This window comes from Euleptes europaea, chromosome 4 (assembly GCF_029931775.1).
Source record: "Euleptes europaea isolate rEulEur1 chromosome 4, rEulEur1.hap1, whole genome shotgun sequence".
Taxonomy (NCBI): Eukaryota; Metazoa; Chordata; class Lepidosauria; order Squamata; family Sphaerodactylidae; genus Euleptes; species Euleptes europaea.
This window is the reverse complement of record NC_079315.1, coordinates 98,627,921-98,700,009: the sequence shown is the minus strand read 5'-3', so window position 1 is coordinate 98,700,009 and position 72,089 is coordinate 98,627,921. Positions and strand designations below refer to the sequence as shown.

The following is a 72,089-nucleotide window of genomic DNA, read 5'->3' as shown; positions in this document are numbered from 1 at the left end:
TTTTGCAGGTCATTCCTTTTAAGGGGTGACTCCCCCTTTACCTCCTCCTCCTTTCAAACTCTGTAACAGAGTTTGCAGGCAGAGGGCCATTTGAGTTCTAGGTGCCATGAGCAAACCCTGCACACTCTGTTATTTAGTTCTTGAAATGGCTTGGTTGTGGCTGACTTATGGCAACCCCATAGGGTTTTCAAGGGATGAACAGAGATGGTTTGCCATTGCCTGCCACCATGATCACCAAGGATTTCCTTGGTGATCTCCCATCCAAGTACTAACCAGGGTCAACCCTGCTTCCAAGATGTGACGAGATCAGGTTTAGGCTGGGCCATCCAGATCAGGGCCAAAATGGTTTGTGCGTGTGTGTATTGAAATAATAAAGCCAATAAAGGCAAATAAAGGAACAGCCTCTTTCAAACATATTATGACTCAAAACCCCTGTGTAAATAAAATTAAGTCTTCGTTTGCCTACCAAAAATTGCAAAGTTGCAAGGCAGGAACCAGCTACCAAACACAAGCCCCACAGGGCAATAACCTTGCCCACTCTTCCAGAACGTGGGGTGGGTGCCACATTGGGGAAGAGCCACAGGTAGCATGTCAAAGAGCCACGTGAGGTTCCCAAGCCGTTAAGAGTGTCAGACTAGGATCTAGTCCGACTAGTATTTGAGAAAGGGAGCTTTGAATCTTGAAAGCTCATACCCCGAAAATCTTGCTAGTCTCTAAGGTGCTATTGGAATCTAGACTAGGATCCAGGAGACTCAGGTATGAATCCCCGCTCTGTCATGGAAGCTTAACTGGTGACCTTAGCCAGTGACACAATCTCATCCCAACCTGCCTCACAAGGTTGTTGTGAGGATAAAATGGAAAAGGGAAGACTGTTGTAAAAAGCTTTGAATCCCTATTGGAGAGAAAGATGGGGCACAAATAAAGTAAGTAAAATAGGACCCTTTTATGCCTCACTTACACAACACAAAACATGTTTCAGCAAGAATAAAAGGAAAATCAACCTATTATAATCTAGCATTTCATGTTACACTAACTCTTAGTCTTATCTCATAAAACAGGAAGATTTATTGGGGACACAAATATATTTCTGCACTCATTACCTTGATTGCTAATTTCACTTTCCAAGTTAATGTCACCAGAGTTATTGTCTACAAGAGTTTCTTTTAGCTTGGCAGCTGTATTTTCTGAAACATCTAGTGCCCCCTAGCGATAATAATCTACACTTCTGTATGTTGAAAAATAGGAATTTCTAAACTTCTAAGTGAAATCATTAGAACTATACAGAAATGTTTTACTAAAAACTCTCCACAATATACTTAAAACTTTTTTTTTCTCCTGGATGCGTAAATTATGCTTTATAAGTAGGGTTTCCATCCTCCAGGTAGTAGCAGGAGATCTGCTATTACAACTGATCTCCAGCTGATAGAGATCAGTTCACCTGGAGAAAATGGCCGCTTCAGCGATTGGACTCTATGGCATTGAAGTCCCTCCCCTCCCCAAACCCTGCCCTGCTCAGGCTCCACCCCAAAACCCTCCCGCTGGTGGCAAAGAGGGACCTGGCAACCCTATTTATAAGTAATGTTAAATAAAAAGAGAAAGATCAACAACATACTAACTATGGTGGAAACAGCTGGTTAGGGGTTTGTTTTTTGCCATCAAGTCACAGCTGACTTATGGCAATCCCTTGGGGCTTTCAAGGCAAGAGACAATTAGAGGTGGTTAACCATTACCTGCCTCTGCATCGCCACCCTGGCCTTCCTTGATGGTCTCCCATCCAAAAACTGACCAGGGCCAACCTTGCTTAGCTTCCGAGATCTGATGAGATCGGGCTAGCCTTGGCTATCTAGGTCAAAACTGGTTTGGTTTACTTACAGGTAGGTATAAGAGATTCTTAGCAAGCCATCCTGTGACATGAGAGCCACATGCAGCTCTTATGGTGGCCAAGTGTTTTTACCTATCCTGAGCAGGCACAATTAAAAAAACTCCTGCAATTCAAGGCAGAGATTTTGTGCCTCACTAGATCTGACTGTTAGACCCAGGACTAGATTTCCTGCAACATTTTTTAATTGATAAAGGTCGCTGCTAAAATCTGGATTTTATCTTTATTTGTTTCATGGAGAAATTGATAACCTACCTTTCTCCCCAATGAGAACCCAAAGTAGCTTATAGCATCATTCTCCCCTCTTCCATTTTATCCTCCCAACAATTCTGTGAGGTAGGGTAGGCTGAGAAAGAATGATAGGGTTGCCAACCTCCAGATGGTGGCTGGAGATCTCCTGCTATTACAACTAATCTTCAGCTGATAGAGATCAGTTCACCTGGAGAAAATGGCTGCTTTGGTAATTGGCATTGAAGTCCCTCCCCTCTCCAAATCCTGCCCTCCTCACTGTCTGCCCCCAAAATCTCCAGGTATTTCCCAACCCAGAGCTGGCAACCCTAGAGAATGACCAGCCCAATAAGTTTCTATTGCACAGTGTGGAATCAAGCCTGGGCCCCCCAGCTCCTAGTCCAATACTATAATTACTTGCACAACTACTTACCGTAAACCTTTCCCCAAGGTCTATCTCACACACACCCCTCCAGAACTGCTACATGCTCCACATGAGAAAACAAACAGGGTATTTGTATGTCTTCCTCTTTAGGAGTATAAGAAAAGGGATGCACCCCTACACCACAGTGGCCTTAGTGGCTCTTCCAGCACTTTAAATAAATGTGGGCGATCCAGTCACAGATAGAGTTGCCACTTCCCTGTCCTTCCCTTTAACAGAGGATTAATGGGATGTTACTTACCAGGTGCTGGCAAACCACCTCTGTTAGTCTCTTGCCTTGAAAACCCCATAAGGGGTTGCCATAAGTCGGCTGCGACTTGACGGCACTTTGCACACACACACTTACCAGGTGATGTGATTTACCTCCATGCCATGAAAAGCTTCAGCTGCCCATTCCCACACATTAAGCCTCTATTAAAACGCCAGACATTTTTTTCTCCAGGGTTGCTGGCAAACCGCAACAGATCTCCTACAATCATATCTAGTTTGGCCCATTACTTTTTATTTCTCTGAGACACATGCTAGATGTGAAGGGCTATAGACAATATGGACTGCCAAAAAAACAAATCAGTGGGTTATAGATCAAATCAAGCCTGAACTGACCCTAGAAGCGAAAATGACTAAACTGAGGCTGTCGTATTTTGGTCACGTCATGAGACGACAAGAGTCACTGGAAAAGACAGTCATGCTAGGAAAAGTTGAGGGCAGCAGGAAAAGAGGAAGACCCAACAAGAGATGGATTGACTCAATAAAGGAAGCCACGGCCTTCAATTTGCAGGATCTGAGCAGGGCTGTCAAAGATAGGACATTTTGGAGGACTTTCATTCATAGGGTCACCATGAGTCGGAAGCGACTTGACGGCACTTAACACACACACAGACACTAAAGTGAAACTGTTGCAACCCAATGAAGCAAGTGCCCGGGGGTTGAGGCTCACACTATAAGAGAGAAGGAAGGAAGAATATATGCTCTGAAACTTTAGGAATGAGAAACGGAAGCTTTTCCAGAGTTACCAATCACCCAGTTTGCATATATGTGCTATACATCCACAGATGGCAATATCTGCTATATGATCCTTACACTCCCACCCTAAGCACATTCTGAATTCGGAATGTCTGAAATGCCTTCAATGCTGAAAGGAGAAGAGCTGTTTTTTATATGCTGACTTTCTCGACCACTTAAGGCAGAATCAAACCGGCTTACAATCACCTTCCCTTCCCCTCCCCACAACAGAATCCCTGTGAGGTAGAGAGTGTGACTAGCCCATGGTCACCCAGCTGGCTTCATGCGTAGGAGCGGGGAAACAAATCCAGTTCACCAAATTAGAGTCCGCTGCTCATGTGGAGGAGTGGGGAATCAAACCCGGTTCTCCAGATCAGACACCACCGCTCTTAACCACACCACCATGCTGGCAATCTAACTGACGAAGAAGCAATTGACAAGTATAATAAATACGTCACCATAATAGGTATTAAACATATGTTTATAAACTCACTTTTGAGTCTACCCACCATCTTTATTTAATCCGTTCACAAAAACCAGGGTTTTCCATTAGTAATATGCATTTGCCAATACATGGTTTTTTGTATTAGTAATATGCATTTGCCAACACATGGTTTTTTATGCATTTGCCAATACATGCATTTGCCAATACATGGTTTATTCAGCTCAACCCAAACCCTTTCTGACTATATATTACTCTTCCTACACACTTGACACTGAGAGACACTGTCCTTCAGTGTTACTCCTCTGAAGATGCCTGCCACAGCTGCTGGCGAAACGTCAGGAAAGAAAATACCAAGACCACGGTTACACAGCCCGGATAACCCACAAGAACCAATGAACTCTGACCGTGAAAGCCTTCGACAATAACATGGTTTCTGTTTTGCAGAGAAGAAATGGACTGATTGGCCTTGCTGTTAATAATAAACCCAACTAATCTTTTACGGTGTTACTGTTACTGAGAACATCGTCATTGTTATTTTACTGACCTTTGCCATTCCCTCCCTTCCTCTTCCTACCTTTTATTGCCTGTTGTTGAATCACATTTAAATTAAATCATGACCTCTGTAGGGTATGGATGACATTCTTTTTTCTTCAGATTGCCTAGCAAATATATACAAACATAGAAAGATGCGCCTTTAGACCAAGTCAGAGCATAGTTTCATCTACTTCAGCATTACCTTTACTGACCAACAGCTCTCCAGAATCTCAAGACGTGAAAAGCCTTTCTCAGCACCTGTTAACTCAAGGTCCTTTGATAAGAAATGCTGGGGACTCGAACCCACAACTTTCTGCATTTTATGGCCCCTCCTGTAATACACTGTCACCTTAAGCAGACTCTCTTAGAAATGAGCCCCATCAAACACAGTAGGACAGTTCTGAGTAAGGAAGTTAAGACTCAGGGTGTGGGTCATTTTTCTTGATATGTTAAACAGTTGCAATCTGTTTACACTTAGATCCATATCCTGAACCCGATGTGGGTTAGGTCCATTCACTGTTGTCTTTTAATCTCATACCATTCTCCCATTCAACATGACTTTTGTCCAAGCAGGTCCCATGATCCTCAGCAACGAAGAACCCCCCCCCCCACTTTTAAAGGGGAAAAAGCTGGTTGGCTCCAACCCAGTATTTATTCAGATGCATGTCCAATTGGTTTTAATAATACTTACTTCCATGTAAGTAAACATAAGAATTGCTGCCTTGTAATTTATCTTTAACAAAAGAAATGTCTCATTTGATTTTACATTTTGAACTTTGAGCATGAAGGATGTTCCGCAGAAACACTTGGTAAATAATAAAGTTACAAAGTTTTACCCTGCTTTTCAACAGAGTTCCCAAAGTAGTGTGAGCAGCAAGAAATTTTGGAGTAGGAAGAATATTTTTAACTGTGCCTACATCTCAAAAGTAGCCTACAGGTCTTACACCAAAGAATTTAAGAAACAGAAATAACAGCAAAACTAAAGTTAGCCACGTCAACTGTGCAATTTTTTGCTACAGCCACTTAAAAATTCCTGTAAGGATGATGAGCTGGCAAAATTTCAGAATTCTTTGAGGCCAGCGTCTGCCTTAAATAAGTCAGAGTAATCTTATGAACGGATACAGTGGCAATTCCTTCCCCTGTAGAAAAGGAAGTACTTTTAGACCTTTTCCTGGAAGATAACCAGTTTTCCAGATCCACTCAATTTACCTGGAAAACTTCCTCCTCTGAGCATTGAAAAGAATTATTTCCAGCTCCCCTTTCATCTAGAGCAGAGTTTCCCAAATTTTTTGAGTCATGGAGCACTGTTCAGGAGAGAAATTCATCACGCAGAACTAATTTTCACCTAGAACCTTTATACTAAACCGAACGACAATAGTATTTTTCTTTCCAATCTCTTCATGGAGGACTAGGAGATGTTTCGCAGAGCACCAAGTACTCCTTGGAGCACAGTTTGGGAACCTCTGATCTAGAGCAATAACAGGTAATGCATCCATCAAGAGGCTGCTAAGCCTGATTTTTTAGACTGAACGCGATAAGAGCCACATCTAGAGCCAATCTCAGACAACTAACAATTCTCAGTTGGAATACAGCGGGCAAGATAAAAATCTCTCTCTAAATAAATATCTGCTCAATCCCTGACTTGACAGTGTAGTGGTTACAGTATTAGGCTAGGATTTGGAAGACCTGGGCTCAAATCCCTACTCTGCAACAGACATGTGAAGGTGATATTGGGCCAGGCATAGATTTTCAGCCTACCGTACCTTACAGGGTCGTTGAGGATAAAATAGAGAACAGAACAATTTAAGCTGCGTTGGATCCCCACCAAGGAGAAAGGTAGGGTATAAATGAAGTAAAGAAATAAACAGATTACATTTCCAATAACAGAGTCCAATAACTGATTCATGAATGACTATGCCTTCTTGGGGTATACAAATACTTGAGGATGTCTAGACACCAACAGCAACAAAATAATAAGGCACTCTTAAACAGCTGATTGACCATATTGTTGATGCTTCTGAAGTTCCTGTACGCCGAATTGCCACAACAAAGAAACTAAAAAGCAACTAATTTCTAACACATTTCAAAAGCTGATTTGTACTAAGAAGAGTGCAAACTAAAAAAAAAAAAAGATGTTGATTAGAAATTCTTCCAATCCTGCTGGAGCTTTATCCTGTAACATTTGTTCTAATGTACTTAATTACTGCTCCTACTACAAATATTTACATGGGTGCATGAAATATTTACCTAGGTGCAAGTATGTATTTACCTGCAACCTAGATAGTACAAAAACCAACCAGTATGAAACTACTGGAGCAGCTGCAGCTATAAATGAGTCAGCTGACATAAAGGTGAAAAGATCCCTTCTGTAGTGACACTGTGGAACAAGGATAATATGTTATATAAGGAACTTCCTTGAAAAAAATACTGGATTTGGGACCCCAAACATTGTGACTGATAAACTAAGAAATGTTTCTGCTCTGATTCTTCATATGCATGCGGTGAAAACAGGCCCTGTGAATGTCAAGGTTCTACTGATCTAATTACCTGTATACAATTTTCACTCACTTTAGGGTGACTAGTTAAGCAGTTATTTTCACATCTAATCTAACTGATTCAGAAATTCAACTGTTCTCTTTCATTTAATGCACTCCCTGTTGTCGCGGTTCGGGCCGTTTAAGTGCCTACACTCTTAGAATGTACCATTTACTGAGAAATGGAATTATCTATTCAGCGAGACACCACTAGACCGGAATCAACGGTTCCTAGAAACTTGTTATTGTTCCTAGGACATCTCTTGAACACGCCAATAAATTTATAATAATGGACAAGAGTAGAAGTATATATAAAAAACACATTTATTTACATTATACAATATATGCTTTTTGGTTGCAAAGCCTTAAAATATCATATAAGGATAGACATCATTAGTCTTAAACATGTTTATGTAGCAAGTAATCATTCACATTCTCTATGCCTCCATAAAGGAGTATTTTAGTCAGAATATACTCATAAAGTATCCTTAGTGCAATGCACCTTCATTCAGAATATAAGGTTACAGAAATCCTGTCAAAATATGGTTAATTCTTTGGAGAAAGATTTGGTTAGAAGTATCCTAACTTAAACCATTCAAAACATCATAACATTTCTGTACAGAAGACACACTATACCTTGCTGTGTCATCTGTGTCATCTGGAGTCCTTTAAAGACTTCTATTAATATTCTTAACTGATCATCATTAAGATCAGGCGTTGTGTATGTACATGCTATGCATGCTCTTTCTAGTTTTAGACAGCAATGCTGAATATATAAATACTATGTGTTAGCTTAAAGCTGTTTACAGTCTCTTTGACTGTGCCAATCTGTGTATGTGCATTGTGCATATCTCACAGAGTACAGAAAGTCTCCTTTCCCTTCAGGAACATTTCTGGTCTCTTGCTCTGAGGAGGTTCAGAAGTCCCTCTGTTAAGTAGAGGACGTTCTGACACAATCTCAGAGGTCTAGCTATTAGCCCTGTATTCAGGATGCTTCTTAGCATTGGTAAGCCAAATAGGCTTAGTTTGTAAGAATCCATAAATACAATGGACTCTCAGTGTTCCAATACATGGAAAGATCACTGTACTTAGATTCCTATTCAAAGAATAGGAATTCTAAGGGTCTCTATCCTCTTCTAGGAATAGACCAGTCTCACAAGAAGACTGTAAGTAAGATATGTTGAAATATCCAGATCTTGATACTTCAAGATATCTCTGAGAACTGCTGTCCACGCAAGAACAGAGTTTCAATGTTTTACATCTCAAGCCTTTTGAGATGGAGGTGCTACATCAGACAGCTGCAGTCTGCCAGTCATAGCACTCTAAAGTGCTAGCTGTACTGTGGCTGTTATTTATACTATTTCTAGACCCATTAAGAGTGTTCCTTTATCCCCTCTTCCTTATCCTTCCGAAGGGTACCTTTATTCTCTCTTATCAGATACCAGGAGCTTAGTGGCATCTGCTCCTGTCCTCTGATATCTTATTGTCCAAATATGGACATCCTTCCCTTTCATTCCTCTGTGCCTAAAGTATAAATACTAATTTCTGAGTTACATGATCATGTTACATATTTAATTTCTATACCATCCTCTTCGTTAGGACAATACGCATTAAATGAGACTACTTAGAAATCTGTAGCACAACATTTAACTATATAACTCATGAAACACAATTATAGCTGACATTGTCACTTGCAAAGTGTCATTGTTTACATTAGCTAGCAGGATTGCCTCTAGCAAGATTACAGTAGAGCAAGGAAGAATATTACTCTTATCTTGAGAGAACTATAATGCCTTTAGGCTATTTTAAGCACAATTCCAGCTATTAATGCACTCTTAGTACATTAAGATAACTTAAGACCTTGAAAAGGCCTTTGAGATTCTGACATCTGGCAGCTGAGTCAGAAAGATGACTTTACCCTGCCCCTTCAAGGACAAAGCCAGAGTAACTTTAGTAGTTAGCTTTGATAGAGCTAACCTTGAGCTAGCCTGTCAGCATGACACAGACTTTCATTATACATTACACAAACCTCTGTATGTGTATGATGTGTTTAAGCTCTATATGGAATTAATTCTGCACATGTTCACAAGATACCATGATCATGTCAGAGACTGCTACACTGTTAGCAAGTAAAGTGCTTTATTAGCCACCTAAACCTATTCATTTTATTAATCCCGTCAACCCAGCATCGCGAACAGGCTTTTCTGAGTTGCTGGGAATGCAGTTGGTATTCCCCAGATCCTTGACAGCCTATATACTGCAGTCTTTCTGTTCCAACCCACAAATCCAGGTCGTCTTAGATATCTCTGACTTGTGTATGCAACTGTATGGTAAAAGTGCGAGGTATGCTACAGGTATCAACGTAAACATGTATACTATATTATATGAGAACGCACTTGAGCGAATCATTTTCAATAATGACCCCATGTGAAAATCTCCCTCCACATGGATAGCACTCCAGGCCTTTTTACCTACCTATCCCACAACATGTAAACGTTATACTAGATATACATTTGATGTGGGCAGCTCTTATGCAGGCACTCCCTGCATACATTTGAAGTTGTACTGTCATTTGACAGGGCTGTACAACCTTTGTTCCGGGAGTTTTGAATTGGCCCTAAAGTACCATTTTACAGCACAGTCATTTGTCTATCATCCTATGTCACTGCAGCACCATCAATCAGTGTCAGAAGAAGAAGAGTTGGTTTTTATACTCTGCTTTTTCTCTACCTTTAAGGAGTCTCAAAACGGCTTATAATTGCCTTGCTTTCCCCTCCCCACAAACGACACCTCGTGAGGTAGGAGGGGCTCAGAGAGTTCTGAGAGAACTGTGACTAGCCCAAGGTCACCCAGCAGGCTTCATGTGGAGGAATGGGGAAACAAACCCGGTTCACCAGATTAGAGTCTGCCGCTCTTAACCACTTAACACCACGCTGGCATTTAGAGTGTCAGATTAGGATTGGGGAGAATCCAGGTTTAAATCCCCAGTCTTCCTGACACTCCCTCTCAGTAATACCCACTTTACGGGATTGTGGGAAGGATAAAATGGAGAAGGGGAATCATAGAATCATAGAGTTGGAAGGGACCACTAGGGTCAGCTAGTCCAACCCCCTGCCCAATGCAGGAAGTTAACAACTACCTCCCCCCACACATGCCCAGTGACCCCAACCCTCCCCCCGCCACGCAGGATCCCACAATCAAAGCACTCCCAACAGATGGCCATCCAGCCTCTGCTTAAAGACCTCCAAAGAAGGGGACTCCACCACCCTCCGAGGCAGTGCATTCCACCATCGAACACCCCTCACTGTCAGAAAGTTCTTCCTAATGTTTAGGTGGAATCGCTTTTCTATTAGTTTAAATCCATTACTCTGTGTCCTAGTCTCTGGAGCAACAGAGAACAAGCTAGTTCCCTCATCAACCTGACATCCCTTCAAATATTTAAACATGGCTATCATGTCTCCCCTCAACCTTCTCTTCTCCAAACTAAACAAACCAAGCTCCCTAAGTCTCTCCTCATAGGGCATGGATTCCAGACCTCTGACCATTCTGGTCGCCCTCCTCTGGACACGCTCCAACTTGTCAACATCCTTCTTAAATTGAGAAGCCCAAAACTGGACACAGAACAGAGAGAGAGAGAAAGTGGAGTACAAATATCTAAATAAAGGAGGAGCTGAGGAGCAGTGCAATCCTACACAGAGGTATCCCGTTTTAAATCCACTGGGCTTGGATGGGTATAAAGATTGTACTGTAAATCACTCAGAATCTTTGTATGTGTGTGAGAGAGACCAAGAGAGAAACACTGAAGAAAAGACTGGTTGTGAAAATTATCAACTTGAGTTATGCTGGGCTGGGGAACAGACAATGCTGCTGTCCTGTTGCCCAATAAAAATATATGCAAAGTTACAAATATTTGCTGAATGTTTAAACGTATTTAGATTCATCAACATAATACACATTTTCTTAGGATTCAAAAATACTTAATAAAATTACCATATCATAACCCCAACCAGATGTCAGGAATCCTCCAGCTGCCAGGCCTAAACATGAAAGAAAGACACTAATCATGGTCTTGAAGAATAAACGTTCCTTTCTAATAAGTTTTAAAACACAGAACCCAGAGGCAAATTCTAGCTTGGCCGGGGAGGGCAGGGCGGAAATTTGAAATAATAAATAAATAATAAACAAATAAATATATTTTCGCTTCCATGCATGTTGAAACTGTTATTATTGGGGGACAGGGATTGTAGCTGTTGGGACTGAAATCATCAACTCGTAAATTTTGACTGACAGCAAGATTTTACACCACAATCAAATATATAGAGAAGATATGGAGAGAGTAGCTTCCTAACATAATTATTTTAAAACCAAGCTTGGTATAGAGGCGGTAACTAATTTTTAAAAAGGACTTATAGTGCCTTCCTAAGGACAGTTAGTCCAGTCTATCTATGCCTATTGAAATGAATGGGCTTAGACTGAAGTAACTCTCCTTAGCACTGTTAGTTTCAAAAGAGTCCTACACATGCTTCCTCGGAAGTAAATCCCACCACGTTTCAGTGAGACCTACTCCCAAATTAAAGAGTATGCTGGTCTGCTGCCTTTTTGGAGTTGTGGATTTTTTGACCCTCCTTTTTGACCCAATCCTAGCATTCCTAGGGACATTTACTCCAGTCTATCTATGCCTATTGAAATGAATGGGCTGCGACTGGAGTAACTCTCCTTAGGAACGCACGGTTAGTTTCAAAACACTCCTACCTACACATGCTTCCTTGGAAGTAAATCCCACTACATCAGTGAGACAGACTCTCAGGCCATTTATGGCCGGGAGGTTTTGCCTTGGATTTGCCACTCTTTAGATGCACATTTCCCCCACCCATATTCTCAAAACTCAACAATAGTCCCCCATGCAGAGTTCTGAGAATTGAGATGGGGGAAATGTGCATCTAGAGCCGTGTTGGCGAACCTATGGCACGAGTGCCACTTCCGGCACTCGTAGCCCTCTCTGCCGGCACGCGCAGTTCCTCCAAGCCGCTGGCCTTTCCGGCTCTGCCCCGCCCCGGGTGATCTCCAACCAATAGAGATCAGTTCCCCTGGAAAAAATTGCCACTTTGGCAATTGGACTCTATGGCACTGAAGTCCTTTCCCAAACCCCGCCCTCCTCAGGCACCACCCCAAAAACCTCCCACTCATGGCGAAGAGGAACTTGGCAACCCTAGCCTTTCCCTCTGGGCCCCCTCTGGGGGTGGTATTCAGGTTAAATTGCCGCATTGGCACTCGGCGATAAATATGTGGGTTTTCGGTTGCAGTTTGGGCACTCGGTCTCTAAAAGGTTCGCCATCACTGATCTAGAGAATGGCAAACCCAAGGCAAACCCCTCCTGGGCAAAAATGGCCTCAAATCCAAGAGCGTGCTGCTCTGCTGCCTTTTTTGAGTTGTCGTGGGGTGTTTTTTTTTTTTACCCTCCTTTTTGACCCAATCCTAACCCAAAGGATCTGCCACAGGGCCAGATTTAGGTTTGATGAAGCCCTAAGCTATTGAAGGTAATGGGGCCCTTTGTATGCCGAGCTGTCCTTTGTCAACGACAAATTGCCACTGTTTTTTGTGTTGAATATATGCTATATGGTAATTTGTGGACCTAACAGGTATCTAAAGCACATAACAAAATATGTATTTTATCAAAGTAATTGTTGATTTTGGAAATGTACATCCAGTTGTTTTTTTCCTTTAAATTTTTTTTGGGGGGGGCCAAGAGAGTGGGGCCCTAAGGTATAGCTTGTTTATGTTGATAATTCACAGTGGGTAGCCGTGTTAGTCTGTCTGCAGTAGAAGAAAAGAGCAAGAGTCCAGTAGCACCTTAAAGACTAACCAAACTATTTTCTGGCAGGGTATGAGCTTTCGTGAGCCACAGCTCACTTCTTCAAATACAGCTAGAATGTGAATGACATTAACGTTCACATTCACGCTGTATCTAAAGAAGTGAGCTGTGGCTCACGAAAGCTCATACCCTGCCAGAAAATATTTTTCAGTGGGTAGCCGTGTTAGTCTGTCTGCAGTAGTAGAAAAGGGCAAGAGTCCAGTAGCACCCTAAAGACGAACAAAAATATTTTCTGGTAGGGTGTGAGCTTTTTGGTATCTGAAGAAGCGAGCTGTGGCTCACGAAAGCTCATACCCTACCAGGAAATATTTTTGTTCGTCTTTAAGGTGCTACTGGACTCCTGCCCTTTTCTATCTGAAGAAGTGAGCTGTGGCTCACGAAAGCTCATACCCTACCAGGAAATATTTTGGTTAGTCTTGAAGGTGCTACTGGACTCTTGCCCTTTTCTACTAGAAAACATTTTTGTTAGTCTTTAAGGTGCTACTGGACTCTTGCCCTTCAGATCTGAAGAAGCGAGCTGTGGCTCACGAAAGCTCATACCCTACCAGGAAATGTTTCTGTTAGTCTTTAAGGTGCTCCTGGACTCTTGCTCTGATGTTATACCTAAATCCGGCACTGATCTGCCAGCTCTAAGAACTCGTCCTCGGCCGCCTTTCCGCCTCACGGTTGAAGGCGGCGGCGGCGGCTCGTCCCGAGGCGGCCGCCAGAGGGCAGGCGGGGCCCCCCTGAGCGAAGCCGCCCCGAAGCAAAGCGGTCGGCCCGGCCTGCCCGCCCCCGGCCCCATCGATGGGGGCGGCCGCTCTGCGCTCTGCCGCTCCGAGGCCCGGCCTCTCTCTCGGCTCTGGATTAGCGAAACTGGCGACGTGGGACGTGTGTGTGTCCCCCCCTCCTCCGCCTCCGCACACGCCCCGCCAGGCGGACGGGGTGAAGCCGGGGCTTGGTGGCCGCCGAATTGGCGGAGAGGAAGGCGGCGGCGGCGGCTTTCTCCCGCCTCAGCGCGGCGGGCGGGAAGGCGGAGAGCAGAGCGGGCCGGGGGAGCGCGCCTGAGGGGAGCGACTGAGTGGGCGGCCGGGGTGCGCGCGCGCGTGTGTGTGTGTGTGAGAGAGGGAGAGAGAGGCGCGCGGTTGGCCCGCCCGCGCCCCCCCTCCCCTCCCCACCCCGGCCGTTGCTCGGGCGGCGGCGGTTGGTGGCGGTTGGCGGCCGGCCGGCCGGCCGGGGGGTCATGGCGCTGCCGCGGGCGCGGGCGCTGTACGACTTCCGGCCGGAGAACCCGGGCGAGATCTCGCTGCGGGAGCACGAGGTGCTGAGCCTGTGCAGCGAGCAGGAGATCGAGGGCTGGCTGGAGGGGGTCAACAGCCGCGGCGACCGCGGCCTCTTCCCGGCCTCCTACGTGCAGCTCCTCCGCGCCCCCGCCGCCGAGCCGCCGGCCCCGCGGCCCGCCCCGGCCCGCTACGCCAACCTGCCCGGCGGCGGCGGCGGCGGCGGTTTGGAGCCGTTGGCGGCGCCGCCGCCGGCGTCCCCCTTCCACGCGCCGGCGCAGGCGCAGCTCCCGCCGCCGGCCGCCGAGCCCTTCCAGCTGCCGCCGCCGGCCGGCTACCCCTTCCCTTACGGCGGCTGCCCCGCGCCGCCCAGCCAAGGCAGCGACGACGACTGGGACGACGACTGGGACGACAGCTCCACCGTGGCCGACGAGCCGGGCGTGCTGGGCGGCTCCTACCCGGACTACGAGAGCGCCGGCCCGGCGGCGGCGGGCCGCTGCCGCCGCTCGGGCCGCTCGGAGCTGTCGCTGGGCTCGCGGGGGAGCCCGGCGGGGCCCTACCCGCCTCCCGCCGGCGGCGGCGGCGCCAAGAGCTCGGCCACGGTGAGCCGCAACCTGAACCGCTTCTCCACCTTCGTCAAGTCCGGCGGCGAGGCCTTCGTGCTGGGCGAGGCGTCGGGCTTCGTGCGGGACGGCGACAAGCTGTGCGTGGTGCGCGGGCCCCAGGGCCCCGCCTGGCAGGAGGACCCCTACCCCTTCCAGTGCTCCATCGAGGACCCCACCAAGCAGACCAAGTTCAAGGGCATGAAGAGCTACATCGCCTACAAGCTGGTGCCCAGCCACACCGGGCAGCAGGTGCACCGGCGCTACAAGCACTTCGACTGGCTCTACGGGCGCCTGGTGGAGAAGTTCCCCGTCATCTCCGTGCCCCACCTGCCCGAGAAGCAGGCCACCGGCCGCTTCGAGGAGGACTTCATCTCCAAGCGGCGCAAGGGCCTGGCCTGGTGGATGGACCACATGTGCAGCCACCCGGTCTTGGCCCAGTGCGACGCCTTCCAGCACTTCCTCACCTGCCCCAGCACCGACGAGAAGGCCTGGAAGCAGGGCAAGCGCAAGGCCGAGAAGGACGAGATGGTGGGCGCCAACTTCTTCCTGACCATCAGCGTCCCCGCCGGCCACCCCGCCGCCCTGGACCTGCAGGAGGTGGAGAGCCAGGTGGACGCCTTCAAGAGCTTCACCAAGAAGATGGACGAGAGCGCCCTTCACCTCAACCAGACGGTGAACGAGTTTGCCCGCAAGCAGGTCACCGGCTTCAAGAAGGAGTACCAGAAAGTGGGGCACTCCTTCAGAGGCCTCAGCCAAGCCTTTGAGATGGACCAGCAGGCTTTCTCCGTTGGCCTCAATCAAGCCATTGCCTTCACTGGAGAAGCTTATGACGCTATTGGCGAACTCTTCGCAGATCAACCTAGACAGGATCTGGACCCTGTGATGGATTTGTTAGCGCTGTATCAGGGACATCTGGCCAATTTCCCAGACATCATTCATGTCCAAAAAGGTAATGTAGCTATAATTCTATCAGCATGAGTTTCAAGAATGAATTTAACTGTATTATACAGAGTCAGTACTAGTTGTTCTTGAATTTTTCTTTGAGGGTTTTCAGTAAAATAGTATACTCCAAAGGATATGTAGGCTGAATTTGACGTTGGCTTGCCCTGTTTGTCTCTGTCCCTGGTGAGACAGTAACTTCCTTCCAGGGTGCTGATGAGTTGCTAAAACAAGTTGCCATTAAAGTACTGTATACGTAAACGTAAAGGTCCCCTGTGCAAGCACCAGGTCATTCTTGACCCATGGGGTGACGTCACATCCCGACGTTTCCAAGGCAGACTTTGTTTGCGGAGTGGTTTGCCAGTGCCTTCCCCAGTCATCTTCCCTTTACCCCCAGCAAGCTGGGTACTCATTTCACCGACCTCGGAAGGATGGAAGGCTGAGCCAACCTTGAGCCGGCTACCTGTCGGGATCGAACTCAGGTCGTGAGCAGAGCTTTTGACTGCAGTACTGCAGCTTATCACTCTGTTCCATGGGGCTCCTGTAAACGTACTTAGCAGCATCTTAAAACTGTTTGCTATACAAAGATCTTATCTGGGTGATCAAATATCATACCTGTGATGTAGCATGAAAATGCCAACTCACATTAGCACTAGAGTTCTTTATCTCTTAAAGGAAAATGAACCACAAAACAACGTACAATGTGTGTTAAAAGCTAATTTTAGACCTTAAGGGCTTGCTTTATGAATTAAATGAGTATCTGTATACTATGTATTACTGTATCAGACAACAGACGAACTCTTGGCTCTATATGGATATCAAGGTTTGCATTCTTAATTTGTACTCACATATGCACTTCGTGGGTTTTTCTCATAAACAGTATAAATCCCCTGTAGTTGACATTTCCAGGCCTTTATCTTGAAAGGCATTTGTTTTGCCTGTTTCTTTGTCCTGTCTTTCCACTGATCTAATGTTTCTCTGAAGAATTTAGGCCGGTGTAGAGTTGCACCCTTCCCATTTATTTCAGTTGACCTAGAATGATGCAGTTCTGCTTAGAATTGTACTGTTGGAATGTTTGGGTGGAAAAACTACATGAAGGAATTCAAATGTGTTGTAATTAAGAATTATGCTATCTAAGTTTTGACTTCACGTATACTGGTAAGCTTGAATAAATAGAACCTATTCACAACTGTTTGCCATCCTGGTACCCAATTCTAATGTATTCAGCATGTTAAAAGGACAAGGATCACAATACCACCCATTGTAAGGAATATACTTTTAATTGCATTATGTTTAAGAGCTGTTTCTCACCAAGACAGCAAAACTTTGTTATAACTCAAAACAAAGTGACAGGAGAGAAGGTGGTACATGACATTCAAACAGGTGAAATGAGATTGCGTTGGGACAACTGAACAGCCAGTACGTATTGTTATTGTTGAGATCGACTGATCTTGAATGCTTCTAGCTTTATGCAATGTGTCAAATGCTTAACCCATAGAGACATGATCAATCAACTCCTTTAACATCTGAAATTTATATAGATTAATAAAGGCACCCAAAGTTATATTTGTACGGTGTTGTATGGTGTTATGTAATTAAACAAAGATCAGCTTTTTGCAGATTGAATAATTTTATGGTTGTTTACATGTTTGCAAAATCTCTGAGCTTTAAATTAAAATTCTCTGTTCTTGCCATAGGTGAACAAAAAAAAGGCAACTGAAAACACTCATATTCGTGGTTGATTTTTCTTTTCATTATTGTTTATCTTGTATACAGAACTTTTTAAAAAGCTGTTTCAACTAGTATCTGCTTCACTCAAGTGTGGAGGCCTCGGTATTACATAATATAATGTAATTGTTTGGATTTATTTCAAATGCTTCCTGTACTGGTAGTTGCAACCTGATGACCGTCTAAATCAGGGGTTCCCAGCCTTTTTGAGCCTGTGGGTACATTTGGAATTCTGACACAGCAACAAAATGGCTGCCACAAAATGGCTGCCTCAGAAGTTGGAGCCAGCCACAAAATAATTGCCACAGCTTAACTTCAGTAAGTGCAGATCCTTGTGCTGATAGCTCAGGAATGGGCTGTTAATATCTCATAAATGCTTTCCTTTGGGAAGCCCTTGCAACCAGAACTTATTGATTAAAATGTGGGTCAGTGTTACTCAGAGATGAGGTCTTTATCTTGGGGTTCAAGGCATGGAAGAGGACCATCTGGCTTGCAAGTCAACACATTTCTGTAGAATTTGATGTGTACCATGGATGTATTTTGGCAAGTACCATGGTTATTTTTTAAAGTAGTCGTAGTTCAGGCAGAGCCAGGGTGGTGTAGTCGGATTGGGTCTGGGAAACCCAGGTACCAGTCCCCACTACCATGGAAACTTGCTGGATGACCTTGGGCCAGTCACATACTCTCAGCCTCGACCCTGGCAAGTCTATGGATGGGAATACCAGGGGCGTGATGTGGAAGCAGGCAATGGCAAACCACCTCTGAAAATCTCTTGCCTTGAAAACCCTATGGGGTCGCTATAAGTCAGCTGTGACTGGACAGCAAAAAAAAAAAGTTCAGGCCATATCAAAATGTTGCTTGACCACCTCTCACTTATTACTTTCACCTATTAGTTTGGTACATAAGCCTGGAAGTGAGCTTCCTGTGTAATATCTCCCTGATATTTTTTCAAGATACTATGGCCTGCAACAGGCCTGTACAGCTTGAGATCCACCAAGCCAAACACAGCATCCCATCCATATATTATAACATGTCAGATGCTTGACAAGCCCCTGCTTTTCCAATTACGAAGTTATAGAGGTCTATCCATCTCTTGATGGGCCACCACACAGACATGGCAGCTGCATTTGGCCTGGATCGTAACAAGTTGTTCAGGTTTGGCCTAAATCTTCAAGAAATCCTTGATAATGTGTATTTTATTTGAGCCTTTATACAATGACTGATTGTTTAAGGATTTATAGTTGCAGTGATTCCAGAGACCTGAAGCACTCCAGAATGTGTGATACTTCAAAAATACTCCAGAAAATAAAGCTCTGTAAAACAGGCTTCAACAAATCCCAGATTGCCACAGTGCCTAGGAACTTCATAGTAGTACTTAATATTTTCAGCTGTAACTTTATTGTAGCATTTCTTAGCAATTCTCAGTGGAAGACCGAAGGACTGGATCCAGTCAGTTTTTATACTGGTGAAAAAGGGAGGAAGGGATCACCTTTGATCCCTACAAAGGCTAAGTTTGGGGACATGGGACCTGCATGGACAACAGCCATGTGGAATTGTGGTCATAATAAGGAAAGTGATTGGCCAAGATTGATCAAAAATGTTGGCTGGATCCAACCCAAAGCTCCTTTATCAGTTTGTTGCTTGACATAAAAAATAAACATGCAAATTACTGTCACTGTTTGTTTATATGTAAACTTTATGTATCCCTATTCAATGGTAGTGGATGAATTAATTTCTTAACCAGTTTCTTTATGTAGTGACTCCAGTATTCAGTTACATGGAGGTATTTAGAGCAATAGGGGCCCCGTGGCGCAGAGTGGTAAACTGCAGTACAGCAGTCAAAGTTCTGCTCACAATCCTGATGGAAGTCAGTTTCAGGTAGCCGGCTCAATGTTGACTCAGCCATCCATCCTTCCAAGGTCAGTAAAATGAGTACCCAGCTTGCTGACGGTAAAGTGTAGGCAACTGGGCAAACCACCCCATAAACATAGTCTGCCCAGTAAATGTTGAAGTGTCACCCCATGGGTCAGTAATGACCTGGTGCTTGCCCAGGGGACTACTGCTACTTTTAAAAAATTAATGGAATTATAAGAAACTAGGGGAAAGCTGGGCTAGTTTTGTGGTAGTGGAAAATGGTGTCAAGTCATAGCTGACTTATGGTGACCCCATAGGGCAGGGATGGGGAACCTCAGGCCCTGGGGCCTTATGCGGCCCCCAAGGACATTTTTCGTGGCCCTCGGGAGCTCTGGGGCCGGGTGTGTGTGTGTGGGGAGGCATGGAGGCTGGGGCCTGGTCGCATGGGGGCGGCGTGTGTGTGTGTGTGTGGAGGAAGGCTTTTCTTCCTTTTTCTGTCACTCTCCTTTCTCTCCCTCTTTTTCTGTCTCTTTGTCTGTCTCCCTCCATCCTTTTCTTTCTTTCTCCCCCTCCCTCCTAGCCTCCCCCCCCCACCGGGAGATCTACACCTGGTTATGGCCCCCAAATGATGTTATAAATGTGCAAATGGCCCTTGGCAGGAAAAAGGTTCCCCACCCCTGCCATAGGGTTTTCAAGGCCAGAGATGTTCGGAGGTGGTTTGCCATACTGTTAGGGGTTAGCTTTTTGTGGTGGTGATAACCAGGGTTATCACTGTATTTATATAATACACCATTTTTGTCACAGCTTTAGTAAAATTATAAGATATTGTGATAGAGCTTTGACAAGGTTAGGACTCGTTTTTGAGGTATCAGTGATTAGAAAATTTGGCCATAACCCTGAAGGCTGAAAAATGGGTCTGACTCCTAGAGTCAAAGAAAATTTGTCAAGGCCTGCTCTAAAGCTCAGTGCATAAACTACTGCTTCTCATTGTGGTGTTCTCAAGTGAATAATGCATTTGACTTGGAGACATTATTTCAAATATTCACTCAGACATGATAGTGAACACTATGGGCACACAGAAATCTTGCATAGGCCTCTGCTGTTCCCAGGCAGTCGTTGAATGTTGGAAGAATCTAAAAGAAGTAATATGTTGAACAGTATAATGATAACCCTGAGTTTTTCTGCAAGCAGTAATGAAAGAATGATAATTTCTGGCTAAGGAGACAAATTTTGGTATCCAAAACCGAGAAGAATACTCTGTGTGTGTGTGTGTGTGTGTGTGTGTGTGTGTGAGAAGTGCCAACAAGTCACTTCCAACTTATGGCGACCCTATGAATTAATTACCTCCATAATGTCCTATGGTTAATAGCTTTGCTCAGGTCTTGCAAATTGAGGGCCGTGACTTCCTTTACTGAGTCAATCCATCTCATGTTGGGTCTTCGTCTTTTTCTGCTGCCTTCGACCTTTCCTAGCATTATTGTCATTGCCAGTGATTCTTGTCTTCTCTTGATGTGACCAAAGTGTGATAGCCTCAGTTTGGTCATTTTAGCTTCTAGGGAGAGTTCATGCTTGATTTGATATGGAACCCAGTTATTTTTCTTTTTGGCAGTCCATGGTATCTCCTCCAACACCACATTTCAAATGAATCTCAACTTTCTTCCTGTCAGCCTTCTTCATTGTCCAACGTTCACATCCGTAATGGGGAATACTGTGGTACGAATTATCTTGATTTTGGTCACTAGCGACACATCATGACCCTGAAAAATCTTTTCTAGCTCCTTCATGGCTGCCTTTCCCAGTCTCAGCCTCCTCCTCCTAATTTCTTGGTTGCAATCTCCCTTTTTGGTTGATGATGGAGCCAAGGAATAGAAAATCTTGAACAATTTCTATTTCTTCATTATCAGCCTTCAAGTTGTGTAATTCCCCAGTAGCCATTACTTTTGTCTTCTTGATGTTCAGCTGTAATCCTGCTTTTGGTACTTCCTGCTTTAACCTTCCGCAGTAGTCATTTCAAGTCTTCACTATTTTATGCCAGTAATTTTCGCTGAAGGTTAAAGCAGATCTTATTCTGAATCTAATCCATTTTTCCTTATGATATGTTCTGCATATAGATTGACGAGAGTGGGAGATAAAATGCAACTTTGTCTGACACTTTTGCCAGTTGGAAACTATTCTGTTTCTCTTAACAGTAGTCTGGAGTACAGGTTGTGCATCAAAACAGATGTTGTAGCACACCTATTTTAAAACCAACCGTAGCTTTTCACGATCCACAGAGTTGACAGCTTTGCTGTAATCTATGAAACACAAGCTCATTTTCTTCTGAAATTCTCCTGTATACTCCAGTAATCAGTGTAAATTTACAATATGATCTCTAGTGCCTTTTCCTTTTCTGTGTCCAGATTGAACATCTGGCATTTCTCGTTTTGTATACGGTAATAGTCTTCATTGTAAGATTTTCAGCATCACTTTATTTACTTGAGAAATTAATACGATGGTCCAGTAGTTGCTGCAGTCTTTGACATCTTCTAGAAGATACTCTAGTTTGGCAGCAGACTTCACCTCTACTATACTCTACTACCACACTATAGTGAATTGCCATAGCTATAGCCATTTGGGAGCTGTGGCACTCCTTAAAGCTCTTACAATCTGAAACCATGCGCTAAGCAACAGATTCTGACCTTCTCTGTAAAAACATGTTGTAGCGCATGAAAAAACAATTCCTTCTTCCCAGGTGTGCTGTACCCTAGCAAACAATGAATAATGCAGGCAAGAGAGACTGCAGTGAAATTAGGGTAGAACTATCACATGAACAGATGAACACATGAGTTCATGTGATAGTTCTACCCTAATTTCACTGCAGTCTCTCTTGCTTGCATTATCCATAGTTTGCTAGGGTACAGCACACCTGAGAAGAAGGAATAGTTTTTTCATGCACTACAACATGTTGTTACAGAAAAGGTCAGAATCTGTTGCTTAGCACATGGTTTCAGATTGTAAGAGCATTAAGGAGTGCCATAGCTCCCAAGTGGCTATAGCTATGGCAATTCACTATAGTGTGGTAGTAGAGTATAGTAGAGGTGAGGTCTGCTGCCAAACCCACAATTATGCTACGCATACTGTCCACTCTCATTATTTAGATGAAAGGTTGGGAAGTGCCCACAACCAGAACATAATATATAGGCAGTGTAGGTGACAGGGGAAAAGCCTAAGCAGGCCTACTCAGAAGTAGTAAGTCCCATGTTATTCAGTGGGGTTTGTACTCAGAAAAATGTCTCTAAGATTGCTACCGGAATCATTCAGTCTCTGGAGAATGGTTTATAAAGATCATTTCCCTTAGGGTAAATAGAACAAAAGTAGTATAAAATATTTGAGAGTACCAGATCTCTGTATATTGTGATTTTGGAGAATAAAATTGTTCTTTCAGGATGCAAAAGTCTGAAAATTGACAAAGTACTTTTGGTGCCATCTTGTTTGTTTTTGAATTTCACTTTGGTGCCCAGTACTCATTGTAATAGCATTCCTATCATCCTCTTGAAGTAAATTATCTCAATAAATTAGGGGAGAGAACAGGAACACTGGTTTGCTTGGTGTTCATTGCGAAAGTATGCTTCCTGTCATTGCCTTCGAGATTTCACCATGACATCCTGGGGTTCTTCCTAGTTTGCTTTAGCTGTTTACCATACATACATGAATACACACTCAGTTCTTATTTAGATTTTTCTTTTCTTGCAAGGCTCCTTCGGCAAATTTCTGCACTTTATTTATTGTTCAGGGTTTAAACTATAAGCAAACATAACAATGGAAAATGTGAAGAAAGTTAATAAGACACGTTGAAATACTGGTACTGGTTTAGAGAAAGAGAGTCCCTAGCACATCATATTTGGTCTTATCACTGGTGTTGGGAAATAGAGGAGGCCTGAAGCACCCTCAGAATAAAATGTAGTGGACAGTTAGTTGCAGGGGTAAAAAAAGGTAGCACTGAATGCTTGGGAGTTTCTGTACTGGCATAATTTACACTCTTATTAGGCAAAACTGGGGTCATAATGTGTGTATTAGTGTGACTGTTCAAAAAAGTTGAAAGTTTAAATGTGCACATTTAAATGCCAGCTGAAATGAGGGCTAAAAATGTCCACATGTCTGTTGAAAATGGCATCTGGCAGTTGTAGTGTTTCATTTTTCAAACTGCTGATTACATTTTTGTAATTAGAAAAAGAGAAGAAAAATAAACACGGAACCTGCAGGGACTTGTCGGGGGCATCTCATTTTCCCCTCCCCTATTATTTCCTCTTCCCCTTCCTTGCAGCCCCCATAGCCTCTCCCCTTTTCTTTCTTCTCTCCTTCCCACCCACTAGTCAACCTAACTTTATCTGCCCCCTTGTCTTGAGTTGTCCCTCCTTCCCTGCTCCTGGCAGTCTCCTCCTGGGAAAAGCCTGTCTCAGCTGCTCAGTGCCAACCGCCAAGCCAGGCCCAGGTGCACAGTGGAGAACCTGCAAGGACAGTTTCCGCTGTATCTCTTTCCCCACAACATGTAATCATCAACCTTTTCTTCCTTTTTCCTTGATAGCCTGTTCTTACCTCTGTTCCATTAAAGACTGCAGCTGTTTTAAAAGACCATGCTTAATACTATATATTGTAGATCCAAACGACAGGTTACTTCTGAGATCTGTGATTAGGGCCGCAGTCCTGAGAACACTTTCCTGGGAGTAAACCCCTCTGAATACATGGGACTTACTTCTGAGGAGACCAGTTTGGATTACTCTTTACTGTCTCTCAAAATAGATTTGGATCCAGGTGAGTGTTTCCACAGGTGCAGGGGTTTCTGCCCATAGAACACTGTTCCCCCTTCCCATAGCAGTCTGAAATGCCCCTTGAAATTCTGTTCCTGTGGGCTCCTGTACCCCAGGGTTTGGGATGGGTATTTTGGGTTGCCGTGCAAGGGAGAAGGTGAGAAAGTCAACCTGCAGGTAGGATTTCTATCCTAGATCCATGCAGTAGAAAGCAGCCACAGTAGAAAGCAGCCACAGGGGATCCCACAGCACTGGGCAGCACTCTTTCCCATGTGCTCTTTTACCAAGACAAGCTGCACCCTGCCCACAGTGCGGTCAGCTCTGTTAAGAAGACAGTCAGTGACAGGAGTCCTGGGTTCTTTTCCTACCTGGACTAAGAGCTGCCAGAGCAAGGAGATTGATTTTTTTTTTAATGCCATGGGTATTATTTGTAGGGGGGGTTAATTACCTCAATTTTTAGGGGAGGGGCTGTGGCTCAGTGGTAGAGTCTCTTCTTGGCATGCAGAAGGTCCCATGTTTGATCCCCGGCATCTCCAGTTAAAGGGACTGGGCAAGTAGGTAATGTGAAAGACCCCTGCCTGAGATTCTGGAGAGTCGCTGCCGGTCTGAGTAGACAATACTGGCTTTGATGGACCGAGGGTCTGATTCAGTATAAGGCAGCTTCATGTGTTCATGTGAAGAACTTTTTTGAAACCCATACCCCTCACCATGGCCCTAATCCAAATCCCAAATCAAAGCAGCTTTTTTAGGTAACACACACACACACACACACATATATATATATATATATATTAAAAGCCTAGGTGGTGTAGTGGTTACAGTGTCATACTAGGATCAGGGGAGACGCAGGTTTGAATTCCCCTGTGCCATGGAAACTTTCTTGGTGACCTTGGGTCAGTCCCACATTCTCATCCTAACATACCTCACAGGGTTGTTGTGGAGAAGAAGAGTTGGTTTTTATATGCCGACTTTCTCTACCACTTAAGGGAGACTCAAACCGGCTTACAATCACTTTCCCTTCCCCTCCACACAACAGACACCCTGTGAGGTAGGTGGGGCTGAGAGAGTGTGACTAGCCCAAGGTCACCCAACTTGCTTCACATGGAGGAGTGGGGAAACAAATCCAGTTCACCAGATTAGCCTCCGCCGCTCATGTAGAGGAGTGGGGAATCAAACCCAGTTCTCCAGATCAGAGTCCACTGCTCCAAACCACTGCCCTTTACCACTACACCACACTGGCTCTCCACGCTGGAGGACAATGATCAGATACTTGCACTGGATGGCGTAATGGTTAAGAGGGGCAGACTCTAATCTGGAAAACCGGGTGGGTTTCCCCACTCCTACACATGAAGCCTGCTGGGTGACCTTGGGCTAGTCACAGTTCGCTCCGAACTCTCTCAGCCTCACCTATCTCACGAGGTAGCTGTTGTGGGGAGAGGAAGGGAAAGTGATTGTAAGCTGCATTGAAATTCTTCAAAGGTAGAGAAAGTGGGGTATAAAACCTCTTCTTCACTGCTCTTCCTGCTTCAAAACATGTCACAATATGAGAATCTCCTTTTGTTCTCCCATTTCCTAACAGATACAGTAATCTTGGTGTAGGGCGCTGGTCAACCACACGTTATCATTAGCTGTGACCCAGATGGCCCAGGCTAGCCTGATCTCATCAGATCTTGGAAGCTAAGCAGGGCCAGATCCTGAGCTTGTCCTTCAGTTGGCCAGCCTGATGTTTGCTCAAGTGGATGGAAAAGCGGTGGAAGTCTTTAGAGGTAGTGTTATTGGGTGTGAAATCATGAGAGCGTTGTTATAGTGTTACACATCTTGAGCCCTGGAATGGGGAAGGCTTTAAGTACAATCAAATGAATGAATGTTACTGTTCAGTTCAGAAAAGCTTTTGCTTATTGAAAACAGTTGGAAGATATAATTATCTTTTCACACGTACGTTTGGTTAGATTCAAATCATGGGATTGGAGCCAAGGGTACCTTTCTGCTAACTGAGATATAACTTCATCTCGTGCAAGAAAACAGTCTGTGTGCAGAGGACCACGTTTAGAATCTGACTTCAAGGTCTAGATATATTGTTGGTACCAGTGCAGCTACAGAAGTTGCTCAACAAAAGTTTTGTACCAGGGCTGTTCTTGCTGGGATAGTACTTTGTAAGTAACGTACTAAGGATGCATAATAGAATTGCAAAATGGGAGGGGGGAGAAGCCTCATCAGATAAATGGGCTTCTTAAGTTGCCAAAAAAAGCAGGGAACTAGGGCATTTCCTTTTTTAAAAACCCAAGTAAATTCTTCTTAACTAATTCCAATTAAAGCTGAAGCAGATGTCAGAAAATGAATACAAACTGTAAATCAGTATGTACTTTAGTCAAAATGGAAAGTAAACAGATGTACATCTTTTGACTTGAGTGTATTCTGTACAAATGTTAAAGTGAGCATAAACTCATATTTTGAAACCACCAGTTCTAGTTTTTACTTGCAAAACCTGATTTTGACACTGAAGAGTTTTGCTTGCTTCTCCTGTATCTGGCTTTGATTTATGCATATCTGAAATCTCCTCTGTAGAGTTTAGTAATTTGTAGAACTATCTCACAGGACAAAATGTGAGGACAAAATGAAGGAGAGACCAATGTAAGTGTGTTGGATCCCCATTGAGGAGAAAGTGGGATATAAATGAAGTCAGTAAATAATAAATAAATAGGAAGTGGGAAGGAAATCTTTCAAGAATATCTGTGATGGATAACTTGCCTCAGTAAAACATGCTATCTGACATCTCACTTAAAGGTCATTGTTGAAAATGGATTGGCTGTCAGTATCCAGAAGAGCAAGCATACACACTTTTTATGCATGAGTAAATGCCTTTTTCAGAGCATGCCTTCCAAAACTGGTCTTAATAGAATCTTCAAATTTAGCTTTAAGTCTCTCAGATTTAAAAAAAAAAAAATTGGGGTGGCAAGCAATTTAAATAGTATCTTGGTGTGTGCATATAATGATGGTGGGAAATTCTGCAAAGCTCAGAAGTGTCAGGTTCTCTAGGGTTTGGTTCTAGACCAATTTATGAATTTGGCTTAATAGAAGTTAAAAACTTATTTTTGAAACCCCACAATGTTTTCATGTTTTGAGGGGAAATGTTTCTGAAGAAGTAATGCTGCAAAAAAGGGGTATGTGTACACTCCACTGGACCTTTTTCAAAATAATAATTGTAAATTTGCTGAGATTTTAAATTTTGTTCCACTTTTCAAAAGTTGTATTTTATTAAGAATAGACTTTGGGCTGGTAGTATGTTTTCCAGAACTTAAAGTAATCCCTGTACAATCTGTAGCAGATCTAATATTATTTTGGAGGGTTCCATGTAGATGGTATTCTTCAGCAAATAGGATCAGTTTACATCTTTCTAACTTGCCAAATACAAGAAGTTTATTTGTACTTTAAGGAGAAAGAAAAATGTACATAGCAGATTGTGCTTGACAACAAGTCCTGAACTTTTTACTTCCTTTTCACCTTTATACAAATCTATACAAAAATTTCCCCTAAACTTTTAATGGAAACTTGTGGTTTCCTGCTTAAACAGGTGATTTCCATTCCTCGGGAAAAGATGCTAACATGATGCTGCAGCTTTATTATTGCAAGACCAATTTCTAGACTTCAGGCATCTTGGCACATAACCAGTATTGTTGTTAATGGTCCGTACTGTAAGTTGAGATGGCATAGCTGCAGTAAACCAAATTCGAGTGCTCGTTTTAATGCTTCCACTGGCCAGTAGAACTCTGAAATGCAGCAGAAGCACCAGAACCTTCCAGAGTCAACATGACTCTGCTGTGTCAGACTTTTTGCGAGGGTGAACTGTTGGTCATATTCAAGTCGGTCATTTAAACAAGAAATAAACAAGTGTACATTATCCTTTTCTCAGCACAGAGGCAAACTGGAAGTGATATCTCTGAGTTAATTGGTGTTTGATCCTGACTCCTGTAATATTGAGCAAATAAAACATTAGGCTCCACAGCATTGATTCTAACAGTGATAAGTCTTCCATTATGGGGCCAATTTTACCATCTTTAACCTATTGTTTTAAGGTTTGCTGCATAACACTGCTGTATGCGTAGCATCCATTAGACTGTAGGCCTATCGTAATCTACTGCACTGTACAGAAAACAGAAATTTGTGCTATTGAGAGTCTTCCTCATGTCATTACTCTTCCCAACAAAAATGAAAACATTTAAGAAGTAGGTATTACTAATTCTAACAGAAGTAAATATATATTTTAAGCACTTGCATAGGTACTGCTTGTAACTTTACAGAGTGTGTTCTAGAAGGTGAAGGGGATTGAGGACGAGACTTTTAAGAGGATTGCTGAGTGCAAATTACACGTGCGTGCTCTATGATACAGTGTTATCACAGCCTTATTAAACTAGGGCTTTCAGATGAGAGTTGATGTGGCACTGATACTACCGAGAATAGAGACTGTTGTCGGTTCCATGCTGTATCCCATGTTGTTGGCAAGACTGTATAAGTTTTCATAGTGTGTCCTATCTGAAGATTTCCTATCTCAACATCTAGGAAATGGAGGAGGAAATTATCTACCTGGCTGTTTATTTTTAAATATTTATATTCCCCTCCCCCTCCATAGGGATCCAGATCAGCTTACAGCATTCTCTCCTCCTCTGTTTTATCTCCACAATAACCCCATAAGGTAGGTTAGGCTGAGAGACGCCAGCCAGCCCGAGGTCGCCCAGCAAGCTTCCATGGCAGAGTGAGGATTTGAACCTGGGTCTCCCAGATCCTAGTCAAACACTCTAACCACTACACAACACTGGCAAAATAGAAAAAAAGCCAGACTTGCTCATCACAGTTTGCTGACATCCGAATGTTGTATCTAAAACTTATTTTAGTTGATAAAAGCAAACTTTAGTTTAGTGGGATAACTGTTCTTTTGTGTTAGTCTGTTCTTGAGGCTCTGGTCTACAGGCTTCCAAAAGAAGTGCGGTGAACTCACTAACGGTGAATTGCAACTGAAACAAAAAAACCCTCCATAATGCTCCCAGGGCTGTGTGGACAAACCATTATAACTGAAGACGTTGCATGTTTACAGTGACTTAACATGACTCAGAGTTGGTGGCAGAAAATACAAGCACATTAGTTTGCCCATCTTGCCTCATAATTGCCTTCTGTGACTGGCAGCTGCTATCCAGGGTTTCAGGCAGTCTTTCCCAGCACTTGCTACCCGAGATCATTTGGAGATTGAACCTGGGACCTTATGTATATAAAGCATATGTTCTCCTATGACATAAATGTGGAAGTAACATCTAAACATTTCATCCATAGTGTATTCTTTTTTGTTGTATATGCCCTATGAATTTAGGACATTCTTTGTCTGCCAGAATTGGCCATTTCATTTATTCGTTTGCTGCTTGTGTGGCCCATCCTTCCTCCAAGACAGTGGCTTTCAAATTGTGTTTAAAAAACCCTGAAGCTTCCAAGCAACGTCAAGGGTTTTAAAGTGGGAAGATCATTAACTGTGGGCAATCTTTCCTTGAAAGGCAGCTTTGCCCGTTACTGCCATTCTTTTTATTCTACTGGTACAACCAGGGAAATGTCAGATGAGTTCTACCAGAGTGCTTGCCCAGTGCCACTGTGAACTGTCTGTCCATCCTCAAACAAGCATAGAGCATCTTTCCTAATGTTTCCTGAAGACAGAAATTTTGAAATCCACATCTCTAAGGAGCTGACCATGGAATATAGGGGGGCTCCTAGGTAGAATAGAATCATAGAATAGAATCATAGCGTTGGAAGGGACCACCAGGGCCATCTAATCCAACCCCCTGCACAATGCAGGAAATTCCAAACTACTTTCCCCCCCAAAGCACCCCCAGTGACCCATACTCTATGCCCAGAAGATGGCCAAGGGGCCCTCCCTCTCATGAACTGCCTAAGGTCATAGAATCAGCATTGCTGCCAGATGGCCATCTAGCCTCTTCGTAAAAACCTCCAGGGAAGGAGAGCTCACCACCTGCCGAGAAAGCCTGTTCCACTGAGGAACCACTCTAACTGTTAGAAAATTCTTCCTAATGTCTACACAGAAACTCTTGATTTAATTTCAACCAGTTGGTTCTGATCTGACCTTCTGGGGAAACAGAAAACAACTTGGCACCCTCCTCTACATGACAGCCCTTCAAGTACTTGAAGATCAGGTAGTCTCCCTTATCTGTAACGGATGGGATGACTTGAGTTGACCCAACTGCAGCAGCAACCTTTTTTTAATCAAGTAGGCAAGTTCTCTTACAGCCATATCTGGGATTTGAAATCCTGCTGTTACCACTCTGTAAAAATAAAAGTAAAGACAGGGCTGGCTTGACTACAGAGGCAGAGAGCAGCTGCTGGGATTAGCAGCCCATTCAAGGGACAGCTGCAATTACACTTTCTCTTGCTGATTCTAGCATTTCTGATTCACTACACAAATTAATGGTGTGCTGCAGAATTTTTCTGATATGCTCATCTTGCCCGGGATATCCATTCCTGCACCAAATCTTCTTTTTTTTGTCTTTCAGAGTGTGAAAATGTATATATTAAGATACAACAAATACGCTCAGCCTCTTCCATCTTTCATAACTTTATCTGAAATACTGGCTAGTAGAATTGCAAATAAAGCATGAGGGGGAATTCTAAAATACGTTGTTCCTTGAAAAGATACTGATTACTGGTAAAAGTGAAACTCATCCAAATCTACAATTTGAACAGTTGGCTGTCACTTGATTAGAGGCTATTGATTTGGGGTTGTTGTCTTTCATACAAGCAGAGAATTCCAGAGACTGAAAGTTTTGCTCCTTTATTTCCTGTCTCTGGGCATAGAGAGTGCTTATCATGAAATGTGTGTGCCACATAGCTTTATTTTTATTAACCATAATGAAATGAGCAAAGTGAATCAAATTCTTCCTTTTTAATAGTGTCTGATCCCAGTTTAACCTTGGATATGAAAACAGATCAGACATTGCTGTTGATTAGAAATTGTGTTTGCATAATGTCAGCAATTACATATGTGTACTCTTGAGATTACGAAGAGCTGTGCCCGTTCCAATTTTCAATTATCAAACGAATAGAGTACATAATACTGTTTACCTGAAGTATGTGTATTCCAGATAGCATTAGTGGTATGTACTGATAGTGAGTTTTGAGCCTGGACTTGGACACCTTGTCTAGGTGTGTTAAGCATTTCCATATCTCATACAGAACAAACACTGGTTATAGTATATGCGCATGAAGCAGCCTTACAATGAGACAAACCATTAGTCAGTCAAAGCGTTGTCTACTCTGGCTGTGATTTTCCATGGTCTCAGATAGAAACATTACCAACTTGCCGCCTTATCCTTTTCTACATGGAGATGCCAGGGATTGAATCTGGAACTTTCTAAATGCAAAGAAGGTGCTCTACCCTTGAGCCACAGCCCCTCCCCTAATGGTAATATGTCTGAAGGATAGTATCTCTTTCTGTCCGCATGTGATTGTTTCAGTATTTCACAGAGTATGAGAATAATATCAGTGTTGTATAGAACAAAGTTTCTTAAACTGTGGGTCGTGACCCCATATGATGGGGTCATGTAACTGAATGTGGGAGTTGTGAAAAAATTGACAACAGTATAAATTTCTTTATGATTTATTGTCCGTAAATGTTTGATTTGTATACCTATTTTATATACCTACATACCCACAGTCACGTAAAAGTTTATCGGGCAAAAAGGGGTCGCGAGTGGAAAAAGTTTAAGAAGCCCTGGTCTAGAATTCTGACAGTAGGCTTGATAGTGGAATGGTTCATGAGTAATCTCAAGGGTTTTTTTCCTAGTAATTTAATTTCATTATGCCTTCTTTGTTCATTATGCAGGAGCCCTTACCAAAGTGAAGGAGAGTAAGCGGCATGTAGAAGAAGGAAAGATGGAGGTCCAGAAGGCGGATGGCATTCAAGATCGTTGTAACATTATTTCTTTTGCTACCCTGGCAGAAATTCACCATTTCCACAAAATTCGAGTCAGGGACTTCAGATCACAAATGCAGCATTTCTTACAACAGCAAATACTTTTTTTCCAAAAAGTGACGCAAAAGTTAGAAGAAGCTCTTCACAAGTACGACAGTGTTTAATGTCTGGATGGCTACAATATTGTTTTATTCCTGGACTCTGAATAGTGGATATTTCTTGGCATACGGATGAGTTAAGCAACAGAGACAACAAATACTACTCTCAAAGAATTATTGGCACCTCCTTGGGTCTGCTGTACAAGGATGGTTTTATAATCTGTTTTTGGATCCAACTGAACCTAATAATTGCATTAGGAGAAAATAATTATTCCTATGTAGCGGAGACTGTACTACACATTGTAACTAAGTTATACTCCGAATGCCTACACTACCATTGTAATGTTTTTGACATAATGATTATACTATCTGCCTTATTGCTTTTTTGAAACACGGTATTTTAGTGCATATTCTGTAGACCTCAAAACCTTTTGGGTCTTCAAAGAAGCTGGTTACTTAAAGAACCCGCTTCAGCTGCCTTTTTTAAGATGCTCTTTGGTTTGAATTTTCTAAATTCAACCAGTTATCTGTTTACAAATTCCTGTTAGAGCAGCTATGCGACTTTGTGCCTTTAGATTCACAATTTTTCAGTTTTTTTCCCTAATAAACCACATTTTTACGACTGAATGAATGAAGGGTTGGCACCTCTAACAGGGCCTGATTTCAAACCTCATAGTGGCTGGGGGAAAAATAAGTGTCATGAGAATCGCACCCCTGGTAGTAAGATAAAATGTTGGTTGAACAATGGAATTCAAAACATTTTAGACTTTATTCTGATTTTTTAAAAAAATACTATTTATTACTCATACCAGAACCTTAAACACACAGAAACGAAGGCAGCGCTGCTGTATTTCCTAACATGGTGACATAAAGCTGTTCACTGTAACACTTTTTAAAATAGAAACTTGGACCACTTACCTAATAAACGAGTACTCAAGTGTAATAGTGGGTAAGAGAACAGAATCAGTGGAATACATGTCAGTGTGCTTTTTTGTGTGTGCAAATGTTGTCTTGGCTGGCTATTGATTTATTTGGCTCTAAGCATGGATCCACATTGCAGACTGTCAGAAATGTTTGTTGTAGCTGCTGTTTGGTTGAGAAGAAGATGGTGGTGGCTACTGTCAACTTTATTTTCCCTGAATGCTTTTGCTGGCTGTTGCCCTGGATTGTGCTCCAAGTCCTGTAAATAAGGGTCTGAGCGCATGGTGCATACAACACAAATGGATGCATGGGAGCCATAATGCAGTGAGAACTGGATGAGCGTTCTCCTTGCCTGCATTTCCACACTCAGAGGCAGCCCCATTTTAAAAGAATTGAGTCCGTAATTGTCTAAAATGACACTGTTATACAAAATTAGTGTTCAGAAATTCAGAAGAATTTTTTTTCACAGTGCTACATACACATTGTATTTAAAAGGTGCTTCGGTTTATCTGTGATGCAATGCCCACTAGCTTTAATTAAACAAATTTTAACCACTGTCCTTTAAATGTCATTGCCTAGAACTGCACCACTAGTTCTGTATCAAAGGCAGCTTTGCATGGCTGATGGCTGGGTTACTGCTGCTTGCATTGACTGTGGCAGAAATATTTTTTCTCCCTGATGCAGTTTTTATAATCAGAGTATGAGAGATTTGCCACTCCAAACCGGGTGGGGGGGGGGTGTTTGCTGGCTGCAAATTCCTGCTAGGTGCACACTAGCTCTTTAGAGCCTGGTTTCATTATAACTATCTAATCTGTTCTTGTTCAGCTATTAAAACATTTTGAAAAGTATGGTGAAGGTGACAATACTAGCTTAATGTCAGGTTGACATTTAAGGTGAAGCAGGGAACTTCTAATAGCAAAAGGCTTTTGTGCCTTTTAACAGTTGCTTAAAGAGCCAGCGTGGTGCGGTGGTTTGGAGCGTGGACTCTAATCTGGAGAACCAGGTTTGATTCCCCACTCCTCAACATGAGCATTGGACTCTAATCTGGTGAACCGAGTTGGTTTCCCCACTCCTACACATAAGGCCAGCTGGGTCACCTTGGGCTAGTCACAGCTCTCTTAGAGCTCTCTCAGCCCCACCTACTTCACAGGGTATCTTGCGGGGAGGGGGAGGGAAGGCGATTGCAAGCTGGTTTGATTCTCCTTTAAGTGGTAGAGAAAGTCGGCATATAAAAACCAACTCTTCTTCTGTTCCAGTTGATGGCACAATGATAGAACAAGCTTCATCTTTCAGAATTTGTGCTTTACTGCAGCTATTGAATGCTCAGTGCCTCTCGCCTACTAAACCTGCCATCTCTGTTAGCATAGACAAGTGAACAGTTTTTTCTGGTTATCAGCTATGCTTTATACACAACATTCTATAATATGCATTACCTGATAAAGTATGTGTGTAAATAATAACAGTTGCCCTGCCGCACTGGTAACTTTCCAGCGTGGTATAGTGGTTAAGAGCGGTGGACTCTAATCTGGTGAACCGGGTTGGGTTTCCCCACTCCTACACATGAAGCCTGCTGGGTGACTTTGGGCTAGTCACAGTTCTCACTGAACTCTCAGCTCCACCTACCTCACAAGGTGTCTGTTGTGGAAAGAGGAAGGAAAGGTGATCGTAAGCCGGTTTGAGACTCCTTTCAGTAGAGAAAATAGAGAGATAAAAACCAACTCTTCTTCTTCCTGTGATGTTGCAGCTAAGCAAGCTATTGAAACACTCCAGTCAAAAGAAATGACGCTCTCTTAGTTAAAGAAAGTGGCCATTAGTACAAGTAACAAATTACCTTAGTTCTTCAGAAACCATCTCTGAATATTTTCTTTGTGCTACTCCTTCTTAGAGCATACATGAATGTTTTGGGATATGCAAAGTATATTTCCATTTTTAAAATGTGGCAGCGTCTCTTTAAAAACAAACAGATCTGTGCATGTCTTGTGCTTAACAGTTGCTTGAATAGTAGATGTAGGACCAAACTGAGGTTGTAGGCATTTCCTGTTGTACATGGTGTATCTTTACACATCTGAGCTCTAATTCAGATTTTTCCATCGTTCTCGTATCTTTGTACCACTTCTACCAATGGACTGTAGTTTCCAAAGGCCTCATTCGGACCTCTTCATCCTTTGGCTATCTTGTAAGCCATTCTGCTTGGACTTCCTCCACTCCATATCAACTTTTGTCTCCTTTCATAGGCTGATTCCACATGGAGTTCTTGTGCATTCTTCCCCAATCCTTGCTTCCAATATCAGTGGTTTTAAATTTGTCTTCTGCACAACATTGTGCCTCTGGCAACTTGGGTTTTCTCCAGTTCAGCTGATTTCCCACAAAGCTGGTTTAGAAAAGGAGTGGATTTCTGCAATTTCCTGTCTCACATCTGGTGCATTTTCCCTCCTGGCTTCCATTCCATCCCACTACTGCCAGAAGACATTTTATTGGTTTTTTTACCATTTTGGGTAGTTAACGTACTATAGTGACTACTACTATTACTATTTATTATTACTATTAGTAATAACCAGTAAAAAGACCTTCTGGTGGCAAGAGAGAGCAAATGGTGTGTGGGAGGGGAAAGTAGAGAGTAAATCTTCATGCTGAAGCAGCGTTGCCACAGTCAGAGTAGAATGGAGAATCTTCCCTGTGTGGAAGCAACCACTGTGTAGTGTACAGAAGCTCAGAAGAGTGGTTAAAGAGTTCAGTGTTAAAACTAGAACGAATGAATAAGGGGGTACACCCCCACACACTGCCAATCTCACTCCCAACAAGCTATAGGACAATCTCTTCATATCAGGAAACAGATGCCTGTTTTACTTTCTCAAACTCCAGAGGTTGGTAAAGGGGAATTGAGATTAGGTACAGCTGGCTAGCATTGCTATAATAATCCCAAAAGTGCCATCTGTGGGCCATGACAATTTGAAAGAAGCAAGCCTTTCCTCTTGCATATATTAATGTCTTTGGGTGTCCTCAGACCACCTGTGTTTTCATTATCGAATGTCCAAGGTACAAATACTTTCATCATCCTTCAGGTTTTTTAAATCTCTGAAAGCCTTAGCTAAAACCTGCATATTTATTAAAACAGCCTTAAAGAACGGGTTCCAGCCACCACCTACATACATACAATTAAGACCCAAATATTTCCCCCTCCTTTGGACTATGTGGCCATTAAGTGCTGGGCAAACCAAAGCTGCCTTGATAGCCTACACTCTTCTATATAGTACTACGTCTGTGAGGATTCTGCTAACATTGTGGCTAGCTAATTGCTCCCATTTTAGTAAACATTTGTCATAGGATGTTTAAAGCAAACTTTGGGTGGTATGGATGTCAGCTTTGAGATCGGGTGGGAAGAGGGACTAGACGTATAGCTTACTCATTTAGTTTTGGGATAGCAACTGGGAGAATTGCATTCCTCATCTTGTTACTCTTTTAAATGGAATGCTTTATATTGCCAGTGACCACAAGTTAACTCTTGCTCAGTCCTTTCGGTCCTTTGTGTGGGAAATATGGAACTTTCCATGTTTAGTTCTCAAGCACTGAGTAATGCAGAGATTGCTTGAGCACTTTTAAGTGGTTTTTATGAGCTGTATTGCTGCAAGGGATTCTGCAGAACTGCATCCCGGGGGGCATGCAACCCACTCATCATCATGCTGCAGTACTGGGCGAGGCCCATTCTTCAGGTTTGAAGAAAAACGGGTAAGATTCTAACAGTTCTGTGTACATCTTTTTATTCGACCAACTGCATTTCTACAGAAGTCTTTTTCAAATGCATCTTGATTTAAAAAAATCAAATGGCTTAATTATAGGTTTTTCCGATTTTCATGTCTCTACTGGAATCTTTCCTGATATTGTACTTTTTGCATTTATTTAGATGACTGCAGAGTAGTGATGCAAGGGAAGCCATTCATGCACTGCTAGGTCACAGTCCAACACACAAGCAAGTGCACTTAAATGTTTTGGATTGTGGCCATAGCCTCTTGTTCTAGCCAGTGAGTTCTCTTCATCAAACTTGTAACAACACAGCAGCTGCCCAGAATCCTTAAGTCTGCCTTCTAATACAACTTGAACATATTTCTGAGAGCCAGCAATACATTTTCATTAAACATCCTCCATCCAAAGTCTGTTAAAATCACTTTCAGGTTCATATATAAGCAATTATCGACAGTGCGGTGAGGTGCTGTGGTCCCGTGCTACAGTGTCTGCTTTACATTCAGAAGGCCCCAGGTTCAGTCTGCAGCATCTCCAGTCAAAAGGATTGGGTAAAGATGTGGAAGACGACCACCTGAGACCCAGGTGAGCTGCTGGCGGTCAGAGCAGACAGTAGTGACTTTGATCGACCAAGGCTCCAACACAGTATAAGGCAGCTTCATGTGCTCCTTGTGAAAACCTTCAATCCAGATGAACGATTGTGCTCTGCAGGTCACCTTTTAGGGAGGGACTATGGCTCAGTGTTAAAGCATCTGCTTTGCTTACAGAAAGTCCCAGGTTCAATCTCTGGCACCTCCATTAATTAATATTAGGTGATGTGAAAGACCTGAAACCTTGGCTTGTCACTGCCAGAGAAGACAACACTGACCTTAATAGACCAATGGTCTGTCTGAGTGTAAGGTAGCTTCATATGTCCGTGGATGTGTTTTTTTATTTCTAGAAGAAGAAGAGTTGGTTTTTATATGGCAACTTTCTCTACTACTTAAGGAAGAAAAACTGGCTTACAATCACCTTCCCTTCCCCACAACAGGCACCCTGTGAGAGCTGTGACTAGTCCAAGGTCATCCAGCAGGGTTCATGTGGAGGACCGGGGAAACCAACCCGGTTCACCAGATTAGCATCCGCCGCTCATGTGGAGGAGTGGGGAATCAAACCCAGTTCTTCAGATTAGACTCCACCACTCTTAACCACTACACCATGCTGGCTTTCAGCATGGGCATCCATCAGTGCCTGCCCTCTCTTAAAATATAGGGCAGGCACTGATAGACACATTATTCAGAAGTCAAACTATCAGGCAGCTTCCTGGCTTTATCATCACTGTTTTGCTCTGCTGCTCAACAGTTTTCCAAGGAAGGCACCAGGTTTCGGGCAAGTGCTCCTGGGGCCAAAGACCAGCTAAGTGACAAGGTACCTTTAAGATACCAACGCTTGGATTGCCACCACATCTGGCTTCTCTGCTCTTTACCCCCATGGGCTGCTGGTACTTCCAATATTTGTTTGCCAGATGGGCTTTTTTCCTGCTTATGTTTCCTTCTTCAAAGGTTTGATAGCAAGCTAGGTTGCTCTGAGTTGCCCCTAATTCTGCCATGGTTCAACTTGTGTTCCTGCTGGAAACAATCTTTAATCCCCACCCACATCTTATCACGGTCACATTATGTCCGTGTGGTGTAGTGGTTAAGAGCAGTGGTTTGGAGTGGTGGACTCTAATCTAGAGTAGAGAACCAGGTTTGATTCCCAACTCCTCTACATGAACCCTGCTGGGTGACCTTGGGACAGTCACAGTTCTCTCAGAAATCTCTCAGCCCCGCCTACCTCACAAGGTGCCTGTTGTGGGGTGGGGGAGGTGATTCTAAGCTGGTTTGATTCTTCCTTAAGTGGTAGAGAAAGCCCGCATATAACAACCAATTCTTCTTCTGCTTCCTCCTCCTGCCTTGAGCTTGGTTTTCTGACACCTGACTCCAAATGGCGTAGAATTGATCTATGCTTCTTTCACTAAACCAAAGGTCTGTGAGTTCTTCTTCCAGGTTTCTATGAGAACGATGACTCATGAACTGACAGTTAACCCACATCTTTTGTTTACTTCAGATGGTGTTTCCGAGGGCTGTTATTAGTGGTTTACTCAACAATGGACATTTTATGTTTACCTTTGAACACGCCTTGATTCATGTTAACTAGCAGGGAACATGTTCCGGACTTTAGTTTATGACTTAAAAAGTGTGCTGGCACCTTGAGATGACTAAACAGAACCCAGGGTTTTTGTGTTGTGCAGTAATTATTCATGCGCAAGGAACCTCATGAGTATGAACTTTGCAGCAAGGAGCAAATCTTACAACACAGTCCGGTTTCCTGCATTCCTTCACTGGCACCCCTCCAACCTCAACCTCCCACGTGAGAAAGAAAACTGAATGTTATTGTAACAGCTTTCTCGGAACAGTTAAGTTTTTTGCAACGTGGTGGATAAACCTGTTCAAGGATCACAGTGTGAATACTGTGCAGTGTAATTGGGTCGTCAGACAGCAATATACTGAACAATGTTCCCAGATTTCACATTTTTAAAGAAATTGTTGAACTGTTTTCAGTAACATTCAACCTACTGAAGTTTCAGTTAGTAGACATCAGCAGAACCCTCATTTAAATGCCAAAGTAAGTATGCAGAAGGTTTGTGCTGCATTTGTTTCTACAGTACAGCCTCCAAAATGTTATAGTAGCCAGACTTTGGAGACCCTGAACATGTTGTTCTTTTCTTAGGTTTTTAGTGTCATGAAATCTACATGGTGATCAGACAATATAGATATTTGAGATTAATCCATTGAGGTAGTATGGTGTCTAAAACTAATACTTTTGCTTAGCATTTGGTTGAGAAATTGTATCAACTACACAATGTGTGCAAACCAAAGAATGTGGGCTCCGCCTAAGTTAGATTAAAAACAATAAATTTAAGCACACTTTTAAAAGCCCTGAAAAAAAATTTATCGAAAGAACTGAGAGCCAGTCCAGATGTTACTGCAGCTAGCCAACTCCTGCAACACTGAGCAGTGTAACATCAGAACTGGGGACAAAGCAAAGATTCCTATTTCCATGATAAGAAAAAACAGAAGTCCCAGAAGTAGAACCTGGTTTCAGATGGTAGCTCTGTTGGTCTACAGTAGATTGGGGGGGGGGGGCGGTATGAGCTTTCAAGAGTCAAAGCTCCCTTCATCAGATACTTTGTCAGAAGTAAAGCCTTTGAGACATTCTGTGTGTTTCCACTTCAGATGTTAATCCATATACAGAAAAAGGAATCCAAAATCCTTCAGAATGTAACATGAGGACCAACCCTTAGTCTGGGAGGAGGTAGTACATATCAACCATGGAATTCCAAACCCCATGTTGATGGTCTTACGTGAATGTGGGAGGTGGGAGAGATTGCAAGGAGAAGCCCTGGGTAGGGGTAAGGCATTTAATCCTTTCTTCCACCCATTCCTATCTTGCTGCAATTCCTCCCTGGCCATTCCCCTTTCCCCTTCACAGGAGGACTGTAGACCAAAAAGAACCAGGAGGAATGGTCTGGTTGAGAAGGATTATGGGCAGAAAGCAGTGAGTAGGGGATAATCCTTTGCCTTTTCTTCCCCTGTGCATTTACTTCCCCTTTGCATTTACTTGGGCTGCAAAGGGGAAGCTTCAAATTGTGTGTTTGATGAGTAACATCCATCCCACTCTTAAATGTGCCTTACTTCTGGGTTGCTCCTTCAGACTCAGCAAGACCCTATATGTTCCCCAAAGGTCCGTTGCCAACCTTTTAATATATATATTTTAAATTATTTTATTCAACTTATTCCCATCCCAAGATGGGCTCAGGGCAGATTCCAACAATACATGCATACAATATGTTAAAAACATCAATTTAAAATACAATTTAAAACCCTACAGCAGATTAAAATGGCCATCCGACTTATACCTATGACCACAAAAAAATTATATTATAATTATGAGCCCATCATAGATTGTAAGATGCTGACTCCTATTGCATAAAAATAAAATAAAGAACTATAAGTTAAAAAAAGAAACCTTTTGATTGGGTCAGCCTCTGCTTATGCAGCTTTTAGCACTTAACGTATTTCAGATCTCTTATGCTGATAAGAGACTTACTTCTGAGTAAGCCTGGTTAATATAGATCTGTTAGAAGCTTTTAAAGATAGCACTGGCTGTATCAATCCATGTTGTTGTTTATACCGTAGATTGCATGCAAATATACTCAGTTGCCCTTGACCTAGTATAGGAAACCACATGATTTTCATAACTAAGCTAAAAAGAAGACAAACGGGACCTGGCTCTTTTACAATAAAGCAGCCGGAACTGGATTCTACACCCATATTGACAGACTTTGGTCTAAACTTGACATTACCTGTGGATGCCAACGCCATATTACAGCTGAACTCAACCATGTAAAAATGCTGTGAGTCTGATCCTGATCAGATCCACAGTGTAGCAGGACCAGATGTTCTCGTCCCCCCCACACACACCTTTTGAAGTGCCAAAACGGCCCACATCTAAAATGGTGCCCAGTGTTCATGGGTCAGACTCGTGGCCACCGTAACATCTAGTTTGGCCCTTACACCTGAGTAACTTTGAGGGATTTGTAAATCACATCTTCTGTACAAGCATTGTGCAAATAAATTCACAGTTTTATATAGTAAATATTGTATTTTATGGTACTTTCAACTGCCTTGGGGTCTTTTTTTTTTAGTTGAGAGGCAGTCTACTAGTAAACTCGGTTACATTTAAATTTGCTCTTCCAAATCTATGCCTTAGGAGTGCAGATCGATGAAAGCCTTTCTGCAGTTTCTGTACATTGATCCATTGTGACTACATTGCGCTAAAATGGTAACATTAAAAGATAGTAGTACTCGCTTTTAATATAAGGACATAATGGAAAAGTTGAATTTTAGTTACTTATTCGAAGCTTTAAAAGAAAATTGCACATATAACATTTTAATTCCATTCTTCCTTCTAGGAGCTCAGGGTAACAAATACAATTCTGTTTCATCTGTCTTGATCATCACAATAATCCTGAATTGTAGGCTAGGCTGAGAGATAGTGACTGGACTGGTCTCAATATTTGTTAAGTATCTTAATGTCTAAGTAGTAATGTTTGAGAAGCCAGGTCTCCCCAGACGTACTTTGACACTAAGCCAGAGATCCCCAGTGCGGCACCCACCAATGTGATTCTTACTCCCTCCTCGCTTCTTGACTTAGGGATAAAATACCAAGATAAAATACCAAAAAGCTTTGGGTCTCTCCCTTTCAACTGGCCCTCAACTCATCCTAGACCTGTGGGTCACAGCCATGTTTGCTGGGCTTCGCTGCAGACACAGACTTTTCTTATTTCTCTAGGCTTAGCATTCTCTCCCTGCAGCCACCTAGGGAGAAAAACTCTCAGGTTTCTTTGCCATGAAAATAAAACAGCATTTCTTCCAGAAAGCAAAGGGCCAGTTCCGGCTTTCCTCTGCCTCCTTGGTGCAGGAGATGCTTTAGGAGAACCAAGAGGGCATTGCCTTTCCATCTACTGAGAGCACCTGTTTGGAAACAGCTCCTGCCAGTTGTGGCTCAACAAAGCACCTGAAGCTGCTGTTTTCTTCCCCACACCAATAACCCTTGCTATTGCTGTAGGGTTTGCCAACCTCCAGGTACTACCTGGAGATCTCCTGCTATAACAACTGATCTCCAACCGATAGATCAGCTCACCTGGAGAAAATGGCCGCTTTGGCAATTGGACTCTATGGCACTGAAGTCCCACCCCTCCCCAAACCCTGCCCTCCTCAGGCTCCACCCCAAAAACCTCCCTCCAGTGAGTGGCAAAGAGGGACCTGGCAACCCTAGTGGACTGCCCTCTCCATTGCACTACATCCTCCTCCAGAAGATGGAGCAACTTATGCTCCTTCTTGTTCTCCAGGCGTCTTTAAACAGCATGAGAAGCCACATTTGCTCATAAAGCTTCAAGAACTCTTGAGAATTAAGAAAGCCCTACTGGGCAAGCATGGCTTGCAGGACTGTTACTTAAGATGCTTGAATAATGAGTAAGGTTGCCAGCTCTGGGTTGGGAAATGCCAGGATATTTTGGGGGTGGAACCTGAGGAAGGCAGGGTTTGGAGAGGGGAAGGTCTCCAGTACCATAGAGTCCAATTGCCAAAGGGGACATTTTCTCCAGGGGAACTAATCTCTGTTGCCTGGAGGTAGGGTTGGCAGGTCCCTCTTTGCCACCGGTGGGAGGTTTTTGGGGTAGAGCCTGAGGAGGGTGGGGTTTGGGGAGGGGAGGGACTTCAATGCCATAGAGTCCAATTGCCAAAGCAGCCATTTTCTCCAGGTGAACTGATCTCTATCGGCTGGAGGTCATTTGTAATAGCAGGAGATCTCCAGCTAGTACCTGGAGGTTAGTCAAGCTTATGTAGTCACTATGGCTAAAAAGATATAAACTAAAAGCCAACAACAAAAAATCTTTTTCCAAATTTATGGTATTATTTTTGAATACTTTCTGGTTTTGTTACTTCACAAACACCTCATATTCAATATATATATTTTTCTATACACTTTTTCTTGTGGGAACAACAAATAATACAAAACATATATAACCAAAGATTGAACAGGACTCCTATACAACCAAGGCAGGAATCCAGTAAATATGCCTGTTTCAAAGTCTATTTCTTCAGTTGGTATGTATAATCTGTCCCATAAATCATAAAAATTGTCACTGTTTAATTGTTCTAATCCTTCTTTTTCTTTTCTTTGCAGGTCAATGTCCCGCTTTGTATGAAGATACTGTTGCTCCTTGCTCTTGGAATTGTATTGTATTGGAATTCCAATAAGAGGAAACTCCAAGCAATAGCAAGAAGCAACAGTATCTTCGTACAATGCGGGACATTGACCTGCAAAGAAAAGAAAAAGAAGGATTAGAACAATTTAACAGTGACTTCTATGCCATAGAGTCCAATTGCCAAAGTTTTCTCCAGGGGAACTGATCTCTGTCGTCTGGAGATCCATTGTAATAGCAGGAGATCTCCAGCTAGAACCTGGAGGTTGGCAACCCTAGCAATTACTATAAAGTCAGGAAGGAAAGGGTTTCCATGCTCAGCAGAGCTAGATTAATTTTTTTTTATTAGAAAGTCTTGGCCTTGGCTCTCCTACATCTCTGCTTCCTCTGTCGATCTTGAGGATGCTGTAGTTTAGAGAAAGAATTTGCATCCTGTACTTTTCCTGAAACGGCAACATTCTTCAGAAGGGAAAGGAGTCGCCATCAGTGCTATTCATAAAGAAACAGCAAGACAAGCATTCGAGATCAGTAGGAAGGGGGAGGTCCCATTTGTTGATCTCAGTGGGGAGATTTTGTATGCGTGTTCTTTCTGCTTCAGCTTCCTCTCCTCTTCGGCTCTGCTGAAGAGTTTGGCTAGGTTTATAGCGTTAGCCGTCCTTGACTCATTCATGTTCCATGTTAATTTATGGGCTGATTGGCCAACAATCTTTCCCCATGCAGATCACAGGATAAAAAAATAAAATACCGCACGTCAAAACAATATTAAAATTATAGTTCACTTCTGGTGGATAAAAAAACTTTTTCTTCTTGGTGAGACAGGTCAGATTCTAATTAGAGCAGTAGACTATCCATTCTTATTTGGTGAGTTAGACACATCCAGAAACAGGCATAAACAACTCTAAAAGAAGATTGGAGAGATGGAGGATGATCTATCAGAGGCTACTAGCCATGGTGACTAAAGGGAACCTCCACATACAGAGACAGTAAACCTATGAATACCAGTGCTAGAAGGCAGAAGAAGAAGAGTTGGCTTTTAATTGCCGACTTTCTCTACCTCTGAAGGGAGAATCAAACCGGCTTACAGTCACCTTCCCTTCCCCTCCCCACAACTGACACCCTGTGAGGTAGGTGGGGCGGAGAGAGTGTGACTAGGGTTGCCAGGTGGCTGGTGGTGGTGGGCAAACCCCTGGTAATTTGCCCCTCTGCCCGCCGACCACCTGAGGGTCGGCGGGCAAATGTGCACGTGCGCCGACGAACACGGAACTTCCAGTTTTCAACCGGAAGTGCCCCCTCACGAGGAGCCTTATGCCACTCAAACTCATGAGGAGCCTTATGCCACTCAAACTCTTAGGCCCCTTGCAAAGCGTTTACACCCGGGAGTGCCGCATCGCAAGCGGCCCTATACCACTCAAACTAAGAGTGGTATAACTCTTATGCCACTAAGAGTTTGAGTGGCATAACCAGAAAGTGCTGCACGGGAGCCACTCTCCTGCCCCAAAAGCTCCCGCCGGAGGAGAAGGAGGACCTGGCCGCCCTAAGTGTGACTAGTCCAAGGTCGCCCAGCTGGCTTAATCTGTCGGAGTGGAGAATCAAACCCGGGTTTCCAGATAACAGTCCACAGCTCCAAACCACCGCTCTTACCGCGCATTCCTGAGATGCCGGTGTGCGGGGACAGCAGGGAAGAGGTGCAGGGAAGAGGGAAGAGTCGACCTCCTCCTAAGCCATTTCCCGCATGCCGCCGGGACGAAAAAAGCCTTTAAAAGGCTTTTATCGTTTTCAACGGGGCTACAAGCCCCCTTGAAAAAGTCATGTAAGAAACTGTTTCCAGCTATGCTAGAATAAACACATACAGACTTATCAAGTTATACTGAAGTGCTGGTTTTTTAACCAGTTAGTGTTTTATATTTTCTCTCACTTCATCTGCAGCAATAGAGCACAGCGTGAGTCAACCGTGTCAGTAGCTGACCTGTAGGACTCTCATGGGACCCAGCCAGATGGTCAGCTGACCAAAATGTCACCTGGCCCATTTGTAAGACCAGCTGATTTACTCATCCAGGTGGCCCTCTGACCTGAGTTTCACCTGACCCGCTGTAAGATCAACTGAGGTCTTCCGAGGCCTTGTGTCCGATACCTGATAAGCACAATCCGAAGCAATGAGCATGAGCCAATCATTGGTTAGCTGCCCTAGCTGACTATTATATGACCCATCCAGGTGGCCCTCTGACCTGAGTCTCACCTGACCCTCTGTAAGATCAGCTGAGGTCTTCTGAGGCCTTATGTCTGATACCTGATAAGCAAGGATACGAGTAAGGTTGCCAGCCTCCAGGTACTAGTCAAAATTCGGCTGCAAGTGCTACTCGGGAGTTTAGAATTCAAGGTGCAAGCACCAGCAAAAGTAAACCTAAAATAAGGTAACTACAATACAAAATTGCTCTTAAAATGTATATTAAAGATAATTACTAACAGGCACAACCTTGGTTGAGCAAACAGGAAATTTACAAAAGGTTCAAAGTGAATTCAATATAACAGCATACAAGCTTTACACAAAGATAAATATAGGCAAAAGTGCTCAATGCATATCATAATTTCAGGTCCGTGCATGTAGATTGCAACATTCAAGCACCTCCCACTGATGGCGAAGAGGGACCTGGCAACCCTAGATATGAGGCTTTCAGGCAAGGAGTTCTGGAATGAGCATCATCTACAGTCTGCCTGCCTGAGAACTGGAGGGTCAATGCGTGCGAGCGAGAAAAAACAGCCTGGTCTGAGTTGCTAATGAAAAGTACACTGTCTAAGAAAGTCCCACACTGTGTCATTCTGTGCCAATGCCGAAATGAAGTGCTGACTCACTCAAAGTAGTTGGAATCTATAAACAGGAAGCCGGAGCTGTGGCTACAGACTTTTAGCAACCCGATATAAATCGCTAAACACTTTTTAAAGGATTTTCGGCGCAGAAAGGAGCACCCTTTCAGTTTTCTCCAATGGGAGGAAAAACAGTTTGGGGAGCAGGGAAACAGCAAAGGAAGAAAAGTTGTTGTTCAAAACAAACCCTCTCTGTGCTGTCCTCTTCCTCAAAAAAGCAGCCCTCATTGCTTGAAGGGGAGAGGGAAGTATTTTTGTTGCAAAGACAGAAACAAATGTAACATGTAGTTTGACTCTAATCTGGATGGGGTTTCTTGGATTTAACATTCCAGCAATGCTTATTGCTGCTATATCACCACCCTTCCCTTCCCCCAACATGCTGACCCGTTTCTACCATCTGCTAGAAGTATCATAATATAGACAGCGCTAACAGCCCTTGTCCTTGCTCTCTGGAGACTCTCAGCAGCTTGCAGGATTTATCCTGTTTATGGTTCTTGCTGAGTCTCCTCCGACTGAGACTGTAACAAAACCACACTTAATTGTGTGGGTTCCTAACCTCCGTTCTCGTATAAAATATGTCGATGTGCTAAAAGGCACCAGCTAGCTTATTATATCACAGGAAAAAAACCTCTAATCATTCAGACACCAAAAATATGGTATCATATTGTCAGTTTGGAAATTTAATTTATCCGAAATGTTCCAAAAACACAAGACGGCTAGCGCTAAGAGTTAGAATTTTCTCTGAAGATACAGTGTCTGAAGATATGGTCTATCATCTGCTTGGTGTGAGTAATAAATTGTTTGGGGAGGTGTTTGGATTAATGTGAGTCTGTGTAGGGTATTTTTTTAAAAATTAGATTGCACAATCTGTTTTCTGAAAATAAATTGCAGCAACAGAACTGTTTGCTGGGCAATATCTGCCATCATAGAATCATAGAGTTGGAAGGGACCACCAGGGCCATCAAGTCCAACCCCCTGCACAATACAGGAAATTCACAACTACCTCCCCCCTCCACACCCCTAGTGACCAGAAGATGGCCATGATGCCCTCCCTCTCATCATCTGCCTAAGGTCACAGAATCAGCATTGCTGACAGATGGCCATCTAACCGCTTCTTAAAAACCTCCAGGGAAGGAGAGCTTACCACCTCCCAAGGAAGCCTGTTCCACTGAGGAACTGCTCTAACTGTTAGAAAATTCTTCCTAATGTCTAGACGGAAACTCTTTTGATTTAATTTCAACCCGTTGGTTCTGGTCCGACCTTCTTGAGCAACAGAAAACAACTCGGCACCCTCCTCTATATGACAACCCCTCAAGTATTTGAACATGGTTATCATATCCCCTCTCAGTCTTCTCCTCTTCAGGCTAAACATATCACTAGAGATGCTATTGTGCCAGTGGGGCTTATTTATCTGAATATTTATCCTCTACCTTTCCTTTTCGCTCAAGGCCGCATACAAGTAATAATTAAAACATTACAAATTAAAAGAAAATAAAAATGCAAATACCTCCTCCCTCAAAAGATTCCTGCTGTTCATACTTCATCAAATGTCCTGGCAAACAAATTAGACATAAAGTTAGGGATGCCATCTCCAGGCTGGGAAATACCTGGAGATTTTGGGGGTAGAGCCGGAGGAGGGCAGGGTTTGGGGAGGGGAGGGGCTTCAGTGGGATATAATGCCATAGAGTCTGTCTTCCAAAGCAGCCATATTCTGCAGGTGAACTGATGTCTGTTGTCTGGAGATCAGTTGTAATTCCAAAAGATCTCCAGGCACCACCTGGAGGTTGGTACTTGCAGTGCCTCCTGAAAAGTTCCTCTTCAGGGAGTCTGTTCCACAGAGCTGAGGCCAAGAACAAAAAGGCCTAGACTCTGGTTAGTGCCAGGTAGGTCACCCTACCTGGGGCAGGTACAGCCAGCAGGTGACAGCCCAAAGACTGTATTTGGCTGGTTTGAACAGTGCAAAAGAGGTGGATCTACAGATCTTGTGCTCAGGTCTTTCTCAAAGCATAGAATAATAGATTCATAGAGTTGGAAGGGACCACCAGGGTCATCTAGTCCAACCCCCTGCACAATGCAGGAAATTCACAACTACCTCTCCCCCCACACTCCCAGTGACCCCTACTCCATGCCCAGAAGATGGCCAAGATGCCCTCCCTCTCATCATCTGCCTAAGGTCATAGAATCAGCATTGCTGACAGATGGCCATCTAGCTTCTGCTTAAAAACCTCCAGGGAAGGAGAGCTTACCACCTCCCAAGGAAGCCTGTTCCACTGAGGAACTGCTCTGTTAGAAAATTCTTCCTAATGTCTAGACGGAAACTCTTTTGATTTAATTTCAACCCATTGGTTCTGGTCTGACCTTCTTGGGCAACAGAAAACAACTCGGCACCATCTTCTATATCACAGCCCTTCAAGTACTTCAAATATTTGACCAGACTGCTCTAGAAATACACTGCAAACCAAAAAGCATATGATCATGCCCCCTCCTAGTTGCTAGCCAGCCATCCTAATCTAGCGAAACAAATCTGTGTACACACTTCCAAGCACACAGCTGATACAAGTGTGCATCTGGATGGGTAACTCACATACACAACTTAAGCCCACAGAGTTGCCAGCTCCAGGTTGGGAAATATCTGGTGATTTTGGGAGTGGAGCCTGGGGAAGGTGGGGTTTGAGGAGGGAAGGGGCCTCCGCAGGGTACAATGCCATAGAGTCCCCTTACAAAGCAGCCATTTTCTCCTGGGGAACTGATCTTTGTCATCGGGAGATCAATTGTAATAGTGAGGGATCTCCAGCCACCACCTGGAGGTTGGTAACCCTACCAATGTCAGTGTGTCTTGTCATGCCGATGGAGATGCATACCTTTAGCCTTCAACTGATAGCTCATGACTAGAGATGGATCACCACCAGCGTGTGCTGCTCCACCAGAACGTTTTGGGGAACTGTCTCAGGAAGCCAGCTTTCTAAAAATGTCTTCTGTTAGAATGACCCGGTTCTTCCGGCAGACTTAGTGGGTGAATTATCCCTTGTGAATAATTTATCCAATCAATATGAACCTTTTTCAGATGAATGATTAATTCCTTACAATCTTCATTATTCAGCCAGTGCATGCTTTTAAGAAGGTTACATATTTGGCCTTGTAGTTCTATCTGTGGTGTGGCAAAAGGAGCACAGTATGTTCCCCTTGCAGCCTTTGGACTGCATTTATTTTGCTTCCTTGTTTTGTTTGTTGTGTTCTTAGAACAGACACAGGCAGAAATAACTAAAGGATTTATTCACTGCAAGAAAAGAGAACAAGATCATGAATATTCCCTCCCCAGACATTAGGTCATGAATGTTCACGCTGTTCCATATATAAACAGATAATACAGGGAGGGAAGAAATCCATTTCCTTCTGTAATCTAAGATAATACAGGGGGGGGGGAGAAATCTATTTCCTTCTGTAGCCTAATTCAGGCAGGGTTTTTTTTTCTGTTTTGCCCTGCATTATTCTATCTTCTAATTTAGTAAAAAGGTAAAGGTCCTTTGTGCAAGCACCAGGTCATTCCTGACCCATGGGGTGACGTCACATTCCGACGTCTACTAGGCAGACTTTGTTTTATGGGGTGGTTTGTGATTGCCTTCCCCAGTCATCTTCCTTTTACCCCCAGCAATCTGGGTACTCATTTTACCGACCTCGGAAGGATGGAAGGCTGAGTCAACCTTGAGCCAGCTACCTGAAACCAACTTCCGTCGGGATGGAACTCAGGTCGTGAGCAGAGCTTGGACTGCAGTATTGCAGCTTACCACTCTGTGCCACGGGACTCAATACTTCACCATTGAAAAGATCAGTATACTTTACACGTGCACAAAGTGGTATCTGAGCTACTTAAATTCTTCCTATTGCTTAAGGCTTACAAAAGTGATCTTCTGTACAATAAGAGGCTTGAGAAATACATGCTAAGCATACTGACCCTTTAAACAAATCTATGGTTGCTGCCTGGTTGTGATATGATTGATAAGCAGCTGGTGGAAGGAACCCTTTAACAGGAACCTCATTGAGCTCTAAGCTATTGTGCTAAAATGAAGCGTGTGTGTTCATGCCTCCCAAGCTGACATCAGGCATGGAGATGGTAATAGAAGTCCCTAAAATTGGCTGTCAGTATGAAGCCTCTGGATTGGTTAGGCCTGGCACCAATACAGTCAAAAGCTCTGCTCCCGACCTGACTTCGATCCCAATTGTTTTTCACCTGTTCTGTACTATTTAGGCAAGGTATAACTGAACATTCAAGCTGTAATTAATAGAAAGAGAGCCTTGGCGTCATGGCTGTAACTAAGAAGCATTAATTAAGCCACACATGCATGATGTGACCCAAAGGGGAAAGCATTTAATCTCTCTGAAAAACATTATAATGCACCTGCATAAGTAGGTGTGACATTGTCACACATGATATATGTGTGCCACATGGCAAGACTCATGCAAATAGAACTAAAGTATATGAAAAGACACATTTATTGGCCGGAACCCTCATGGGGCCATTTGCATTAGACCCCCATTTGCCGATTAAACCATTATCTGCACTCAACTTTAATCAAGATTGTGCAGTACGTCCAGTTCTAAGCATTAGATAGATTGGCAAGGCAATTATTGTAATGCCACTGAGATGTAAATAGCTCTTCCGGCTACATTTGTGTCTAATACTGGTGAGGCCTTCAACAGTTTTTAGAAGTACGTTCCCTCTGACTTCAAGCACTTCCTCCAAAAGAAGGACATTCTGTTCATTTCTAAGTTCTTCATCTGACTGCAATAGGATCCACCTCTCCTTTTGCCCCGCAGAATCCTGACCTTGTTAACGTACGCTGAAATCTGCAGTGACTCCTCTTGCAAACAAAACAGAGAGAAGGAAAGAATGGAAGGCGAAATGAACCAAGGATGAAAACGAGGAAATGCAGTGACACTTACTTGGGCTTTGCTACAGTTCTCCACCAGGAAATGGCCACCCAAAAAAATCACATCACTGTAATGGGAAAATCCAGCCCACTGAATCAAATCAAAACACTGGGAAACCAAAAATAAAGTCATAGCTAACTCAGGGGGCATGCATGTGGCAGTGTTTTGAGAAGGGGTTTCCACTCACATTAAGCTCATGGGTGGTGTAATTGTTCTGGAGCCAAGCTATGCAGCAGAGTGCATGATTTCTTTTTCTTTCTTTTTTTGCATTGTGACCAAAAACTACATAGGGGGAATGGCATTATATACCAAAGCATCAGAGAGCCACTTCAACCTTAAATCTGATGCTTTATTTAGGATATTTATTTATTTAGAATATCTCTATGCTTCCTCTTCAGAGTCCTGCTTTAGAATCATTAGTGCTGTGAACATTTGTGTTCTGAATCAGCACAGAAATGTTACATAGATTTTGAATGATGCTTTTAAACTACCGGTACTTGAAAATGCAAAGCCCCATGCCGTCAGGACCAGGCAAGGCCTGCTTTTATTCTGGATGGTCAGACCTGAGTGGAAACCCCAGTCCAACCAAACTGGAAGGCCTGATCCCTGAATTTCAGGGCATGATTTAGGGTTGCCCTGTCTCAAGAAGTATTTCTTTTTGTCTATCCTGTACTGATTGCCAATCAAAATCACGGAGTGCCCCTGAGTTTTTGTATTATGGGAAAGGGAGGAAAAGCTCCCTCTATCCACTTTTTCCACCCTATCCACAGTTTTATAAACCTCTGTCATGTCCCCCCGCCATCTTTTTTTCTAAACTAAAAAGTCCCAGTCTCTTCACGTTTCCTCATATAATCAGGCATTACAATAGGAAAGATGTTCCAACCCCTTGATCCTCTTCTTTGCCTTTTCCAGCTCTGCTATATCCTTTTTGAGATGCAGCAAAGAGAACTTTACACAGTATTCCAAATGAGGGTACACCATAGCTCTATAAAGGCCATTACAATATGATCTGTTTTATTCACAATCCCTTTCCCTATCCTGGAGTTTGCCTTTATCACCTCTGTCGCACACCATCAACATTTTCATTGAGCTATCAAGTATAACCCCAAGATCCTTTTCAAATTGAACTCAGACCGTTCAGAATCCCTCAACACACATTTAAAGTTAGGAATTTTGGTTCCATTGTGCAGCACCGTACCAACATTGAACTTAATTTGCCAGGCGTGGAAAAGATCCACGAATATCAGTACTTTATACTGGATCCAACCCAAAGCATGGAGAATTAGGCAAATATCTCAAGAGTTAATTTCTAGACAGAAGCTTGTCAATAAATAACATATTTTCACCTGTAAGCCCAGTTCCAGAGGTGGATAAACTAGCTCTGACTTCTCGCTGGTGAGGGAAAGTTGCATGTGTGCATAGTGATTAAACTGTCAGACTAGGAACTGGTAGCACTTACTTTTCCTCAGCCTGACCTATCTCACAGGGTTACTATGAGGTAGGGATCCCCTGGAATTACAGCTCATCAGACTTCAGAGATCATTTCTGCTGGAGAAAACGGATGCTTGGGAGGGTGGGCTCAATGGCATTGTTCCCCTCTGAGATCCTTGTCCTCCCTAGGCTCCATCCCCAACTCTCCAGGAGTTTTCCAACCTGGACCTGGCAACCCTACTATGAGGATAAAATGGAGGAAGGGAAGACAATATTGTAAACCACTTTGGTTCCCCGCTGCGGAAAAAAGCTGGCTGGAAATATCCACATAAATAATAAATAAGAATCAAAATCTTCTCTTACGTATGTATTCTTAATTTCACAGTCTGGTTTTCCACTACCCTCAAAGCACATACTTTACATGTTTCAGTCTGGACCCTAGCATTTAGAATGAGTTGTGAGGCAACCCTGTTGAGTTCTAACTCAAATTAAGCTCTAGACAAAAGTCTTGAAAGTTCACAGGGTCCCTCTTCTCAGCAAGAATGCTTTCCAGAAGAAAAGCAATGTTTTCCAGTTGGAAGGAGCCCATGGTTACGAGAGTTATTTCCTAGCTTGATGGGGAAAACTGAGCAAAAGGTTGGCAGAATGTCGCAAGTGACTATAATTAGACCATGGCAGATTTGCTATTTTAGACGTTTGATAAATATTGGCCTATAAGAAGGTTTTTAGGGTATTATGGCATTTTTTGAGAGACCACATCCCAACCAAAATGAGTAGCTACTGTATGTAGCTGGTGGCCAGAGACTGAATGCTGTCAGGGGAATTAAAGGAAACCTTTAGTAAAAGTAACAAAACAGAAGGAAGAAACACTTGAAGAAGCACAGTGACCGAGAAAGAAATGGTAGGAACTAGTTAAACAAATAATGCTTTACAAAGAAAAGAGGAAGAATAATGAAGAAATGTGTTTGGGAAGGTGAGAATGCTAAGAGCACAAAATAATGTCTGATTCAGACATGACTGGAAGGATTTCACACACAGCATGCCAGAGCTATTTAAAACATTTACCTATGAACCGCTTTCTTCATCAAATGAACCCCTTCAATCTTTTCGAAGTTTTCCTAAGTTCAGAAAGGCAATGGAGTGGTTTGGCACAGAAGCTGCAAAGTAGGAAACTGCTTCTGATATACACATGCTATTTTGTTTTCAGTGACTCCTCCGTTCAGCAGCTGCCTTAAAGTGTTCCTATACAGCAGTTTTTTGATATTTTAAAATGCTTTGGAGATTGGCTGGGGGGGAGGAGAGAGAGAAAATGCTGCTGATAGCAAAACCCTCGACAATATTTTGTGTATTTTCCATCTATAGTCTCTGGAAGTATTTTGTAAAGGACTGTCAAGTGAAAATCCAGAAATGGTGAAACAGGTGTCTTGTTCACATGTATTTTACACCAGCTTTAATATGTACTTTCTACTGTGTAGAAAGTTGAGTTCGGTAGTAAAAATAACTATGATGAGACAGAGTCAAAATCAATTTACTCAATACTCTAAACAACCACACTACTCACAGCTATGTAAAGTGCTAGCATGGACCCTAAAACTGAGCTGAACCCTGGTAGTAATCCATTCTTCTGTAAGTCTTACACATAAACAGGATGAGACCCAGCTATCTATGAAGTTTATCTGGATCCAGATCTTTTCTAACCTCAAGACAGAAAAAAGAGGGAAAGAATATTTAATTGTCTCAGATCTGCTACAGATCTTTTGTTATCCTCAAGCTGAGCACTTCCATAATTACACTGGAGAAAAATATGCCTCGTAGGTAATAAAAAAACGGAGGAACTTCCAGTATGGAGCTAATGAATAACTTAGAGTGAGGAGTCTTGTGGCCCCTTAAAGACTAATAGATTTGTTGCTGCATTTGCTTTCGTGGATGAGAGTCCATGTTATTAGATGCGTGAAGCATGACCTCGGTTGGCAGCAATAAATGAAAACATTAGCATGGAGGGAAAAATAGCACAGTGAGGTCAAAAGAGAATGAAATGCAAGAAGAGAGTCAGCTTTTATTGCGCTCATGAATTGCCACTGTGCTTATGTTGTATGCAACTGAACTTTGCATGAAAGACTGTCCGTGAAGTTAGCTCTAATTTAAGAAAGCTTCTCTCAGAATCTGTTTGCCTTCAAGGTGGCTCAAGACTTAAAAAACTTTTTTGTTTCTAACTATCCTCCTGGTGCAGTTCGTATATGAGTCCACAGTTTACAGTCTTTTCGTTCAAAGATGTAATGAGATCTGTAGCCCTATTGATGAGGTCATATTAATAAAATGCTGAGAGAGAAAAAAGAGAGGGAAATACACACAGGCAACTGTTACATTAAATCCTGTCCTTGTAAATCTTGGAACATGTACATCTTTTTGTTGGACATGTTTCTTCCTGGTCAGAGCACTGTGTTCCAGCAAGGGAAGGATATTGTTTCTGCCTTCACTTAAAAAAATGTATCCCAAGAGACATCTATAAGAGTATCTGACATCTGTCAACTATTGACCACTAGGAAGTCACTGCCTGTATTGACAGCTTCAGTGCCATCTGGATCTTCCCAATGAACCTGCAAGAAATATCTATATCCTGTTTCCAAATACAGTTTTTCTGGATGACAATAACTGATGATAGAAATTTGGTGTGGGGAGAGGGGACTGTTATTCTGCCAAAGATAGGATGTGGAGCTCAGACCAACCTCCCCACAAAACAAATCCAACTGCCTCTAGTCAGTAGGGCACTTGGGCTGGCCAGATGGAAATGCACTGTCAGGGTTGCCAACCTCCAGGTACTAGCTGGAGATCTCCTGCTATTACAGCTGATCTCCAGCCGATAGAGATCAGTTCACCTGAAGAAAAGGGCTGCTTTGGCACTTGGACTCTATGGCATTGAAGTCCCTCCCCTCCCCAAACCCCGCCCTCCTCAGGCTCTGCCCCAAGAACCTCCTGCTGGTGGCGAAGAGGGACCTGGCAACCCTACACACTGTACTTCCTGCCAGCTTCACCATATCTGAGATCACCAGCCTTCTGATGGCAACCCCCCAGAGACTTTGGATGGGGCAGGGTGACGTTGTGGCTCACAAAGCCACGACATCACTTCTGGTTACATACCTGGAAGTGACATTGCAGCATCATGACAATGCTCTAGAAATTTCCAAAATCTCTATAAGATTTGGGAAATTTCTGGTGCATTAATGCTGTGATGCCCCTTCCGGGTATGTAATCGGAGCAGTGGGGGCTAAATGGGGGAGGGGGAAAGCGGCATTGCAGCAATGCTGCAACATCACTTCCGGTTACTTACCCAGATGCAACATCACAGCACATGCAGCACTGGAGCACCCCATGTTATCACCCTCCTAAACTCCCAGCAGTTGCCAGGGACAGGATAACAGGCACAGCCTGGCAACTCTACCTTGAACTGAACCCAGAAACTAATTGATAACCAACGGTGTGACAGCAGAATAGGAATAATACACATACTCTGCCTAACTTCGGATACCAATCAAGCTGAGGCATTCTGTTGATATAGATGATGCCAACTCTGAAACTATGAACTATCTCTTATGGAGAGGCAAAACAAAATGTTGTAGAGTTCCACAGGACACTTCCTACCCTAATGATGACTGGTTCCTCACAACAAGCCTCTGAGTTTGATCTGTAAGGGATAATTTAAACCATTCTAAAGCCCTTGCCTCGATACCTGCCACAGTTTTCAGACATCTCAGCAGGATGGGATGGCCCACTGGGTAAAAGACTGCTAATAAATTGAATAACTTACAACAAAGATGCACATTCTAGCATAGATAATAAACTCAAACCATCTCCATCCTACAGCCTGGCCTTAATCGGGATTGAAAGGAGTCTGAAATTGTATCATCTAGGACAGGGGTCTCAAAACTGCGGCTCCAGAGCCGCATGCGGCTCTTTGGCCCGTTGAGTGCGGCTCTCCGAACTTGGTTCGGAGCCCCTGCTCTTGCGCCCGCTCAACTGTTGGGCGGTGCGGGCTTCCTTTGGTAGACCTGGCCTCCGGCTGAGTCCTATTGGGAGGCCATGTCTACCCACTGGCTTTCTTGGCGGTAGACCTGGACTCCGAAGAGGGGAAAAAGTCCCCCTTCAGAGGCCAGGTCTACCAATTGGCTTCTATGGGCCTCCGGAGGCCAGGTCTACTGCCAAGAAAGCCAATGGGTAGACCTGGCCTCCCAATGGGACTCAGCCGGAGGCCAGGTCTACCAATAGGCTTTTATGGCGGGGAGGGGAAAATGGCAGGGACTTACAATTTAATTTTTATCAATAAATAAGATCACTATCAAGTATGATATCAAGTTTTATTCAGTGTACCTATAGTTTAATTATGACTTAAAACTTTAATTAAAGTTTATTAAGTTAATAAACAGTGTACCTACCTATACAGTTTAAGTTTAAGAAATTTGGCTCTCAAAAATAATCTCAGTCGTTGTACTGTTGATATTTGGCTCTTTTGACTAATGAGTTTGCCGACCCCTGATCTAGGAAGACATAGAGTTGCTTCACCACCATTTCCTCAATTATTCTGCTCCAAAAGGCCAGATTAGACACTGGACAATAAATGGACTTGTCGTTCTTCATATTATAATGTATAAAAGTTTATGTACAATTTTTGAGCAGACCGGTATCTAGATCACATTCATAGTTGATGGTAAGTGATGTCTTAATAATAACAAAAGATAATTTTCTGCAAAAAATAAAAGTAGATATGGAGACTTAATAAGATAGATGTTGCTCTTAAAAAAACAAGCAAGATGCTTGGAAGACGAAATTAGATTTTTCCTATCAGCACATCGTGAGGAATATCCATGATCAGACCTCCCAAAGGTATGTTCTTTACTTAAAAGCAGCAGCCAGAGTCTCTATATTAGATCAGATCAGAATATAAATGCTGCAGAAGGGGTTGTTTAATGCTTTCCCCCACTTAATCTAATAAACAAATTTCTGGGGGAGGAGGGGATTGGAATACATAAATATCCCCTCACCCAGAGTCTTAGCTTGCCTTAGTGGCAATTTCTATCAAAGGCAACTAGCCATGACAGCTCAGAATGGATTATCTGTATTCAGAGGAATCACTGGGAATAGGGTTGTGCATATTGATATAAAGGTAAAGGTCCCCTGTGCAAGCACTGGGTCATTCCTGACTCATGGGCTGACATCACATCCCGACGTTTACTAGGCAGACTTTGTTTACGGGGTGGTTTGCCAGTGCCTTCCCCAGTCACCTTCCCTTTACCCCCAGCAAGCTGGGTACCCATTTTACTGGCCTTGGAAGGATGAGTTAACCTTGAGCCGGCTACCTGAAACCAGCTTCCGTTGGGATTGAACTCAGGTCGTGAGCAGAACTTGGACTGCAGTACTGCAGTTTACCACTCTGAGCCACGGGGCTCCTATATTGTATACTGATATACCCTAACCAAAAATATAGCCGAAATTAGTCATTTCTGCAATATTTGGGTTTCGGGTTGACCAAATACCAAAACTTGGGAATCTATCAATCAATCAATCCTTTATTGGCATAAAAAGGCACAATAAAAAACGATACGAGAGGAATGGAAATATTAAAAGGTGTCCTTTAAAAAATAGTAGACACATCAAATAGCATTGCTTGTTGATAATACCATCTAATGAACTGTTTGGTGGGCTTTTAAAACAAACTTTAAAAACTGTGCCACCATCTCCAACATTTGAGGCGAAGGGTTATTCAATAAATAGGTGACATTAAAAGAATCTGGGACATTCTATCAATCAACAGGGGGCTTAGTAGCAAGTGAAAAACAAATGGTAAAAAAAAAAATCTAAATCCAGGGTAAAAAAATAGATTAGTGTGTTACTTTGTCCCAGAACAAAGCTTGTCATGAGATAAAAGAGTAAACATCTTTAAATGATATGAATGGGGGGAAATGGACACGTCTGAAACTTGAAAGACAATAAATGGAATCATGTGCCAAGAAAGAAATAGAAGAGTAATAAACTACAGCTGAACATTTAGAAGTGCAAATGGTATAGAATTTTATTGAACAACAATGACAGTGGATTATTTCCATCGGATGGCAACAAGAGCCCAAGGCACAGTTAAAGAATTAACAAAGGAAAAAACAAAGAGCAATAAGCAAAATCATCTCTCTTGAAATAACATAGGTCAATTATTCACTCAAAAAATTGATGCTCTCTTGAGGCGAAGTAAAAAAAAACCCGAACTTAAAAGGTTATTCATTGAATCGAATCTAATTCATAAAGCCCGATGTAGCTTGGATTACTCATGAGAAAAAGGCCGCAGCATTTGACAGCAGTTGTGTCTGCCCCTGACCGTTCAGCCCTCCTCCTGCCAACAAGCTCACTGTTGAGGCCCGCCCCCACCTCCGTCACAACTCCGCCCATCGCAGCTCCATAGAGGGGAGGCATTCGAAGGAAGGGGGAAGGAGAAGTCCTATCGGGCTCCAAACCGCTCGACTCCACTTTCATGCAACCGAATGCATGGGGAGTTCTGCCTTGGATTTGCCGCTCTCTGGATGCACATTTTCCCCATCCAGATTCTCAAAACTCAACAATAAGCCCCCAATGCAGAGTTTTGAGAATTTGGATGGGGAAAAAGTGCATCTAGAGAGAGCGGCAAATCCAAGGCAAAACCTCCCCTGCGTAAACGGCCCTTGTCTCCCTTTCTGCTTTGACTCAGCACGGTTCCCCCCCTTCCCTTTCAGCTTTGGATTTGTTTTCCCATTGACTTCTGTTTTCTGCTTCTGTCTGCTTTCCTTGTTTCTCTTTTAGTCCCCCCCCTTTTTGATGATGTGTCCTGACTTGTTGCTTCGTCCCCCTTTGGAATAGTTCTTTTCACTTCTCCCCTCGTGATTTATGCTCACGCTCCTTTTTTTCCCTTCACCTCCACCTCTTTGTTTCCCCCTTATTTTTTCTTTCTTCATCAGTGCAGCAGCCAAAGCACCCAGGGCCATTTATGCATGGGAGGCCACACATCTCTTGTAATCTTGCCGTAGAGATTTGTATTTGGGACGGCACTCAAGCGAAGATCTAGTGGCCACACAAAGCACACGAAAAAGGGCAGGCTTCTGGTCGGAACAAAAAAAGAACCCTTGGCCAATAGCCGCCCCTGTGGGTGGGGAAATGTAGGAGAGGAAGGAGACATTTGCCAGGATGGGCGGGGAGAAGAAATCCGACTCCAGGAGTTTTTCATGGGACCCTCCGGCAGAAAGGGCGAGGCAAAGGGAAAGATCGTAGCAACAGAGGTTTGAGTTGCTGCTGGTTTGCTGCGAATTTTATGGGCTACCTCGGGGCAGCTGTGAAAAATCGAAAATAAGGTCCGGAGCAACAAAGCATCGAAACCGCAGCAAACAGCCATGAATAAATGACCATACAGAGCCCAAAAGAATTCTTCTAATCACCCTCCCACCATATTAACCAGGAACATCTTACAAAAGTTGGCTGTGAAATAACAGTCAAGTTAAAAAGATAGGGGGAAACGACCATTTCGTTAAATGTATTGATTTGATTTATAGCCTGCTGCTTGCCCCATTCCAGTGTATCAGGGGTCAGTCATTAAACTGCAGTTACATTCTATCTCTGAACATCAAAATCAAGCTTGACTAAGAATGTCTTACATCTCTACTACAAGATGCTCATACTCAAGATATGGCAAGTCTCCAAGAAAACCAGAGTTCCATAATTCATGCCTTACCACCAAGAATGCCTCTCTGCAAGTTCCAATAGTTTATTTATATTTATTTAGATTTATAGCCCGCCTTCATTGCCAGCCAAGCCGGACTCAGGGCGGGTAAAGTTGTTAATATTGATATCATTAAATAAAGTGTACATTACATTACATTTCACAGTTTAATGCAGGAAGAAGAATGGGGACAGGACATGTGTCTAGAATTGCAGATATGTTTTTTATCTCGTTAGTTGAAGTGGAAGGGGCATAGAGATGGTAAGGTTATCCAGACTAATATGCTAAATGTACAACAGTGTAGGGCCAGCCACACCATTCTCTATCTGCATTTTTTTAAAAAAAATCCAAACACAGTGTATCTTGCTATGTTCCCTCATCTTTATAATTGGTATAATTATAGGTGGATTTCTTTCCCGCATATAAAGGCAGCAGTAATTCCCCCCACATATACATATTTAAGGACTGTGATGTGCTTCTGGCTGTCATGATAACTTTGGCTTAGATGTGCACTGGAGGTTCCATGCTTCCCAGGTGCATTGGTAGGGTTTCCAGGTCTCTCTTCGCCACCAGCGGGAAGTTTTTGGGGCAGAGCCTAAGGAGGGCGGGGTTTGGATAGGGGAGGGACTTCAATGCCATAGAGTCCAATTGCCAACGCGGTCATTTTCTCCAGGTGAACTGATCATTATTGGCTGGAGATCAGTTGTAATAGGAGATCTCCTGCTAGTACCGGGAGGTTATACAAATAACTCACTCTACTGTAAGTAGTGTTGCTTCAAATGAAACAGTAGTAGGCAAAAAGTAATGACTAATGAACAAAAAAATAGCAAGCAGCAAAGGCAGCAAAGCTGTCACTATATTGCAATAAACATAAATAGACAAACCAAGCTAGGCAACTGAAGCTACAAAGCGAAGAAGTAGCAAAAGCGACAGAAACAGCTAAAAGCTGAAAAGCAAAAAAGTTCATATAAAGCATGGAGTGATTTTCTAGTCAATTTCAATGTCGGTGTGTCTTCAGGCGACGGAGATACAGATGGAAACGCGGCTCCGGATGTATTCCAGCATTTTTGCTACAGAAGTAGCTTCATCAACCTGATATAAAAATATATACACAAAAGTACAAACAAACCTCTAAAATAAACTACAACAATTCTTATCATAAATATGTATAAATATGTAACTTACCACAAAGGCTTAATCTTACAATTCCTAGGATTAATTTGGAGCTTCCTGACGGGCTGCTAACTTGAGAATTCATACGTAAGAGTGACTGTGAAAATATCTAGCTCAAATAGAAACAGCTGCAGAGTAAAACATGGCTCTTAAAGGTATATTAAAAGAATACAAGATAAATCAAATTCTATATTTAATCCATGTGGAGTGTATTTAATCCGTGTGTTAAACAAAAAGATAAAGCGCATTTCATTTTGTAATAGAATCTTTTGAACATTACTGGTATTGTGAGGGTGGTCCTTATAGACCCAGAGGACGAAGAAACGCAGATCATTTTCAGAATGCTTTTTTGCCACAAAATGACTTGTGAGGGGCGCCTCAGAATCTCGTGCCCTAATCCAGGACATGCTCACCTATGCGTAGGCGAACTTGTCTCATTGTGGAGCCAATATAGAGCAAAGAGCACCCACAGGAGACCACATACACGACCCGGCTCGTGGAGCAGTTAGAAAAATGCCTAAGCTGGAAATGAAAATTGGAGGAAGGGGAATGAAATTCTTTAACAGGTAAAGAAAGGGGGCAAACAGAACAACCACTACATTTGTAGTGTCCAAATATTGAAGGACGAATGCTAGTATTAAAAGGATCAGACCAAACTAAGGTGTCTTTTAAAGAGGCCGTGCGTCGTAAGCCAAATATAGGCGGTTCGCTGCAACCTGGAATCGTACTCAATAAATGCCAGTGCTTTCGAATGCTTTGCTGTATGGCACGAGAATGTTGACTGTAAGTCAATGAACAAAATTTTTTATGATTGGCATTGTGATGTTGCTTTTTAAATAAATCTTGACGATGTATACATTCAACACGTTGTCTGGCATTTTTTAGAACCTGGTGTGGATAGCCTCTTTTAGTTAATGCTATTTCTAGTTGGTTAGTGGTATAGTCTTGCTAGCGAGTAGAATTGTGTTTTAATCTGAGCATTTGACTAAATGGAAGACTGGTTTTTAAATGCAACGGATGATTGGATGTGTAGTGCAAACCAGCATCTTTAGCTAAGGATTTCTTGAAAGGTTTTACAGCTAAAGTGCGATCATTTTGAATAAATATCATCAGATAAATATCAAATGTGATCTGGGTGACAATGTCCAGTAAAGGTAAGGTGTTAATTCAAAGTATTTATCCAAAGGTTGAATTTGGTAAAGGATTCCATAGAGTCGAAAATAAGCAGCAAATCATCAACAAACCTTTTGAAAAATAATAATTGATGAGAAAAGGGATTATTATTGAAAATGAAAAGATGTTCAAAATGATTCATGTAAAGGTTGGCGATGGAAGAAGTGCAGGACGCGCCCATAGCCACACCTTTAACATGGAGAAAAAAAATCTGACTCGTAACGAAAATAATTGTGTTCAAAGATCAAATCAGTTAATTGTAATAAAAAATGTGGGGGTGGAGTGTGGTCGTCCCGGGAATCTAGAAGTTGGGAAATGATAGTTCTAGCTTCATCTAGACAAACATTTGTATATAGCGCCGTTACATCCAGCGTAGCTAAAATGGAGTTAGGTGGCATAGAGAAGCCTTCAACATATTTAATGAGATCTTGAGAATCCAGAATATATGAAGGGGTCAACGGAACAAACCTTTGCAAAAAAGAATCCAAAAATTTTGTAATGGGTTCAATAAGGGAACCACATAAAGAGACAATGGGACGCCCTGGAGGTTGGGTGGAATTTTTATGTATTTTTGGTAGTGTGTAAAATGTGGGAACTTTTGGAAATTTTACAGTCAAATAATCAGCAATGTTTTGATTAATATACCCCAACTGTAAACCTTCTTGTACAACAATGTGAATTAATTTGGAAATTTTGGAGGTGGGGTTGTTAGGTAATTTACGGTAAAAGTTTGTATCGGAAAGTTGCCTCAAATTTTCAGTGTGGTAAGAAGTAGCATTTTGAATAACGATAGCGCCTCCCTTATCCGCGGGGTGGATAGAAATGCTGGAGTCACTGGCTAAATCATGAAGAATCTGTTTTTGTTGAGAAGAAAAATTAGAATTAGGAGTCCATTTGAGCCTCTCAATTTTTTTCTACGTCTTGGGAAACTAAGGATTGAAATGTATTGATGTAATGATGAGAAGAATAGGGGTTAAAGGTAGCTTCATCAGCCACAAAGGCTTAAAGATTCAGTTCCTAGGACAAACGTAAAGCTCCCCGTACGGGCTGCTATCTTTAAGATAGCAAATGATTCTTTAAGATAGCAGCCCATACGGGGAGCTTTACGTTTGTCCTAGGAACTGAATCTTTAAGCCTTTGTGGCTGATGAAGCTACTTCTGTAGTGAAAACGCTGGAGAACATCCAGAGCCGCGTTACCATCTCCTCCGCCTGTATAAGAAGAAGAAATTGACCAGCAACAAGCCAAGCTTATTACACAAACTATTCCGTTGTTAAAATTAGCACTGTTGGCTGTTTGCTTTTTTTGCTCTTGTTTTTGTACAACGTTCACGTTGTTCTTTCGTTGCTTTGTAACCCTCGTTGCTTAGCCTTGTTTGTGACCTTAGTCCTTCTAAGTTACAATATACCTACAGTCCTCGACTGTGTGCATTCTATCCTTAGTTTGCTCATTTTTTGTAGCCTGCTACTGTTCTAATTACTTGCAGTACCTGGAGGTTGGCAACCCTAATGTATGCCTAGGAATTATTGCAATCCCAGAGCCCACCTGATCCGAAATCCTTGTGGATTTTGAAACATGTGAATTGACCCTAGGATGCAAAATAGTATGGCCAGCAGAGGAAAAAAAGCATGTACACTCAATGCTTGTACAGTGGTCTAAAATATAGTACAGGAATCAGGAGAAAGTGAAGGTTGATTTGTGTTCAGAAAGCACTGCAGTTGGCACAATGTGGCATGAGGAATAACTTCAGTTGTGAATTAAAAACCCTCACAATATGGGCCAGCATTAAGGCCTTAACTCTGCTTCATTTGTCATTAGTTTGAGGAACAAATGACACACCCTGATTAATGTGCTTAAATTTGATTTGCTAATCCTCTGGTTGTCACATGAATTATTGGAACAGCAAGCCTGGATCCAGTTACACATACTTCAGTCCCATTATTTAAATACTGTTGGTAACTTCATATAGGGTTACAGCCAGTGAAAACATAGCTGTATGTTTCCGTGTTTACATTTTCCTCTCACGTACTATATGAGCCAGCTTTTGTCTAGATCTAAAATACCTGAAGTACAAGGAAGAGATCCCTAGCTAGTTTTGCTTCTCTTTAGAGGGTTACTTTTAATCACATCTAGACACATAAAAGCAATGACGTCAGAGATCAGATTTTAAAAATGCTAAGCATATGCTTTACCCCAACCTACAAACCCTTCCTAACTCAATGCGCAATCGGCATTCTTCTGAACTAGTCTGAACTGCCCAGTCAAGTGTTCTCGTTCCACTGTCCTAGGATAAAGAAGCAGCAGCAGCAGCAGCAGAGTTGGTTTTTATATGCCGACTTTCTCTACCACTTGAGGAACAATCAAACCAGCTTACAATCACCTTCCATTCACCCCTCCACAACGGACACCCTGTGAGATAGGTGGGGCGAAGAGAGCTCGAAGAGAGCTCTGACTAGCCCAAGGTCACCCAGCTGGCTTCATGTGTAGGAGTGGGGACACCAACCCGGTTCTCCAGATCAGAGTCCGCCGCTCCTGTGTAGGAATGGGGAATCAAACCCGTTCTCCAGATTAGAGTCCACCGCTCCAAATCACCGTTCTTAATCACTACACCCCGCACCACACATTTTGCATCTTAGAGATCATTTGCCATTGCTGCATCCTGAGGTAAAAAACATAGAAGAGCTTCGTGACTTGGAGCCTGAGGTGATGCTGAAGTATGATGCTGAAAGCAATGTCAAGAGCTGATTGGCTGGCACAAACAGAAGGTTAATAGAAACTTCATAGTGAAGAAGGAAAGCCAATATGTTTTTTCCCCAGTTCTCTTAATAAATACTTTACATGATGCTTGGTGCCCTCAAAGGTCTGTATATCTGACATTTTAGTGGAGCTGACTTCAAAAGTACAAAGAGAGTTTAATACGGTCCAAGACCAGCATAAAAACATACCAGATATACATAGAGCTGACTTCCATTCAAACACATTACCCAAACCAGTAAGATATTTATTTTATTATTCAGACATTGCTCCCTAGTGTTTAAGTGTATTAGCTTGATTTTGTTTCCAAATCAGCCTTGAGTCCAACTGGCCTGTATAATGCACATAACTTTCCAAAGAAAGTCAGCGTGGTGTAGTGGTTAAGAGCAGTGGACTCTAATCGGGAGAACCAGGTTTGTTTCCCCACTCCTCCACATGAAGCCAGCTGGGTGACCTTGGGCTAGTCACAGTTCTCTCCGAACTCTCTCAGCCCCACCTACTTTACAACGAGTCTGTTGTGGAGAGAGGGAAGGAGAGTGTAAGCAGGTACATGCCCTGGTAGCATCTAGATTAGATTACTGCAATTTGCTCTACATGGGGCTGCCCTTGAAGATTGTCCAGAAGCTACAGTTGGGGTAGAATGCTGCCGCCAGTGTTGACTGGAGTTAGTCGTAGGGACCATATCACTCCAGTCTTGTTCCAACTACGCTGGTTTCCAATTTGCTTCCAGACTCAGTTCAAGGTGCCGCTATTGAACTTTACAGCCCTGTACAGCCTGGGACTAACATACCTTAAGGCAGGGGTCTCAAAACTGCGGCTCCAGAGCCGCATCCGGCTCTTTGGCCCGTTGAGTGTGGCTCTCCGAACTTGGTTCAGAGCCCCTGCTCTTGCGCCCGCTCGTGCCAGCAGCCAGGCTGCGGAGCTGGCGCGCCTGAGAGAGAGAGAGTGGGTGAGCGGGCACGCTGTCTCTCCTCCCCAACTGCCATGGAGAATGGCCGGGTCCCCCTTTCCCTTGCCCTCAATGGTTGGGAGGCTAAAGCCTCCCGTCCCCTCTAGCCGCGCGATTGCTGGGCGGCTCAGCGGTTCCTGGCCCCCCGCCTATCAGTTGTTGGGCAGGGCAGGCTTCCTTTGGTAGACCTGACCTCCAGCTGAGTCCCATTGGGAGGCCATGTCTACCCACTGGCTTTCTTGGCGGTAGACCTGGACTCCGAGGAGGGGGTGGTGGGGGGAAAAAGTCCCCCTTCAGAGGCCAGGTCTACCAATTGGCTTCTATGGGCCTCCGGAGGCCAGGTCTACTGCCAAGAAAGCCAATGGGTAGACCTGGCCTCCCAATAGGACTCACCCGGAGGCCAGGTCTACCAATAGGCTTTTATGGCTGTAGACCAGGCCTCCAGATGAGGACTCTGGACGGGGAGGGGAAAATGGCAGGGACTTACAATTTAATTTTTATCAATAAATAAGATCACTATTAAGTATGATATCAAGTTTTATTCAGTGTACCTATAGTTTAATTAAAACTTAAAACTTTAATTAAAGTTTATTAAGTTAATAAACAGTGTACCTACCTATATAGTTTAAGTTTAAGAAATTTGGCTCTCAAAAGAAATCTCAATCGTTGTACTGTTGATATTTGGCTCTTTTGACTAATGAGTTTGCCGACCCCTGCCTAAAGGACTACCATCTCCCTTACGAACCTACCCACTCACTGCAAGCATCCTCAGAGGCCTTGCTTCTGTTGCCCCCACAATTTGAGGCTAGATGGGTTGTGACCCAAGAAAAGGCCTTCTCCATCATGGTACCAAAACACTGGAATTCCCTCCCCAGGGAGATTTGTCTGTCTCCCCCTTTTGCCAGCAGGTGAAGACATTTTTGTTTTGTCTGGCATACCCTCAATAACAGTTATTGGGCCCCCTTCTAATACTGTTTACGGGTTTTTAATTGAATTTTATATTTTTAAACTGTGTTTTGTTCAAATGTTAGTTATGTTTGCCGCCTTGCGGACCCTGAGTGGGTGGAAAGGTGGCATAAAAATGTTTTAAATAAATAAATGGTGCTTCCTCGCTTGCCTTACCTTCCAGTGCTCCTGCACTCTCTGAATTTTTCTTCCAGCCCTCTTTAGTGCTGGTATCATAACAGGATGAGAGAAAAATCCTTAAAATGATAGAGGGGGTGAAGTCAGAGTTTTGCTTTGTTTCCCTTTGCACTGTGGTTTTGTCAAACACATACAAACCACCTGGCCCTCAGCTGTTCGTTTCCCGGGACTTCATTTTATATGGTGAATGCTGACGCTGGTATTTACCTGCAAATTTGTAAGAACTAATAACTACGAAGGATTGTCACTGAAGTGCCATTTCCTGTCATTAGGCTGTAGTGACTCTACTGCCTTGCATAATACACACAAATTTTCCCATGAACATATCCAGTGCTAAATTAAGCAGAGCCTCCTCCCAGAATAATCTGGGGATGAATCCTGATAACATAAATTCTTCTTGGCCTCTAAACGACAATTCATAAAGCCCTGGTTGATTTAGGCGGCTGGAGACCCAAAATGTACTGATGTAATCTTGAAGTTAGGGCAGGGCTCTCTGCTACCCAGAACTTTTTCCCAGACAGTGAGGAATTCAATAGTGGTTTGAAAGGAGGAAAAGCTTTAAAAAAGAACTTTGAAGAATGCCAGTCTGGTCTGTTCTTACTTGTTCGCACGCACAAATGTGAGGGATCTACAATCACTCAATTCCCAACAGTCACTGTAACCAAGTGGTAGTTTATGAATGTGGAAAATCTGAAGCACAGATAAACATCTCTTGCGTGTTACAGTTTCCCCGGTCACTTGAACGGTCTGCAAGACCAAAGATTTGTTCACAGGGAACTGCCTCCTCTGTTGAGGAATGCTATGAATGAATCTCCCAGTCCGTTTGTACTGGTAAATAGCTTTGCTCTGAGAGATTCCCTAGTTAAGCCTGAGACCCCAGCCCAGGGGAAGGCATGCCATACTCTTTCTTCAGGTACCATTTTCCTGACCTTACCACCCCTCCAATAGCTATTTGCTCCACTGCCTTTATGTCGCCTGAATGCTTTTGGCTAAACCTCCCTGCTCCAGCACCAACCTAAACAGGGTTTGCTTATGGCTGTTAATTATCAATGGAAATACCTGGGAGAGCCATTCATAGATTTCCTAGTGCAGTGATGGTGAACCTTTTAGAGACCGAGTGCCCAAACTGCAACCCAAAACCCACTTATTTATCACAAAGTGCCAACACAGCTAGAAGTCCACATGGGGCTAGGGGTTGCCAGGTCCCTCTTTGCCACCTGCGGGAGGTTTTGGGGGCGGAGCCTGAGGATTGTGGGGTTTGGGGAGGGACTTCAATGCCATAGAGTCCAATTGCCAAAGTGGCCATTTTCTCTGGGTGAACTGAAATAGCAGATCTCCTGCTACTACCTGGAGGTTGGCAACCCTGCATGGGTGGCCGAGCGGGGGAAGGAAAGCAGCTGGAGCATAGCCCCCACCCCTTCAGTTTGGTTCTTTTTCACACTGTTATCTTCATACGAATTTAAAAAGACTGTTATGCGGGGGGCTGATGGTGGGGACAGCCCTCTGCACGTGCTCAGAGGCACCTTCGGTTTGATGAACGAGCAGAGTGGAAACCTGAGCTAAGCAAAGGCTTGGATCCAGCACAAATGCCAGGTGGGCCCCCGTTCGGCCCTCACCGCCAACCCCCTGCACTGCAGTCACCATCCAGCCAGCTGCAGACGGCAGCCCAGGCGTCCCACTCCCAGTCCAGCCCCGTCCCGGCTCCGCCTCTTCCAGTCCTTGGCAGAAGGCTCATCGTTGTCTTCACTTCCGGAGCATGCAGCCGGCGACTGCGGAGAAGGCACTGGGAAGGAGCCCGGCACTTCCCGGAGGAGCCGGGAAGGCATCGCTGGAACGAACTCAGGCAAACTCTGTGCTGGGGCGACGGCTCGCTTGCCCACAGAGAGGGCTCTGAGTGCCACCTCTGGCACGCGTGCCATAGGTTCGCCACCACTATTAGTGTTTCATCTAGTTTGACACATAAATCTGTTCCTTGAAGAATGCGCAAACTTATTAACTTTTTAACAAACTTATTATATAAACCATATAAAAAATATAATCATTTTGTTATAGAGTTTATTGTTTTCAGCTCAACCCTTGAGGCTCCCTCTATCCTGCATAGCCTACAGAAATGGAAAATATGGTTTCTAGGCTCAGTCAACAACCCTGCACACACCATACAAGGCACATAGCTGGTTTGTGCACCCAAGCCCTATATTTCAAATTACTGGTTATATCAGTACTGATCAGGATGTTGGAGCACGTTATCCATAAAGTGCTTGTGAGAGCCAGCATGGTGTAGTGGTTAAGAGCAGTGGTTTCGAGTGGTGGACTCTGATCTGGAGAACCAGATTTGAGAAGGATCACAACCTTTCTATCTATCCAACTCTCACACTTGCTGCCCCCTGCTGATCTTCCTTTCTTTAATCAATCTCTGTGCACTAGACATTGTATTTCCAACACTGAGATCTGGTGAGACTGGCCTAGCCTTGGCTTTTCATGGCAGGGCGGGGAACCCATCACACTTGTGTTAAAAGAATTATTGACAGCCAGTTAGCATCTAGGTACAATTCAAAGTTCTGGTTCTTGCAATACAATACCTTTATTGGCATCTTGAAGTAATAAAACACGCCAAACAGCCAGCAGAGATAGGTTAAAATCATTCTTATGATTCGTTAGCAATGATAATTTATCAATTAAAATTACAGATTTTTATGTAATACTTGAGCTCTCTTGAACCGGATGATGTTTGGGGATTCTCTCAGAGAGGGCTGTAGCTAAAAAGGAGGCTACTAGAGCAGTGAGGTTACTATCCTGATCTACTAAAAGGAATAGTTCTGGTTCTTTAAATCCCTAAACTTTTTGATCTGGCCATCTTGGGAACATCTTTGATGTGATATCTAGGGTTGCCAACTTCCAGGTAGTTGCTGGAGATCTCCTGCTATTACAACTGATCTCCAGCCTATAGAGATCAGTACACCTGGAGAAAATGGCCACTTTGGCAATTGGACTCCATGGTGTTGAAGTCCCTCCCCTCCCCAAACCCTGCCCTCCTCAGGCTCTGCCACAAAACCTCCTGCCTGTGGCGAAAAAGGACCTGGCAACCCTAGTGATATCCCACTCTGTGTGATACCCTATTCCATATGTCACAGCTATTAGAAGCTAGGCTGATGGCTGCAAACCGGTTCTCTTGGTGCCAGCACTTATATTGTACAATGCCCTTCTAACGAAGCTGGCTAAGCCATTTTGTTGCTGGATCCTACTTTCAAGATGAAGACATTTCTACTTTAAAATGCATTTGGGAGAATTGAATGTGTTGGGGGAAGGGCTTGTTATATTTATTGTTGCTTTTCCTACAGTGCCATCACAGCAAAGTTAACCTCTTCAAATTCCATTGAAGTCAGTGGACCTGAGAAGGGCGTAACTCTGCTTAGGATGGCACTGTCAACTAGTTTTAATGTTTGAACTGTTAAATATTAATCTTCTCTCTTTGATGATCTGCTGAAGGTTCTGGTGTGGGCAGAAGTGTGAGATGCTATTTAAATAAATACATATTAAAATGATTGGGGGAAATCATTATTGTGCATCAGAGCACACATGCAGCTCTGGATGGGACCAACAGGTACACAAAAATGCATTCCCAATGTATGGTGTTATTTTCTTGACACTACATTATGCAGAGATAAAATGATAATGAGATTTTATGCAGCAGATAATGAGGTTCCGCAACACAGAAACAATGCTCTCGGTTCCTATCATACAAACATTCATCCAGTTGCATCCAGACAATACTTACATCTGTGTTTTCCCCACCCTTCTTCCAAAGAGCTCAGGTTAGCATATGTGGTTCTCCCTGTCCCATTTTGTCCTCACAATAATCCCATGCAAACCAGGTTAGGTTGAGAGAATGTGACTGGCCCAGGGTCACCAGGAGAAGTTCATACCTGTGTGGGCCTTTGAACTCCCAGATTGTAGTCTGACATTCTACCCACTAAACCACACCACACTTCTTGTAGAAGCTAACTCAAACTGTGATCATTACGTTACAATTTTGAAGAATCTATAAGAAGCAGGGGAGCAGTATGGCAAGAAATATCTAGGCATTGGCTGTCATTCAAAGCTTGTGTTTCCCATCCCTTTTCCTGGGATGAATGAAACATCTGGGAGAAGCTACTTGGTGCAAGCTAGTTTAGGTCCCAGGAAAAGAAACACCTCTCTGCGCAGTACACCCTTTAATTTTAACTGATCAGATAACATAATCTGTGATCTGATGATATAACCGAATTGTGATGGACAGGTTCGGTTCTGCCTCTTCCTAAGAGTGGCCAATGGGAATTGGCGGAATGTTAATGA

At 43.3% G+C, this 72,089-nt stretch overlaps 1 protein-coding gene across 1 annotated transcript; it reads left to right on the top strand.

Moving 5' to 3' along the window:
- The first annotated feature begins 14,158 nt into the window (after positions 1–14,158).
- Positions 14,159–32,849, top strand: SNX18 (sorting nexin 18). Its single transcript, XM_056848839.1, has 2 exons — positions 14,159–15,749; positions 31,982–32,849. The coding sequence occupies exons 1-2, from the start codon at positions 14,159–14,161 to the stop codon at positions 32,233–32,235; spliced, it is 1,845 nt and encodes a 614-aa protein (XP_056704817.1). The 3' UTR covers positions 32,236–32,849.
- The last annotated feature ends 39,240 nt before the right edge of the window (positions 32,850–72,089 follow it).

Excerpts from the sequence above, each read along its gene's own strand:
- SNX18 (XM_056848839.1), top strand. The coding sequence starts at position 14,159 with ATGGCGCTGCCGCGGGCGCGGGCGCTGTACGACTTCCGGCCGGAGAAC. Across the intron at positions 15,750-31,981 it reads CATCATTCATGTCCAAAAAG|GAGCCCTTACCAAAGTGAAG; the intron begins GTAATGTAGCTA and ends TTCATTATGCAG.